Below are 71,566 nucleotides of genomic sequence, written 5' to 3'. Positions count from 1 at the left end.
AGGGAGTTTGTAGCGGGCAGTGGGAAGGCATGGACTTGGTCGAAGAATTCCATGCCGAGGACCATCTTGAAGTCGTCCATGGGCACGATGAAGAAGTCAAGCTTTCCGCTCCACGTACCAAGTGTGATGTGCACGCCTTGTGCGATTCCCGCAATTGGCTTGGCGGGTGAGTTCACAACCTTCATTGTGCCTCCTTCCTTGGTGGCCTTGAGGCCTAAGCGCTTGGCCTCGTCTACGGACACGAAATTGTGTGTTGCTGCCGTGTCTAACAGCGCGCGAACGGACTGACCATTTACCTTTGCGCTTACATACATGAGCCCTTTCTTGATGAGTGCGGGCTGTTGGCGATTGAGTGCGCCGAGGCGTTGGAGAGAACCCATGCTGAGTTGGGGTTCCTCCGTGGACATTGCGGGGTTGCTCTTGAGTTGGGCAACAAGAGCATTAAGCGACCTCTTCTCCAATGAGGACCATTGCATATGAAGCATGGGCTTCGCGGCTTTGGCACCTCCTTCTTGCCCTCCGATTTTCCTTGCCAACTCTTGTTGCTAGGCGGCTTTTTCTGCCCCCAATCTTTGCGGTTGTTGCCCTTGTCCTTGCGACTCTCTCCCCCACCTTTGCCTTGGTTGGCCTTTTTATCCTTGGATTGGGTAGAGTATTCGGTGAGCGACTCCGCAACGGCAATGGCGTTGTCAAGTGTTTGAACACCACGCCTATCAAGCTCGGTCTTGGCCCAATCCTTGAGGCCATCTTGGAAGTAGAAGAGTGAATCCTTGTCGGACATGTCGCTTATCTCCAACATGAGGGTAGTGAACTCGTTGATGTAGTCCCGAATGCTACCCGATTGCTTGAGGCGACGTAAGCGCACTCGTGCTTCCTTCTCCGTATTGCTTGGGGCGAACTGCTTTCGGAGTTCTTGCTTGAAGTCGGCCCAAGTGTCGATGGCGCAAATGCCCTTGCCCATCTCGCCATGCTTGCGACGCCACCATAGTTGTGCAGCGCCTCTAAGATAGGTGGGTGCAGTGCCCACTTTCGATGCCTCATCTCGGATACCCATGGCATCGAAGTATTGATCCAGCCCAAAGAGGAAATTGTCCACGATGGTGGCATTGCGTGTGCCATCGTAGGTGTCGGGCTTTGGCACGTCAATGCGGCCCCCATCACTCGAGTTTGCGGAAGCTGGACTTGTGGAGAGTGTGCGCTTGTGCTATGCCCAATCTGAGCGGACTTCATCCACTTCCGCACGGACAGCACGTAGTTCGTCCTGAACAAAACTACGAAGTTTGAGCAACTCATCATGGAAAGAACGAAACTCACCTCGGAGAATGTTCGCTTGCTCATGGATGAGAGCTTTTGTGGCCACCGTGAACTCGGCGTATTCTCTCTCGAGACCATCCACTCTTTCCTCCAATCCCACGAGGCTATCTTGAGCGGCGGACAATGCTATTTCGAGAGTGCCTACACGAGGCTCCAACTCATCCACGGATAGGGCCTTGGACTTGCCGCGAGTCTTGCCTTGGGCGCGTTCTCCCTCTCGGCCACGGCTTGGTTCCGGTGGAACATCCATACCAACAACACCCTCTTGTGCTACGTTCGAAGGGTTGGCCATTGCTTCGTGAGCTAATTTGCGTGCGTGCAAACCTTAGCTCTGATACCACTTGTCACGGGATGAGTGTTTTGCGCAGCTAACCCGTGCGGCACTTAGACAACTTTGCCGAATGTTGCTAAGTAAGCCTAGAGATTCTCGAACAAGAGAAGAGAGCAATTGAGCCAAAGAAATTTGTATTACACAAAGAGAGATTACAATGCTTGTTGGATACAAATGCCTAATGCCATTCCATATTTATAGGGGAGGCTTTGCCTAACTTTGCCTAACTTTACCTAACTTTGCCAAACTTGGTCAAACTCTAGAGTATTTTACAATTTCCTAGCTATTTGCATGTGCTGGAATTGTATAAAGTATTCTAGAATATTTACATGTTCACATGTGCTAGAGTTGCTTAGAACCTTCCGGAATTGGGCCAAGCTAGCACTCTTGGCCTTGTGTTGGCTCTCTAGCCCGAAATTGTGGGCAATTGGGCTAGCAGATTGGGCGGTCCGCAACATGCAGCATTATTATGGTGCTGATCAAAACATGATGACGATCACCAGCAGTACTCATGATTGTGTCATTCCTCTTGCAAAAGGCGATGACCGCACCAGTGCTGGTCATGTTATTCCTCTTGGAATAGCCGATCCCCGCAAGCCGTGCTGTACCATTACTGTTCGAAAATGCTGCAGAGACGACACCACTCGTTCTGCTGCTGCCGAAGCATTTGTTAGTACTGCTCCGGCAAATCCGTGACTGAAGCTACTTAGCTACCTATATATAGTTGATCATCACTAAAACTAATATATAGGAATAAAATTCGTGTTTGCTCTTCTTCTTGTTGTTTGTTTTTTTCGGTTTCTAGTAGTACATTGCCAATGAACTCACGAATTCCTGTAGCTGTAATTAGATCTTTAATTCAGATATGTACTCGATCCGGAGCCAAAATTAATTCAGCAACGTTAAAAAAAAGTAGTGCTAGAAACTAACGAATTAGTTATAATAAACTGATTATGGATTATCGGATTTTGGTTTTATGAAGTAGTGCCCACAAGTTTTATTATAAAAAAAAAGCGCGAAGTTGCTTGTAATTTTCAACATGATTTACAAATTTCAACAGATCAATCCATCTCTTTCTTTCTCCATTCTCTTAAATGGCTACTGCAGTAAATAATATTATACAGGGCTAAATAACCAAATGATTTGAATAAATCTCGTTGAAGAGAAGAGAAGATAAAAAAAGCTAACCGTTTCTGCACAAAAAGCAAAAATGTTTCTCTGTTTCTTATCGAATTCTGTGCAGACAGCCCTGCACCATTCCACCTTCTTTCTTTTTCTTTAAAAAAAAAAATTTATTTGTTTCTATATCTTTCTAAGTTTCTTTCACCTTGGTTCACTCTTTTTCTGGTTTTGCCTTCAAACTCCTGTTCTGCAACTTTCTATACTAGCTCTCGTCAGTAGCTTGTTCTTACGCAGGGGATTGACTTCAAAGGATGAAGAATCCTATTTCTCTATCCAAATTCGTTTACATTTCGCAGAATTCACCTTCAGTTACGGGTAATTCAAGATGATAAATTATAACAAGCATATCATCAATAAACCAAAAGCACATTGAAATACTAGATATCTACAGAAATTAGAATGTTTAAAAAAGATTATAGTACTTTAATGTATTTACAAAAATAAATTTCTTATTTTAGTAGAACCGCTTGTAAATTAACATATCATTTGCTTGAGAAAAAGACCATTAGTGCGCTGAGAGAGGGGGAGAGAGAGAGAGAGAGAGAGAGAGCTGGTCGATGAACAAAATTATTTAAAAGCTAGGAGGGAGAATTTAAAAAAAAAAAAAGAAATATGAGAAGAAATTTTTTCTCAAAAAAATTAATAGAAAGTTTAGTTTAGCATCGAATTTAATTTTGTTTTTAAATAATTAATTAAATTATTTTTTTGTTTTTATTAGTAAACAGGACCCATCTTTTTACTATTTTATTAGTTTTGACATCAATAACCGTCGGCATCAATCCAACGGCTGTGGTTGTCAGGTCCGGATGGCAGCTAATTCGAGACGGACTTGATAGAAAACCATTATATTTAAACTGTTAATTTATTTGAATAATGTAGATGACTTCTTTTTTCTTTTGCAATTATACCCTTTCAACATTATTTTAACATTAATTAATTTATTTATAAATAGTTAATTAATAAATTAACCAATAATTTTTTAGTGTGAAAGAACTAATACTTTTTTATCAATCACTCAATTTCAAATTTCATCTCCATTCTCTCTCTCGAAGAAGGCACGAAGAATTTCAGCTTACTTCAGCTTCATTGGCTTCTCAAATCTCAGGTATTGTTTCCTTTAATTTTGATAATATTTTTACTTCTCTCTTTCTAGTTTGATAATTTTAGGGTTATACTTGAATTAATTGTATTTTTAATCAATTTAGGGTTGATTTAATTGATTCCAAGTCTCGTATCTGTTCCCGTTCAACAAACAAAGAACACACAAATAATTTTCATTTTCATTCTCAATTTTGAAAGAATTAATATATTTTATCTTCGGTTAGTACACTTCTATTCAATTTCTGTTTATTTAACGTAAGATATTATTTTCATTCTTCTCTTCAAGTAGATTATAGCATTGCTCCTCTCATTGATTATATTGTCCTTGATTCTGCCAAAAGCGACTTTGATTTCAGTTAATAATTAAATGTGTAATATTTTCAGTTGAAATTAATTGAGTCTCCTAATAGTAATAGGGATTCAAGATTTATATCCTGTTGAAATGATTTTAGAGTGTTCTGCTATTTGAATGCACATTACTTGTTTGATGAAATATCTCTTTAAAAATTTATTTTTGTTTTTAGCAAACATCTTACTGAGATGTCTCTTGTAATAATATTAACGTAATGTACTTTCCTTCAATTTGGTCTGTTTCATACATTTGAACAAAGGAAAATTACATAACTGCAATAGTTCTCAAATTGCTTGCAGATTAGAAATGTTAATTTATGCTACAGCAGTTCAATGGGTAGGGCACAAGTTAAGGACTTTGGTTGCTCAATTAATGAATCCACTTATCAGACTTGGAACTTGTTTCTATTGAATCAATAAAATAATTAATGAAATCAATACCAAAACCTTCATTTTATTAATAATAAACTACAAATATCTATGTATAACATCTGTTAGATTCTTGACAATCATAGAGATATAGGAGCAGAAACTATATTAGAGACACTCTAGTTGCTTAATTAGTCAAATTGTGAACTCGTTGCCCTTTTTTTTGGGTTGATTCTATAATTTTATTAGTTGTGCTTGTGGTTGTAAACAATATCAATTTCTAATATTAATAAAATTGAATGAATAAAATGTGATGGATTTGTAGGAAAGTTAATAGTTTAAGTATGGATAATTTTGGATGTTGATGGATAGAAGGTCTATAGAATATGAGAATGAGGTAAATGAGTTTCTCAAGTTTGCAATACTTCATGCTAATAATCCAGAACTTTTGAGATGTCCATGCCAAGCATGTGGAAATTTGGTCTTTCATGTACCTGTTGAGATAAGAAATCATTTTTACTGGAAAGGTATTGACCAAAGCTATCAAACATGGACTTGGCATGGAGAAGGACCTTCAAGTAGACGACCATAAAAAATAAAAGCTTCATTTGATGGTAGTCAACAAGATTATGAAGATGCTGATACAATAGAAATGGTTAATGATGATGAAGATGAGATGAACGAAATTCGCTTTGAGTGGACCACTTATATTAATGACTTAATTTGAAAGAAAAAATGCAAAAGACAAGTAATGTAGGTAAAGAGCATATGATTCAATTGAAATACATCAGTTTACTATTAATATTTTTCATGCATAAAATTTTCCTTCTGCTTGTGCATAGATATCTTATGCTTTTATTACATAAGGCAACTCTTTATATCGTCTAGTTAGATTCAGAATAAAAAGTTCTCAATTAATTTGATCAAAATTTGTCAATGCCCTACTAGTAACCATGACTTGCTTTTTCAGCCTCCTTATTAAACAATAACAACAATATATGGTAGTAATTTTGGTTTCTTGATGTGTAGGGCTACGCTAGGGAGTTATATAGATTTCAGTAACCAATATACATTTACAATCAGAGAAGATATAAGGTTTATAAAGTATCATACTTTTCATTAACTATTAGGTTAATAGAAATTTATTTAATAGTTTTTCTTTTCATATGTACAAGGCTGTTGTGAAAATTTTTTGGACCGATGGTGGAATGCTAACTAAATGCTTAAATGTATAGTTTTAGAAACATCTTATTTTAGATTTATACTTAGACATTTGATATATATATATATATATGTACAAGTTCATGTTAATAAGAATTCAGGTTTCCTATGCTTTATTGTGGTGTTTGATGTTAGTTGAAATTTTTCGAGTTTTATCGGGTTTTCAATATTATAATATATATAATCTGCAGCCCAAGATAAGGAAATTCACCCTTGTAATTTTCTTTTTAAAAACATTATAATATTTGATATTTTTATCAAGTCATTTGTATTTGAAAATTTTGAACAATGTCACATGTATATTGGCTATTATTAAGTATCACACACATTTGACAATCTTATATTGTGAAAAATATTTGATTATTATTTAATTGACAAAAATAAATGACAATTTAGCTAAATGTCAAATAAATATATTTGAAACAGGAATACTTAGCACTTTTTAATTATCAAATACACCTTTATTTGATTTTTTTAATTATCAATTATTCTCTTTTTTCTTATAGTGAAAAGTAATTCATGAACCGAGAGCGTGCTCTGGTTTTCTCAAGGCAGGGAAGAAGACAGTTTAATAAATCATGGAGGTTAAACCATGACAATTTTTGTACTTTTTGTCTAACAACACATTGACATAAAAGCATTAATATTTTGGTTGCAGCTCCTGATTCATGTACAATTTGTTGTATAAACTTAAAACATTTTTTCTTATTTTTCATTTTCTTATAGATTAGATATTTTGTGTCCATTCTTAACTCTACTCAATTCAAGTATAGTTGGTTTAAGCAACGGTCGGCACTAAGAAATTCTGATTCAACGGAAGCATTGTGGTTAACGAAAGTGCGAGATTGCAATTGCTTGGAGTTTTAGGAGGAGAGGAAACAGAGAAATTAGAAAAAATGACAATTTAGAAAAGATTGACGTTAAATTTTTAGTCTTTAAACTCTTTTTTTTATACACCCACTGTAGAAATATTCATTTTTACTCAACAAATCCCTTCTTCGAAACTTCGTTCATCTTTTTCTCTTATGCATTTACTTCCAAAAAATGCTTCCACACAGGTAGAAACTGAAATTTGAAATTTCAGCAAATTTTTTCCCAAAATCCTAATACTTCTGGAGTGAGATTTAGGAGGGGGGGGGGGGGGGGGGTCTCTTCCTAAGTCTAACCACAAAAAAATAATAAATATAAGGCAAATATCTTCTCAAATACAAGAATACATATAAGCTATAAAGGCAATGATTTTGACTCTTTTTTTTTTTACCTCGACAGGAAATTTAATGACTTGATCAATTAGCTATTAAAGCTCGGGTGAACAGTAGTGATACATACTATATTTAGAAAGGGGTTTTAAGAGGATACTATAGGGCTGTTATTAGTTCCCTATACCAATAGGCCCTTTTGCTTTTCATTAGGGCGAAAGAGGCCCAACACTAAAACGCCCAGCAGAGCCATCCTGTTAAGGAAGCCTAGCCCTCTTTTTCATTTTCTAAACGCCTTTCTGTTGCGGATATAAATGAGTTGTGTATTCAAACCATTTAATAGATAATGAAAATAAATTATTTTAAAACAAAACTAATGTAAGTACCAACACAGCATATGTTCTTTATAGTAAGACATCAAATGCAGGGGTTGAATAACAAGACTATATTCCTTATCCTTTCCAAATAGCATTTTGGTAATCTTTTTATTATTAATTGAGAAATTATCCACCGTCTGCCTCTTTTTTTTTTAACTTTTTCAAAAATATACAATTTTTTTTTTTTTTGCTGGAATCCGCCTGAAGTTACATTTCTTTTCACTTTTTCACTTCCGTTTGGAAACCGTTAAGAAAACTAACGGAATATTGTATAAATGACTTTCTTACCCTCAAATGTAAAAGATAAATTATCCACCGACCACTTTTTTTTTGTATTTTTTCAAAACTCCACTTAAAGTTATATTGTTTTGCACATTTCTACCATTGTGTCATTATGAAATGACAATTTTACCCTTATGATGTCAGCAAAGTTCTAATGGTGTTATAACGAGAGTGGACTAATGAAAAAAATGTTAACTTCAGGTGGGGCACTGCACCAAAAAAAAATTGTGTATTTTTAAAAAACGGTGAAAAAATGGGTGGACGGTGGATAATTTTCCTTATTAATTTAGGCACTCATTGAAATTTAAAACAAATTTAAATTATAAAGAGGCTATTACTTATTATTAGATCTAAATTTTGACTTTACCTTTGTAAAAAATTATTACATCAAAGCTAGGGAGGGCAATGGGATGGGAGGGGATCAGCATCCCCGTAACTATCCTTAATACTCTATTTATATCCTTTTACTCCCTCAGTTCCTTTCAAAATTACTTGAGGGGTAAGGATGGGGATCTCTGAGAGTACCAGATCTTTGAATAACTAATATTTTTATTTTATGAACTTGATTTATGCGTAACAAAGTAAAAGTATAAAATCGCATTACCAACATCGAAACATTAAAATAAACTAAAGTAATTAAAATCATTTCTATCTAACTAAGTCAGGGTCATCGAAACTTTAAGGCAGACTATGAAATTAAGTAGAAATAAAGATTCAAAGGTGGACACATCCATCAAACTAAGTTAATATCTGAAGGAAACAAGAATTTACCTTTACACGTAATTTTGATTTGTGGAGAACTTGTGACACTTGTTGAACTCGAATTCGGCGTGTTGGGTACCTGAAAGAGGCACTCTGACGTGCAAGTCAGTGTCTGATTTTTCGATCTAATGGAAGTGAGAACAATAAATAAGATTACGATTTTTTTGGCTTATGAGGGATCTCTTTTTTTTGGTAAGATGGTCCCTATATATAGTTGATGGATGACATGAGTCTAGGGTTTTGGCTTGATCTCTCTTCTTAATGACACGTGCTACCCACTATTATTGCACACGTGAACGTGAATTTTATAGTAGGGAAATGAATATGTTTATCCCGGACCTACGTCATTTATTTTGTGCCCATGTGCTTCCTTACTCCTATGCTCATGGGCGTGGTTCCCTCAGACCCCGAAATCCCAGAATTAGTCGCGGTTCCCTTAGACCCCGAAATCCCAGAATTAGAATGAGTTTTTGCTCTTAGTTATTATCGTAAGTTCCGAGAGAATTTTATTCCAATGTTACTTTCTCTGGAATAGATTGGATATAATTTATTTACTTATTTGATTTTTTGGGATAGATTCTTTCTTTCTTTCTTTTTTATTTGGACACTTGGCGTAATTTGATACCTCTAAGTTATGGCACATACATCACTCCCCCCACAAGTGTATTCTTTTTTAAAAATACTTTATTCAAAAAGTGGCAGTTTTGTAATATTTATTATTCTTCTCGAAATATTTTCTACGAGTAATAGGATTCGTCATACTCTTTTTTTTCTTTTAGATTCACATTATACGTGAATATTTAATTACCAACTAAGGTGGTTAATAAGAATGCCTTTTTAACTTCACTAGTAATGGGTTACTTGGGCTTTTAACCCTTTTGGATTTATTTAAATAATTATTTTAACCCTTTTTCTAGGTCACTGCTTTTTCTTCATCTTGTTTTTCACATTTTTCAAGAATTCTTCTCCTGCAACTTTTCGTGGCTTCAGGCTCTTCCTCCATCACTTTTTTTTTTGCTTAAGGCTTTTCTAGTAAGTTTCAGAACATGCTTCGTTTCTCGTTTTTCATTATTCATTCATTCATTATTTATTTATTTATTATTATTATGGATATTATCATTTTCCCACCAAAGTTATTCTGACATATCATGTCAATGCTACGGTTTGGTAAAAGTAGCATTTTACTACCAAACGTTTAAATTATTAGTATTTTCCCACCATTCCGTTAAAACTCAGTTAATATTTAATAGAAAATGCATAAAAAGTCGATTTTACCCCTGGAGCGTTAAAGATGATTTTACCCTTTAAAAAAAAGGAAGAAACAACAAAAGATGATTTAATTACCATATTACCCCCATAAAGTAGCCGTTACATTCAAATTACAGCTACTTTTGTGCTTATAAAAGTTGGCTGCTATTGCCTCCTTAAGCCATTTTAACACCCACTACACCAGCAACCTCAATTCAAAGATTAGAAACCCTATTTGAGCACCAACAACCCCAACTGAAAAAGAAAGAAAATAGCAACCTAGCAACTCAAAATTTAAAGCACAGCTACAACCCACTGTAAACATTTCAATACTACTGCACTAGCATGCCCAAGACATTTTTAAACACCAACAAGTTCATTTTAACACTAGTAATCAAGCCATTTCAACAATACAACCCCATTTCAAAAAGTCAGAAAATAACATGCCCAGCTCAAAGACAACAAAACCAAACATACTTTATCATTCAAAGACAGCAACAATAAGCCATTGTTAACACTACATTTCATCCAAGCTAAAAAAATCCAGCTCTTCTCAATATTCATAAAAACCAAACATACTTTTAGCCTTCATACACATAAATTCAAACAAAACAATGGCCTCTAATAGTAACTTAAGTGTTAATACCAGGGTTCGAGCTAAGAAAAATGTTGAAGTTACCTGCTACCCTGAATACTGCAATTGTGGAGTACAGGTATGTGCGATGGTATCTACTACCTCGGCAAATCCTAATAAGATCTTTTGGACATGTAGGCTTAAAATGTGTAATTTTTGGCAATGAGTAGCAAAAGAAGATATGGAAATGCGTAACACTATATCCGTTAATGGCATGAACCTAAATGAAGATGAATGAACGGCTACGATGCATTGAAGTGAAGCTAAAATTGATCATAGTTTTTATTTGTGGCCTTGTGATAGGCTTATTTATGAGGAAGTAATGTAATAAACATGAAAAAATATTATAGCGATCAATCATTGTAGTTGAAGATGTAATGAAAATCGAAAGTAATCAAAACAATTTGTGCATTCAAAATACATAATATAACAGTAGTGAATACACCAATAACAGTTTGTGGATTCTAAAAACATAACAACAATGTAATGCACTAATATAAAGTCTGTGCATCCAAAATACGTAATAGCACCCTAATGCTAATATTTCACAAAGCATCTAATATTTGTGAAGCTTTTGAGCCTTGAGGTGGATTCGGAGAAACATTATCAGTTTTATATTGGTCTGGACAAAAATATTATTACCTCATTATCTAATACAGCAATAGCTATTTGCAGACATCAAACATTAATTTGAAATAGTAACAATACCTCTTGTACCTCTAGTTATCATTCTTCTATTGCCTCCTCTTACTCCATCACCTTTTCCTCTTGCTTTATTACCTTTTTGGCCCCTTCGGCCTCTATTATCTCTTATTCTTCTATTAGCAATAAAGCTCTTTTATGAACCACCTACAGCCTATTTAAATTTAAATATATAAATAATCGAATTATCAATATTCACAACAAACTAAAAATTATTTAATGAATAACAATAAATGAATTACCATTTTTTGGTCCTCCTCGAAGTACTTGCTGCATTAGAACTTTCTCTCGGCCCACTAACTCCTTATTTAAAATTACATTGATAACAATAAAAAATTAAGTTCAATACACGTAAAAGCAATTAAAACAATAAGTTCAATATACTGTTACCTGATTTTGGGCTCTTAATTTTCTTGCTACCAATGGCCTTAATGTGTATTTCCTAACATTGTGGTTCATTCCACCACAAAAGGAACAACAGATATAAAATGATCTTTTTTTTTTTTTTGGCTTAGTGGCTGCTCTTTTCCTTGACTTTTTTGGTCTTCCAATCTTCTTGGTAATCTCAGGTGGAGAGAGCTTGGGCCTAGCACAAGGGTCCCATGTAACCTTGTCAAGAATTGGCTTGAACATCACTACATATGTGTTCAAGTACGCCTCTTTGGTGAAGTACTTTGGTAGATACTCTGCTGCCATGTGTCTCGCATGACTAATTGCAGCCATAACATGAGTATAGAGGATTCCAGCTAGCTCCCAATAACCACAATCACAGGACCTGCTCATGAGATCAACAATAAACCTCCTTGCTGGATAATAACCATTGTCTTTAACCTAAAAAAAAATTGAATAATGATTAAAAGAAGCACATACAAAACAATTATAAGGAAAATAAGTTAGAATCATACTTGAAAGTGCAGATCCCCAGAAGCCATTACATTCATCTTGTTTCCAGCTTCATATGCAATATCCAATTCTTTTTCCACTCTAGGTGGAATGTTGGTCTAAGATTGTGCTTTTTTTTTTTCATTTCCGTCAATAGTGTCATAAACATGCATATAATTTCTTCAAGCATGGTCAAGCAAGGCTTCTCTCTGTGGGGATAATATCCAACTATTGAAACACTCTAAATTGTTGTTAGTTGTACGGTTCACTTTGCAATTCTTGTCATGCTCATGTCTTGACCAAGTAAACTCAGCAAGTTCAGTCTCTAGCAACTGTCATGCCTCCAACTTTTGTTTTTTAGCTTTTCCATTGTAATTGTGTAATCATACTTGTTAGTGCTACTGATAGCCCTCCAAAACATATTTCTCAAACTAACACTAGGATGTTCTTTGCAGAAGTTAGCATATACGTGTCTAGCACATAGTCTGTGATATGCAGTAGTCCACGTCATCTCAATAGCCCCTAATAAACCATTTTGCCTATCCATGCAAAATGTAATTTGGTCTAATCCATTATCAAAATATTTTTATCGTGGTCCTAAAGATGAAATAGGTTCATCGTTCACCACCACGAGGTTTGAAGATAAGGGCATTTTTTACAAATTCCTTCTTCGATGAAAAAGGACCAGTTTAGGGAGTGGTCAATCAACCGTCCTGTTATAGTTATTGGCTAGTGGTGTAGGAGGAGCATAAGGAATCCTATGTTCTCAGTTACGTCTTTCGAAAAAAACTTCGTAAGTTTGTATTCCTTTTGGTCGTGCTATATGTGGATTCATATTGCTTTGCTTTTTGCGTTACTCAATTTTTTTTTTTTAGCCAGGCCTATTATTGATCCTTCTTTATTGGGTGCTCAAGTGGCATACCTGGAGAGGAATTTTTGGGGAAAAGATTAATTTCACGTCATTATTTGAAATGCGTTGGTCGATTTAATTATGTTCGTCGTGTTGATAGCTTGTGTTTGGGAGGAGGTTACATTGTTTTCTCCCTTAGGCTTGCCCGCCTTTCGAGTAATAATGAAATAAATAGGATGTGAGGAAAATACTTGACTTATATGTGGCTTGGCGAGGATGAGAATCCTGTCATTCCTCTTCCGGATGGGATTCCTATTGACTTAGGGGCCAATCAGCCTATATAAAGCCCAAGGTCCCCTCCCTATGGGTCTAAGGAATTGTATATTCCAAGGAAGGTTAATAAAAAGAAAGCAAAACTTAAGGAAAAGATTCATATTGAAAGACAAAATAGCGAAACTAGTGAGGTTGCTAAGAAACGATTTATGGAGAAATATGATGTTCTCATCTGAGGGGCTTCATTTGGGCGTAGGAAGACAATGGCTAATCTTACACAAAAATTCATAGAGAGAAACCTAGAAATATTGGTCTACGAAAGGAGAAATATTCTGATTATTTGATAGGGGTGCAAAAGGGCGGGCTAAGCAAAGTTCTTCTTCTAACTAATTCTAATGAGTCGGAATCCAATAGTTTATAAGTTCCTTTGCTTCTGCTTATGTTGTTATTTTATGTATACATATATATTATCTTCTTAATACATTTTTTGTTTTCAGAAAATCATAATGAATATCTTTCTCGATCCACCAAAGGAGTAGTGACGAAAGAGGACCATAGTAGTGGTGGCAAGGAAATATTTCGATGCTTAGACCCATAGGGAAGAGACCTTGAGCTCGATATAGGCTCATTGTCCCCTAAGTCAATAGGAATCCCATCTAGAAGAGGAGTGTCGGGATTCTCATCCTCGCTAACCACATATAAGTCAAGTATTTTCCTCGCATCCTCACTTATTTCATCATCACCAGGAAGGTGGGCAAGCCCAAAGGGAAAACAATGTAACCTCCTTCCAAACACAATCTATTAACATGACAGACATAATTAAATTGACCAATACGTTTAAAAAAAAAACGTGAAATCAATTCTGTAACACACGAAAAATCCTTTCCCCAAAAATTCCTCTCCAGACATAGCACTCGAGCACTTAATAAATGAAGATCAACAATAGGCCCAACTAAAAAAATAAATAAAAATTGAGTAACGCAATAAACAAAGAAAAATGAATCCATATATAGCACGACTAAAAGGAATGCAAACTTACGAAGCTGTTTCCGAAAGGCATAACTAAGTACATAGGATTCCATATGCTCCCTCCTACACCAATAGCCAGTAACTATTACAAGACGGTTGATTGACCACTCCTTAAATTGGTCCTTTTTCATCGAAGAAGGAATTTTGTAAAACACGCCCTTATCCTCAAGCCTCATGGTGGTGAACCATGAATCCTTTTCGTCCTTAGGACCGCTATAAAATTTACGTCTATAACATATTAGGAAATTATACAAGGAGAGGAAATGAGACCCTTTAAGAGCTAAATTAGTGGCAACAAAAGCTTGTAATAGTATTAGAACACAAGGGTTAATCATCAAGGGTGAAACCCCACAACGAGAAAAAAATCTAGAGGAGGAATAAGGAATGATAATACCACAATTTGTTGGCGGTAAAGTAAAATCGACTCCCTATCGATTCCCGGTTCTATAATATCAACATTATCCGAAAGCTCTCTCAACTGGACATCAGGCCCAAGATTCACATATTCCATAAATCAGTCAAATGAGAGCCTCTCTACTCCAGGGGCAACCATGTTCCTTTAAAAAAAAAATTCAAATTGAGAAAAATTGAAAGCCGAATAAAAAAAAGAGCAGAAACAAAAAAAAAACAACAAAAGCAAAAGGCCACGAAGAGGAGGAACACACAAAAAAAAAAGAGCAAAACAAGGAACAAAAAGAAAGAGAACCGAGGGAGGAAACTAATAAAAAAAAAAAGCAAAAGGAGGTGAGAAAGAAGAACAAAAAATAAAATGATAATAACAATAATAAATAATAAATTAATGATAACAAAGCATGTTCTGAAACTTACTGGAAAAGCCTTGAGCAAAAGAAAGTGATGAAAAAAAGTAAAGGCCTTGAAGCCACGAAAAGTTACGGGAGAAGAATTTTTGAAAAGTGTGAAAAAGAAGACAAAGAAAAAGCAGTGACCTAGAAGAGGGGTTAAAATAATTATTTAAAAAAATCTAAAAGGGCTAAAAGCTCAAGTAACCTATTACTAATGAAGTTAAAAAGGCATTCTTGTTAACCACTGTTGTGCAAATTTTAACGTACTCGCAAGCGCACGAATCTATTGTAGTATAGACTAATGGTGACGAGTGTCGATCCCACGAGGAGGTGGATTTTAATTGTGTGTAGAATTAATTTTGTAAATGGGTGATTGGATTTGTGGTGGAAATGATTTGAAATATGCTAAAACTTAAATTAAAATGGTGAGAATAAATTCTAAAATTGGAATTGAAATGGCGAGAATAAATTGAAGAGAATTCTATTAAAATGACGTACTTGGGTATCTGGATCCGTATCAACATGCATCATGGGCTAAATAATTTGTATTAATGCCAATTAAATCATGAGGGGGGAATCCACACCTCATGAACCACGCTCTAATCAATATGGTGCTAAGGGCTTATCGTGCCAAATAATAATAACCTTGTACTAGAGGGCTGGTGAAACCAAAGCGGTACTAGACAAGATTAGTATTATTTGTCGACGAGAAGTCAAAACATCCACAAAAATTAGAGGGGAAGAGAAAATAAATTTACCAAATAAAGCCCATGACACATGTTGAGACTTCACCTTCAACCCAAGCTTAAAAGAAAATTAGCCACTCATAATTGAACTAGGGGCAAAATGAAAATTTATTAAAATACGAAGAAAATACAAGATGGAGAAGGAATTACAGAAAATGGATCCCAAAAATAGATTCAGAGCTATCAAATTGGGGGGGAGAGGCCCCCTTTTTATAGATACATGGAGTAAATCATGGCCATCGGATTAAAAACACTTTGGACGCTCAGGATTGCGCCACGTCATTAGTCATCAGTACGCGGTTTGACAACGCTAATGAACAGTAACACGGTTTGACCCTGATGAACAGTAACGCGGTTTGGTTGAAAATAATCCTGTGTAATGCATGTACCGTACGCGAGATTTTTCGTCCACTGATATGCTGCCACGTCACCATCAACAGTACATAAGAATTTTAGCCCAACAGGATCGTGACACCTCATCAGTCAATGCCACATTATTGGTCAATGCCACGTCATCGATCCGTCTATATGAACAGTATTGTGAACAATAACATAGACAGTACCGTACACGTGAATAGTACCGTACATGTGAATAGTGTCATTTTTCCTTTTATGCTCCTCCTAAGGTTTTCGACCATTCTGAGTTCAAAAGTGATGTCCATTTTGCCGTCTGATCTCTCCTTTATTGTGAAATGACTATAATACCCTTAAAATACATAAAATACTTAATTAAAATAAAACACATGTAATTAAATCATAAGAAGGTTAAATACGTAAAAGTAAGGGTTGTTAGTAAGACTTGAAATGTAAAATGACGGTTTTCTCCTTTATAAATATGCATTTTCTAACACTCAACAACCACGTCAGCTGGTAATTAAATATTCACATATAATGTGAAACTTAAAAAAAAAACCACGTGGTCGTGGGTTCGATCCCCACAGACGGCGCCAATGAAGAAAACAAGATTTTACCTTCACACATACTTTTGATTTTTGGAGAACTTGTGACACTTGTTGAACTCAAATCCGGTGTGGTAGGTACCTGAAAAAGGCTCTGACTCCCAAGTCAGTGTTTGACTTTTAGATCTAATGGAAGTGAGAACAATAAATAAGATTAGGGTTTCCTTGGCTAAGGAGGGATCTCTTTTTTTTGGTGAGATAATCCCTATTTATAGTTGATGGATGACTGGGTCTAGGGTTTTGGCTTGGTCTCTCTCCTTGATGACACGTGGACGTGAATTTGTTCGTAGGGAAATGAATATGTTTATCCCGAACTTACGTCATTTATTCCGTGTCTATGTGCTTCCTTACTCCTATGATCTTGGGCGTGGTTCTCTCAGACCCTGGAATCCCAGAATTAGAATGAGTTTTTGCTCTTACTTATTATCGTAGGTTCCGGGAGAATTTTATTGCAATGTTACTTTCTCCGAAATATATTGGATATAATTTATTTACTTATTTGATTTTCTAGGATAGTTTCTTTCTTTCTTTTTTATTTGGACACTTGGCGTAATTTGGTGCCTCTAAGTTATAGCACATACAAGAGACTTGACATAATTTGGTGCCTCTAAGTTATGGCACAGACAATATCATTAAAATTTCAAGATAATTTATACAATCAGGTAAAAGTAAAACTTAAAAATGAACACATCCATAAAAGTCACATGGAATAAATCATCAAAAAAATAATCGTCATCAATCTTCAAGCATTTATATCAGTTGTTATTTATATTATTTTTAAATATTATAATAACTGTTATTTGCATCCATATCATTACAATTTAAATTTTAAATGCACTTACTAAAAATTTTAAAAGAAACAAATAAAAATAAAAATGGAGATTGAGGAGGGAATGAATATTTTACCAAATCTATATTTATTCCTAATAAAATATTCGGTATTAAATTTTTCTTGTCTCTTTTTAAAATAAAAAATAATTATTTTCATATCTTTTTGAAATGCCGAAAGTCCCTCAAGTCCCTCAAGTCCCTATCCTTGTGCAAATTTTTACTATCCCTAATCAAAGCTCATACTAGTGATTAATTTTTTTGCCATTCCTAATCAAATCTCACAATGGTGATTAATTTTACTGAAACCCAAAAGCAAAAAGGTTTTTATAGAATGAAGGAAACTATTTATTACATGATGTAACTCTCAGCCGCTCTTACTAACTAAAGATGATAAAAATAATAATATGATTAACTCTATTGACTACAAACATTCACACGAATTTCATTCACATCTGTTAAAAGAGGAAGCTAGGGCTTTTATTTTTTTAATCAAAATCAAGTTTATTTCTAATTGAAGAATATTATTAAAAGGATCATTTAATTTTATTATTTAAATATTTATTTATTTATTGATATAATAAATAAAAGAATAAAAAATTAAATAGAACACACAGTCAGAGTTTCCAATGAAGTCGTATATAATCACAAATTAAAAATTTAAACACAAGATAGTTGTTAATATCTGAATATCTGTCGTCTGAACTTTTTTTTGGAAAAAAGAGAAATAAATACCCATGTGAAGCTCACCAATCACCATTTAATAATTCATAAAAAAATGATATATTAATTCTTGATTATGGCTTGAGTGACACACTTGAAACTTGACAGTACATAAATAAGAAGTGGTGAAGGCTTAATTTGTTGGGATTATATGCTCTTTTAAAGTATATTAATTTATTTTTTGATTAATAAAATATTTGAGATATTTTTAATTGCATAAATACATATTGAAAAATGTCTGTTTAATCATATTATATGTATTTATGTGATCATCATATGGATTCACAGAAGACACAAATACAATTTATCTTATGATTAAATAAATTTAGTTCACGGTTGATAAATAGAGTTGAGCGCTCTATTTATGTTTAGACTGTAGTAAATTCATTGAATGATTTATCTTAATCATGTATGAATTTACTGATGCAGTTTGACTACATTGAACTGGATCACATATGAGATTTAATTAACCTTGAAATGACTGTTAGACTTATTAAATCTCATAGGCATTGATTTTATTGTAATCTTAATTTTGAGTTACTTATTAAATTTCATAGGCATTGATTTTACTGTAATCTTAATATTGAGTTAATTATGATTTCATGATTGTAATTGTTATTGCATTTGAGTTACCAATAGGCACGACACATATTTGTAGTCAAGATTACCCGGTATCTTGGTGGGAGCAATTATGAGTATTGAAGTTATAGATTGACAATATAAAATTTGTACAACACATCTCTTGATGGGTTTTCGGCACTTGATCATAAAATTCTCTGGCCAGAGTGTGTTAACATATTTAGTATGTTGAAAATGATCATTAGAGAAAACCAGTAAGAATCAAGGAACAAGATGTAATTAAATTGATTGGACAATTGAGATATCGATTTAATTAATGATGTGGTACAAAGGATTGTGCAGTAAAGAAATCAATATGGCTTGAGACGAATTATTATTCGAGCATACAATTATGAAGGTCAGTTCCAATCTTTTAGTGAAGTAGATTTGGAATTAAATAATTGGGCTAGTTTAATTACAGGCCTAATTATTGTAGCCACTATTGTATGTTCCCAAATGATCCCCGGGTTAGTTCATTTTATTGACTGCACCACTACTGGATTAATAAGCAAGATAACTAGTTATTTGGGTCAAATGTCTAAATATATCATTTAGTGAGAGGTTCTATTTAATATGCTTGTATGTAAGGGGCTTTATGTTATTTTACAAGATGGGCCCCCTATAGAAAAAGCAAGTAACGTGGCTTTTGATTTTCATTATTTAGAGCCTAGGGTTTTCACTAAAGGGAGATATAAAAAAAGTTTATTTTCTCTAAAGAAAGAGAGAGCATCCACTTTATACTGATCAGAGAAAAAAAATTTTCTCTTCATTATTGAGAGAAAAATTTTCTTGTGCTAGTTGCTTTAGTGGTGATAAAGGTGCCCACACGTCAAGTGCAGATCAAAATTGAGTCATAGCCTGGAAGATTATTTGGTGGCGAATCGTGATCTAACATGAGTGGTGGTGACGGATCGTGGTCTAACAGGAGTGGTGGTGATGGATCATGATCTAACAGGAGTGGTGGTGATGGATCGTGATCTGAGAGCCTAAATCATTTCAGTGGAAAAAACCAAATTAGATTTTCAAAGTACGATTTCTGGATTACAAATTCTTATATATTGTATGAGAGCGATTCTAAAAGTTTTTATAAAAATTTAAAAAAAAAATTGATTTTTCTCCAATATAATTATCATACACATACTTATGTATATATACTGATATTTGCTATTAATTTTTTCAGTACTGGCTTCTTCGACTTTCTTCTTCCTCAGAGCTTTTGCTCTACTCAGTGTAATAATCTTCACAGCTATCGATCACCGTACAAGAAATATTAATATTGATGACAAGCAGCAACTTGGGATAAGTTTACGTTGTTACACGGCCCGCACGATCCGTACACGCTGCACTGATCAGAACATGATGATGATGGCCAACAATGCTGCCGCCGCCACTAATGATAATGCATCAGACTTCAGATGACGCTGCCCAAAAGCCCTGCTGTACCCCAACTGTTCGTGACTGCTGCAGAAACGACACACTGATCATATTGCTGCTGCTGCTAAAGCATTGGTTATTGCTCCGGCAAAATCCTAGATAACTGAAGCTACATAGCTCATCACTCCCTCATCACGTACATTATCAATGTTTGTTTCTACCATTAGGTCTGTTTGATTTTTCATATAATATCCGTGTGTTGGTGTGTTACTGTTTAATTAGTGTGTTTGTCAAAATAACGATGGGGGTATGCGTCTGATGTGAGAATAAAATTTGTGTTTAATTTGCTCTTTGTTAGTAAATATAAAATCCAATTATTAGTAGTACCTTCCATCGGACTAGCGAAATATATCCTGAATTCACATAGCCCAAGCTAAAATTACTTCAAACTTTGAAAAGAAGCGATTTTTGTAGTAGCCACTTGGCATAATTTTACCCTCTCCCTCTGGTCACTAGCATTGTCACATCAGGCTTGGCAATTGGCAAATTTGGTATCATTATCGGGATCGGCCTGCGGTACTCCAATGTTACCGTGCCACTTCTTTTTGTCTTTTGTTACAAATTTTCATATAACTCATTTCACTCATTTTTATTTAAACTTTACTTCACAAATATTAAGTTAATTTCAACTGCATCCATATAAACATTTTAGTTAGCACCTTATACTATTTATTATTTATAAATTTTTATTCTATATTACACCTATATAACAATACCCCCTCTGTGAACCGAAATGCCCATACCGAACCCACAAACTTGACCCAGATGCTATTTTCATTTCCGACCACTTCACTGGCCAAGGTTGGTACCGATCGAAAGATCGTGCGACACCGGTCATCTCCATGCCATCCTTGTCGCCGAAAAGAATTTGGAAAGTTGTTGATTGAAGCCGCGAAAAGCCGCGGAACCGCCGCTTCAATTCGCCGCGATTTCTCCGGTTTCCGATGACGCCACCACTTGGTTTTTGTTCCCCACAATTCCCTCTATATTTTTTGACCAATCACAACCACCGGGGGAGCCGATTTATCATTGATCGGTCGTTGAAGGATTCACAGCTTTAGGAGCTTGATTCGACGCCATCACCACGCGCGTGGTAGGTCACCACCGCCACTGTTAGACTCAGCTCGGCCAGAAGTATCTAACTCGAGTTTCTCGTCGCCGTCAGTTGAATTCCAGTCACTGTTGGTCGGCATGGGCATTTCGGTAATGTTCATATGGATGCAATTGAAATTAACTTAATAGTTGTGAAGTAAAGTTCAAATAAAAATGAGTGAAAAGGGTTATATGAAAATTTACCATAAAAGACGTAGTGCCATACCACAGTGATACCGCAGGCGGATCCTTATTATTGATCAGATCAGTCACACAACATCATTTTAGTCCACCTAACAGATTGCACAAAATGATATTTCGTTGCAAATATATCCTATGCAAGATTCCATTAAATGTAACAATACTTCATGTAAAATGCTTGTTCTGAAAGTTCTAAATTTTTGAACGTCACAGTACTTGGGATAATAAACTAATACCAACAATTTCAATAACTTATTTCTTTACGGAAATGAAGAAATAAATAAACAGGGTGGACAGAGCTTTAATCGGCTATTATCAAGTAAGCGGATTGTAGAGATATGTGTTAATCAAGGGAATTTTGGTAAAACCATAGTTTTTATTACGACGAGAATCGGTGTTTTGAAAAACTATCAAGGCATCGGGGACAGGCTTTTCCGATGGACCAATCTAATTAATTAAAACAAGTTGTTGGTTTATTGGGGACTTTGTGATGGTGAATAGAGGCCGTGGTTTGAGATGTTTTGGAAATTTTGCATCCGGGTCCACTTTCTTTATGAGTTTGGGACACCCACGTTCAGTAATTTTTACTGATATTGAATCTAGTTCTGTTTAATGTATATAATGAATGAATTCGGTGGTTGTAATTTATCTCTTGAATTCTAAGAAAGAATTAAATAACTTGTCGAATAGCAATATAACATTGACTGTTGATTTTTTCTTTTCAAAGCCATTTTTGGTTTTCTCTATTTTAATTATTGAGCTTCAATTGTGTACTTCTTTGACCTTAGGGTGCGTTTGGCACACTGTATTGCATTATGTTGTATTGCATTATTTTAATATTGGTGTATTATATTATGTTGTATTGTATTAGAACTGTATTATAATAATGCTATACAATGTTTAGTACTACATTATACTATATTATTTTTTTGTAATTAATTTAAATTAAATATTATATTATATTAATATAATATATTTAAATTGTATTAATATTTTATATTATTATTAATTTTAAATTAATATTATTGAAATTTATTCATATTTAAATATTTTTTATTAGTTGCAATAAGTTATAAATTTATTGATAAATTGTAATGTAAAAATAATAAATAAAATAATATTATTGAATAATAAATTATTTGTTTATTAATTTATATTAATAATTATAATATAAAAATTAAAAAAATTGTGTACTTCTTTGACCTTATTGCATCGATGTTGGACTTCAATTGTTTATTTCTTTGAGCTTATTATTAGTGTTGCGCTTTAATTGCACGTATGTCTATTTTGAACCATATATAATATTAAATCCCAGAAATACATACTGGTACATCAGTATTAAAATTATTTAATTTCGAGTCTGTTCGTATTTTCACAAAATCAGAATCTTAACATATTGGTTTGGCTCTTTAAATGGTTGTTCTCCGAACTTTCAGTTGCATCGTTTTAAGAGTTCGAGCTTGCAAACGAAATGGACGAAGAAAAATAGAAGAAGCTTCGACTGAACTTATACGTGTAGATAGAAAGAGTTTAGGTTAAAATTGGGCCAATCGTACCAACCCAATCGCTTTTTAACTGTGGGTTGGTTTGGGTTTGATTTAAGTTTTCTGGTGGAAATGTTTTTGTTTTGGTAAATTTAATTATATCAATATATCAAAATTATAATAATTATTAATTATTACACATATTAATTATTAAATAAATAATTCAAATATGAAAAAAATATTTTTTAAAAAAATATAATGGATAAAAATTATAAATAATAAATTTTGCAATAAAATTCATCCTAAATCAAATAATACTATGAAATCATATAATAAGTTTTTAAGATATGCTTGGTAAATTACTCATCCAATTGTGATTGTATATGGAAATGACAAAAATATTGGTATTTATATTTCTTTCTCAAATAAATAACACTTAAATTTTATTCTAAAATTGTTTAATACAAAATTTTGTTTACTTTTTTTTATCTGTTTATATCTAAGAAAAAAATTAATTAATATTTAATATGATAATTAAAGCTATTTCTTAATTAATTACTAAAATTTTTATTTAGTTCATTTTTAGCTCAAGATTAATTTAGAACTTATAGATAGAAAGAGTTTTAGGTTTGAAATGCAGAAATTATATAATTTCGAAATGAGTTCAGTATGGATAATGGGGTGACTAACTTTAGTTATGTTTGAAATTGAGGTGTTGTACCTTTTAAGTTACAGCTACTGTGAAAAAAAAACTGTAATTATGAAACAAAAGTTAATAATATATAGTAAATATAATTTTTAAATAATAATTTTGACAAAATTATTAAAGATATAATAAATTTTTCATCATACAAGTAAAAAATTATATCAATATAACTTTCAAGATATAGCAACCAGTATTTACCAAACACTTTATTATTAAACTACAACTGCTCATCCTCAATTTCAAACGCACTCAATTTCAAACGCACTGTTTACGTGCACTAACTTCAAACTCAATAAAATGAAACTGACAGGTCAACAACTAAATTTGAACAAAGATAATTTAATATAGTACCTTTTAAACTATAAATGTCCGTCTTTAATTCTAAACACACCGTTTACGTGCACTAACTTCAAACTCAATAAAATGAAATATGCACCGCTTACGTGCACTAACTTCAAACAAATTAAAATGAAATTGACAGGTCAACAACCAAATTTGAACAAGTACAATTTGTTTTTGGGTTGAATTGATTTTTTTTTTGGTAATTTTTAAAAACCTCCCCTGAGGTTTGGGCTTATTGCAAGTAGATGTCGACAATTTATTTATTTATAAAAAACCTCCTATCGTCAGTTAACTTTAACATTGACCGTTAGTTGACTATGCAAAGACAATATTACCCTTAACAACAGTTTGTAGATAGAAATAACTAAAAAAAAATTAAAATTGTTGGCTATTTTACCCTCTTTAAATTATTGATATTTTCTTAAAGTTCCTACAAGAAAGATAAAATTAAAAATTTGAAAAATTCTCTTTAAATTATTGATATTTTCTTAAAGTTCCTACAAAAAAGATAAAATTAAAAATTTGAAAATGAAATAGTTATAATCTTTACCTATGATATTGTAAATCTTTGGAATTGATAAGGATAAAATTGTCAAAAAATAGGGTTTGTGCTTTTCACGCCAATAATTTTAATTTTTTTTTAGTTATTTCCGTTTACAAACTGTTGTTAAGGGTAATATTGTCTTTGCACAGTCAACTAACGGTCAATGTTAAAGTTAACTGACGGTAGGGAATTTTTTATAAATAAATAAATTCTCGCCATCTACTTGCAACAAGCCCAAACCTCAGGGGAGGTTTTAAAAAATTACCCTTTTTTTTTTCTCAGCTTGGAATTCATTAAATTAGAAAAACCGAGCTAGTATTAATTGGTTACAGATCCACGAAAAATGAAATCACGCGGGGACAGGGCAACGCTAGAAATTCGATCCACAAGCGGGTGCATCGAATATGAAAAATTATTTAATACAAAAATTAAAAATTTATACAGCTACAGTATATATTACAGTTTTGAAATGAAATTATACACATTATATCTACCCTATAATAGTGAAAAAAAAGTAAAAAGAATGAAACGCTTTTTTTATTTAAACTATTAATTTATTTGAATAATTTGTATGTCATTAAATCCTAATTAATGTGAATTTAATTGATATTATAATTTTTTATTTAATTACTATGTGATTTGATTAGAACGAAACAATTGCAATCCGCATTGCATGTTAATATGAATTTGTGTCAAATCTGCATTCTAACCATAGTCCATAGACACTGAGTTGGGATTTCATTAATTTACGGATTTGATTAGACTAAAAAAAATCCATTTAAGTAAAATTAGTAAAATCTGACATAATTTATTTATCGACACAAACATAACATAAATTAATTAATTAAAATTAATAAATTAGACATGAATCTATCTATATCAACTCTTTTTTTTTATAATTGAGTTAAGAGTTTAAGGGCTTACTTATTAAAGATCTGAAATTTGAAATTTTATTAATTTTAGATTTTTTTAGAATTTACTTTTTTTTGGTAATTTATGTCTGATATTCAAACATTTAAGTTTGAAAAAAATAATTTTTTATGATTTTTATCTAAATAAGAAGACATGAATGATAAGTAAATATTATATTTAAAAAATATCTCTAAAAAATATATTTATTTCTTAAACTATAAAAACTAATCTCTTTTTTATTTTGCTTTACGAGTACATGAATGTCAAATAACTAACTTATAAAACAAACAAGATACTACTTATATTAAGATATTAAAAAAATAAATTTGTCATTCAAATATTTTTATTTAGGCTCATTCCAATTTTAAAAAAAATTCAAATTCATTCAATTAAAAATAAAAAACTAACTAAAGCTCCATTTGTTACAGCTTTTCAAATAGAACTTTAATAAATAGAGTTTTTACCAAAGAAAAATTTGTTGTTTGGTTGTCAATATGAACTTTTATTAAGAAATAATAAAATTACTTTAATAGATAAGTTTTTTAAAGTTATGTTATGAAAAGAATAAAATAAGATTATCAAATAAGCAGAGAATATTTTAGATATTTTAATATTTAAAAAAACTTTTTAACTTCTACTCCTTAAAGCCCAACATTTGAGCTTTTACTAGTAAAGATAAAATAACTTTTTTAAGCTTCAAAAGCTCTATTAGAAAAACAACCAAATAACAATAAAAATTATTTTAAAAGTTTACTGGGATTGAGTAGGATTATTGGCACCCCTCCAAATACATCTTAAACCCCATTTAATTATGTTATAATTTTACCCTTTATTAAAATTACATAATAGAAAATTTTCTAATTAAACCTCCACTCAAAAGTCAAATAATTTTTTCCTTTATAAAATCTAACATTTTAGAAATTAAAAATGTTGTTTTTTCCTCTAATTTTAGGGTAAGAAATTTACCATCGATAGCTACAATAGAGAAAATGAAAACCCATTAATTTTCTTTTAAATAGAAGAGACCTCATTGTTGAAATAGGGTTTAATAATAAAAATTAAAGAATGAGGTTTATACAAAAGTTTTAATTAAGGGTATTCTGTTATTGATGGAGGTGTTAAAAGAATTATATAATTTTTAAAACATTTTAATGGGGTTAATTAAGAAAATGGGTGTTAAGAAATATTTAGAGGGGTGCCAATAGTCTTATTCTGTGAGATTAAATAAATATTTATGTTCATTAAATAAGTTATATCAATAAAAGTACTAAATCACTTATCCATTAATAATTAATTATTTTACGGTGTTGAATTTGTGTGCGATCTGCAAAATCAGTTCTGTGAACCCCTACTCTCATAGTTAAGAAGGATTGTGAGAGTATGAGTTCGAGTTTTCACGAACTCAAAACTTTCTCAATTAAGCATTATGTATGATTGTGTGGAGTTTATTTGTAAGTCTTTCTCCCTTGCGAAATGCGAATGGAATAGAGACATCACTCGTTTGTGAGGGTTACTTATCTAGACATATACTTTATAAATTTAATATAATAATGTAAGTCTCAGTTATATATATCTAATTATAAATATTAGTGTAATGTCTATTGTAATAACAGTTATAAATATTTATGTAATATAATAATTTGATATGTAATCAATATTAAAAAAAAAAAAAACATTGAAGCTTTAACCAGTATCTAACCAAACGTGAGTTGGTATAGTCGGCGAGGTCTAATTGACCAAACACGTATACAATATTTTGTCCACTATTATTGGCGTAGAAGAAAAGAACCATTATCTTATTCAAATATTAAATTTTATAACCAAACAAAAAAGGCAGAAAGGGACTCTCTTGAAAAATTATGAGCTATGGAGCCTGGACCACAACTCAATCAATCCTTAGAAAGCCAAGTCATTTAATAAGAGACTAAACTTATTTACCAGCTACTGTTCAAGAAAAAAGGTAAATCACTTGCTTGATCCTTCGAGTTGTCGAGGAGTTAGCGTCTCAATTTAAATTAATGAACCAATTAAGATCCCTGCGTGATAAATAAATTATCTCTTGCTTTGAATTTAAAAGTATTTTGAGATTGGATAGTTGTAACTTAAAAAATATAGTATTATAATTTTTAGTGAATATCAACTACCGTAATTTAGAAGTTATGTTAATATGATTTTTTACTTATATGATAAAAATTTATTATACTTTTAATAATTTTGTTAAAATTATTATTTAAAATTTTATTTATTATATATTATTAACTTTTATTTTATAGTTACAATTTTTTTCCTCAGCAGCTGTAGGTTAAAAGTTATGACACCTTAATCCTAAATAAAACCTAAACTTAGCCAAAATAGAATCTAAATATAAAAATATCAAATATAAATTGGATATCAATTAAAAGAGCAGTTTTCAAATTTAAGAAACCATTTTTAGTTCAGAAGCATCTCCAAGACATACGCCATACGGTAATTTATCCTTTTTAGAGGTCTCTTGAACCCATTTCTCTCTCATCACCACTTGCCTCGTCTTTGAGACACGGGCAACTTACCCAGTGTGCTCTATGCCTCTATCAGTCACTCTTTCTTAGCGATTTTTTTTTTTTTGTGTGGCTTTAATTTTTTTTTTTTTGGATGGACTATCTAAACCTAACAAATTTATCTCTACACTCATTTTAAAAAATAAATTCATTATTCAATTTAAAATCTCAAAATTATCCTTCACTAATCTTTTTCTCTCTAATTCACCTAACAATTACATGTTCTCTTTATACTTTCACATTCTAAAACTAAACTCTCAATTTTACTCTTTTTTGGATTTTTTTCCTATTTGCTTTTATTAGTAAATCAGTATCTCTATTTTTTGTTTTCTTGATAATCATGAGTTACTAATTTTTTCCACAAATTTAAATTTTGTGGTTCGTAAAACTTAATTTCTTGATAATCATTAACTTCCATGGCTAAAAATATTTGGTAATTTTCATTTTTGAATGACGGACTTTGATCCTCTTAGTTTATGATAGCATAAAACTAGACCAATTATTTGCACTTTGTAGTTAAAAGAAAATATATGAAGGGATTGATGAGAATTAAGGAATTGAGAGTGAAAAGAGAAGAAATGATTAATTAAGTAATTTTATCAAAAATTATTTTAACAATAAAATTCTTAATTAAAAAGAGGGTGTAGAAAAAAAATAATGAGTTCAAATAACCTCACTTATTTATTTTTTTAGGGTCTATTTGGAATTGCTTTTGAGAGAGTCAAAATAGATTTTTAAAAATTAAATGTTAATTTTAGTGTTTTGTAAAATTTTTAAAAAAACATTTTTAAGAAAAATCGTTTCATCTTACAATAGCTTTTTAAAACATAATTTTGAGAATTAATTTTACACTTAATACAATTTCATTTATATTCTCATCTATATTATAAAAATCTAAAATTATCCTTATTAATTAAAAAATAAAATTATTAAATTTAAAGAGAATATTAATATTGGCAATTACATTGAAATAACAAAATAAAAAATAATTAATAATATGAAATATTTATTTTAGTTGTTTATTATTATATATACACAGTACAAAATATTAAATAAATTTTATTTAATTCATTCATTCACATTCTTATAGTAGCTTACAGTAAGATTTATCGAATAGATAAGACTGTTTTTTAAAATTCATTTGATTTTTAAAAATAAATTTTACTAAATATTTAATTGATATTCTTTATAACTAATTATTTTTACAGTATAAATAATAGTAATTATTTTAAAGAGTGATGATATGGCTACAAATTCTTGTACAAACTTATCTTGTACAAACTGATGTGGCATTAATTCATTGGTTGAATGAAAATATAAAATAATAAAAATAAATCATGTGGACGAAGAGATATTTAATTCAACCAATGAATTAATGCAACATCAGTTAATACAATATAAATTTATAAAAGAGTTTGTGGCTATATCATTACTCTATTTTAAATCCAAACTAGCCTTTACTAGAAGGTGGATAGATATCTCCATGATAAATCATAAATTTATCAATTCAAATCTAGAATAAATTTCGTATTATAATAAGTTAGGTTGTAATAACTGGAAAAAATAATTAAAAAATTTTCATGTTAAAACAAATCGATCATGATAGGAAGGTAGGAATAATACGATGATGATGATGATGATAAAAAAAAATGTTTAATAATGTAAAAGTAACGAGCTTGAGTTTAGATAAGTTAATGGAATTAGGGGGCTAAAAGAGTAAAATCGGAAAACACGTGATTATGTATAGTAAATACCACCATCAGAAAAGTCACAGTCTGTCTCTCTCTCGTTAACAAAAACAAAGAGACACAAAGAGAGAGAGAGAGGGGAGAGAGAGAGAAAGAGTGTGTGATAAAAGAGGCACAGTGACAGGCACAGCAGCCACAGCAATGGTGACTCTTCTGAATCCTGGTTCAAATCCATTCCTCTCTCAAATATTTCTCTCTATTTTTTTAAAATTAACACACACAAGCATTCACAATTCTTTTGTATTTGCACGTATGCCGTTCGTATAATTGTTTTTTATTTTGTTTCATTAAGCTTTTAGAACGTTAGATCTCTGTTACTCGAAACTGTTTGCACTGATCTGTGCTGCTGATAAATCTTTTTTTTTTTTTTGAATTTTTATTTAACAGAAAATAGAGAGAGTGAAGTCACTGGAGGCAGCGGTTCATCGATCACTTTGTGCAAATTTTGTTGTGAAAAATAACACAAAATACATGAATCGATCGATAAACCTCTGCATCCAGCGCTCACTCCAACTCTATTCATCGCTCCGTCCTCGCTTTTATTTTATTTCATTTAATTTTTTCTGACTAATTGTAAGAAAAGAAAATAAAAAATTAATTAATGAATGAAAAATATTCATTTGTTGTCATATATTTTTGTTAAAGAAAAATTAAAATTAATGAGATAATCTTTGTTTCGGGCTATGCAGGGAGCTAATGGTAAATTCACTAATAATTTAATCTAGTCCTTTAGCCTCTGTGTGTGTGAGAGAGAGAGAGAGAGAGAAATTCAACCATTTCATTTATTTATTTTTTATTTTTTGGTTTATAACTTCACAAGGATATATTTGCTCAATGATTTTGTTTGTGAATCATGGTGATGATGATCTATTTTATTGATGCTCTGATCTAAAACAGACTTCTCAGAATGATTACGTGAATGCAAATTTATTTATTTTTTTTTTCCGCAAATTGTGGTGGATCATGTAATAGTGCTTTACCGAGTGATGTTTCAAGCAGTAGAAGCAGCTTCTTTCCCTGACTGGCCACCCATGCTCGAATTCGGGGGCTAGTAGTAGAAGCAGCTCTAGACTCATCTCGTTTCGTGTGATCATATGGGAACTTTCTCCTGTTAGAATTTTTATGAAAGCTAATATTTGGTAATGCTGACTTAATTGCTACCTTCCTGTGTTGTGGTTGTTGTACTCATGAAATGATTGCGGCATTTTTTAATTTCTGCGAACCTGTCGAGCTCCGGTTCCAGAGTGTTTTAATCATATAAATAATTTTTTCTGCCAATTGGTCGTCCATTTTAATCTGGGAAATTATTATTCTGGTGAAATTTACACGACAGGCTTCCAGAATAAATTCTATTCCAATTATATGTGTCATTTTCTTGATCATGTAGTCAAAAGTAAAGCTTAAGTTACTTGTTGCTTTCACTGGGAAGGAATAGGAAGGAAAGTATTTTTGGATAACAGCTTCCAAGTGGGGATAGAAAAAACACGTACTGTGACTGTCGTCATTGCTTCATTAAAAGAAGAATCTGCAATCTATCTGATGACTAGAAATGGAATCTGGTACCTAAATTCACTGAAACCAATTTCTGGATTGGATTCTGTATTCAAAAATAGAAATTGATTCCCTCGTCTAGCTAGCTAAGGAATCAATCAATCAGATATGAGGTGGGAATTCTGGTTCTGGGAATATAAGAATTCCAATTACTCCAAAAGGAAAATAAAAGAATCCCGGGAAACAAACATCAGCAAAAGTATATCCGCTCTCGGTAGTGTTTGTTATTCTTCTGTGTGTATTTGGTTTTAATTCGCTGCATGGTTGTACTTTGTATTGTACTCGTTTTTATCATGTTAATGAGAACTTTTTATTTGTATTTTAATTTTTTTTTTCGTTTGGTGACTCATTGGTTAAAGTGTGTATGTACTGATTTGACCGACGGAAGATTCAGGATTTTACAGGCTGTGTTTTGTTTTTGAATTTGAAAACACAAAATCTGAAGAACAGTAAACTTGGTTGATGTGTCTATTAATTTTAAATTTGTACTTTTCACGCTAGTCTTCCACGGAAAAATAATTCGGCATAAAAAGTTAAAACAAAACTTCGCTATCGTATTCGTCACTCGCTGCTTTGGTTTTATCCGCAAATAATTAAAACGGCGAGTTGGAATTAATATGTGATAAGAGGGCACGGGTGATGCTTTTTTAACGTGTCTCATTCCTCCGATATAGTTTATGGAAGCAATAATAGCCTTGTAGATAATGTAATCAATTATGACGATGACAAATGAATTAATTATGGCAATGTTGAAAACATAAGGGAAAAAAAAAAAAAGAAAGAGCTTAATGATGTTTATGATGGCTTCCATTGTTTTACAATTGCAAGGTGTTTTAAATAAACAAAATCAGTTTATATCATTAAGATAATCAGATGATGATGATGCTGATCAAATGAGATGGGCTATGGGGTCACACGTGTCTGATGCTCGAGAGTGGATATTATAGATGGGACAACATGTAATGTGCGTTCATTTGTAAACCGTAGGAATTTGGGATTATTCTCATAATGACTAATAATAACATTCTTCTCCTAATTTATTTGTTTGTCTTAAGAATTGATGCTTGAAGTCACAACATTAATAAAGTTTTTCAGAACGTATTTTTTATTTTTCAAAATTTGAACCAATATTAAAAATATGAAACTTTTAAACGCGCCCAAAATTAAGTTGCCCGATCGAATTGTTTAAAATTATAAATTAGTAAGCACACTGTGCTCTAATATTTAATATTCATGACGTTACATTTGGAGAAATAACCCATAAAATTGTTAATATTTGTAAGGTAAATTTTGAGTATCAAATTTAATAATATGATAATATATCTGCTAAACTTTTACAAGGAAAATGAGTTATCGAGTGCATGAGAAGGCACTCTGGTTTGCAAAAATTCTGTACTTTTGAAAAATAGTTTGTGATTGTAGTAACTAACGCAGCACAATTTATCTAATTTTATTGGGTCATAATTAACCAGCTAATTAAGGGCTTAAGTGGTCAAAAGTTTTCTTTACTGAAGCCTATGAAGTAACTAGTAAGGAAATGTCTATGTGCATAGATGGTAAATGTGAAGGATGTTCTGCTCTGGAGGAAATTCAAACACCTTTACAGGTTAAATTAATTTATACCATGATCAAGGTTGGTGATGGATTGGCTTATCATAAAGGAATATTAATTTACACAATTATTGGTTGAATAGTGTCGCGCGCTGTGACTACAACTTGTGTGTTGATATATATATATATATATATATATATATAAAACAAAACGCCAATCTGTTAATTCACTTTGGATACTTTAATGTCGTCCTACCCTCCCTCTCGCCCACCAAAAAAAGGGAAAAATAACGTCTTTGATCAAATTTGGTGTTTTGATTATTTATCTAACTTGTCTTGATTGTCTTGAATATCTTTTGTTTTGTGTATGAATGATCTTCCGGATCATCGCCATTAAAAATGATGTATACATGGATACTTGGGGCTCACATCAATATGTTTATATCACACTTATATAAATTATGATTTACTGGCTTCTTTCATCCGTATCATTCCTTTTCTTTAAAATTTTCAATTTCATGGCTGGTAAAAAAGAAAGGTTTGGATAACACTGTTAATTTACTCGCACGCATGTGCAAATCTAGCTGTACAAATTGAGCCAAGATACACACAATTCAGGACAGATGAGTGATACATGATAGCATAATTAAACCACATCTCATAATTTTGAACTCAAATGTAATTGAGTAAATTGTGTAAATGTTGTCCATTTTGAAACCCAAAATATATCTACTAAGTTAAGAGGCTCAAGGCTTATAAAATAGCTGAAACAATAGTCATTATCATTATGGAGTATTATGTCTTTCCCATCGGATCACAGGACCTCCTAGATTCAGTGAAAATAAAACAATAATAATTTTTTTTAGACATTGAATTGCGAGTTAGCTCTAATACAAATTGTACAATAGACTTTACATATATGTAAATTTAATTTAACTTACAAACGGACATCAACAGGCAACATAACTTTTTTTGCAACTGAAACTACACAAATCGAATTCTAATGATGGATTTAGAGATTCAAGTCCTCGAACTTCCTTGACATAGAGAAGCACTAAAAGAAGGAGCAACAACAACAGAAGAATAAACCTTAGAGCTGCCAAATGAGAGCCCGTTATCAAAATTACCATGGGATTTAACACTACAATCTGCAGTACTAGTTGAAGAACAAAATATAGTTTCTTCAACGAGTGTATCAAAATTGATCGATTCGTCATCTCTATTAGCCATATTATTATTGAGAAATTTTGATGATGAGCTTATTGCATGGCTCTTTGTGACTGCTGCCTGCTGAAGAAGCTGATGAAGCCTTGGATTCTTTCCTAGTAAGCTGTAATTAATTTCCTCATGGAAATTAATGATTCCATGATGTATGAAGTTGGTCTTTGCATTTCTTCCTCTCAGAAGCCTCGCGGCGATGTCATAAGCCATGGCGGCTTCTTCTGCTTTATCAAAAGTTCCAAGCCATAGCCTTAGCTTTTGGGAAGATTCTTTTATTTCCGCTACCCATCTGCCCGATGGCCTTTGCCTCACCCCAAGAAATCTGCTTTTTGATCTATTTCCATTTTCATGCAAGTTGTTATTGTTGGTTTGAAGAGAAACTAGGGTTTGATTTTTATAAGGGTTTCGAGACTTATAAGGGGGGAGTTTCGAACTCTTTTTGGTGTCCATGGGAGTCGGAGAAAGATTTGATTAATTTTTAGAATCAATCAGAATGATTATATACATACACGCACATACATAAATTATGAATGATGATGATAATGTCATGTTGATTGTCTTATTATTTGGGTTTAATACATATAAAAATTATTAAATAGTTACAAGACAAGAGAATACAGTAGATTCGATCCTATCATAGAGAAAATAACAATCGAGAAAATATATACATACATATATATAATGGCATTATTTGGCATAATCAACTTTGATGTGCTATTTTTCTCACAAAATAAGAAACCCCTTTGATGTGCTATAAGAGCAACTTAACCCACCAACTTTTTGTACTTAGTCCATTAAAAATCACTTTATATATATATATATATATATATACAATCTCTTCACACACACATGTATAATCATTCTTAAGTACAAACGCCTCATTTTTTATATATACGGTCATTTAGTGAAAGCATCCCATCATATCATAAAGAAAAGAGAAGTATCTCACATTTCAATATATATATAATCATTAGGAATAAGAACAACATAAAAGGGAGAAAAAAACAAAAAAAAAATGAAATTCTTTATAGTTGTTTACACATGAAATTATTTAAAATATATCAAATAATTAAGTAAAACTTTTAAATTGATATAGGAAGTTTAGGGCTTCAACTCTCGAATTTTCCTCACCTAGTTGATAATTTAATTACTAAATTTGCTATACATGCCTAGTAAAAAAATAAAAATAAAAATAAAAAGTACATATTATTGATGTTATTGACGGTATGTAATTTGGGGATTTTTCATTAACTCCTGCATCACTCATAGTACCATGGAACATACAATTGAACTTCTAATTGGCATGGTCTATTAGTAATTTGAAAATGTTTTTTTTTAGAATAGTAATTTGAAAATGTTAAAAGGTGATCAGCTTGAAAATTACCTCCGCTAGAAAAATCCAAGCAATGAGCTTACACATATGAGTATGTTTAAAATATATGTTATCATTATGAAATAATGTAGTATTTAATTCCCCAAGTGGCTTAGATCCAATAGCCAACAAACAAAACAGTCTCCACGTTTCCTTTATCCTTTTTCATTGCCTCTCAAGGCTTAATTAAAAAAAAAGGAAAAAAAAAAAAGAAAAATGCACGTATGCACGTTTGCCATTACTTTTCTCATTTCCCTTTCAAATTTTAATAAAAAGTTGCTATTCAGTTTCTTGTGAACTGCAAAAATTCAGCTGTTCTTTTCACCTTTCTTGTTGGATGATTCTTCGTTGTAAAATTTTATATAATTAAATTCACTGTCTCACGCTTTATTTATAAAAGTTTTTTCTGTAATTCACGGCTTTTGATTTACTTAGATAGAATATAGATCATCAAAAGGATCATTTGTTAGCTTTTCGTTGGATTCTTCATCCAATTTGACTGTTTGATTCCTTACAAACAAACTAAATCAATATAATCTTTATTATCTACAGACAAAAACCGTTTATTTAGTGGATTCTTCATTTAGTACGGCAAGCACATCAGTTCGAGTCTTAGGGGCCTCAATTTCAAATACCTTTTTATAAACATAGATAGATTATATATATTTCTCTAAATATTAATAAGAGTAAATATATCTCCATCATCGGATAGAGATCTCTCCTTTAGTATACATATATTGTTGAGTTATACTTGGTAGACCTTTAGTGTTTCCTACAAGTGTATATATTCAAACTCCTAATAAAACTCAAATTATATATATATATATATATATAAAAGAGACCGTTTAACACTCTTTTAGGAAACAACATCCTCATCTAGCAGGTAGATGTAACTTAAAGTGGATTTCATACTATCTTGGTATCAAGTATAATCAGAGTTAGTATACCCAATGATCTCAAGTTGGTCCGACCTCCGATATGTGAGTATGTACTCTTTTGTTCTCCGTAAATACCACAAGATCCATGTGGCTGCTTTTCAATGGTGTACTCCTAGATTACTTAAGTACCTGCCTAACATCCCAGTAACCTACGCAATATTTGGCTGCGCACAAATCTGTGCATACATCAGACTTCCTACTGCTGATGCATAAGGAATCTTCTACATTTCTTTCTTCTCAAAATAATTCTTAGGGCACTTCTCCCTTAACAATAGAGGTATCACTTGGTTTGCAATCTTCATACAATATCTCTTGAGAACTGTTTCAATATAACTCTTTTATGATAATCTTAGAATACCCTGAGAGCGATCCCAATATATCTACATATTTAATACAAAAAAGGCGTCACTGTGATCTTTCATATCAAAATTCTTAACTAGAAACCTATTAGTGTCATGCAATAAGCCTATATTGTTGCTAGCAAGCAAAATGTCATTGATATATAAAACTAAAAAAAAAAATACTTGCTCCCACATAACTTATGGTATATACAATCATCGACCACGTTCATCTTGAAACCGAATAAGCTGATCACTTAATGAAACTTAAAATACCATTGTCGAGATGCTTGCTTGAGCCCAAATATGAATTTCTTAAGTTTGCAAATCATATTCTTTGGATTTTCTGAAACAAAGTTTCCTAGCTACACCATATAGATTGTGTCATCAATGTCACCATTGAGAAGCACTATCTTCACATCCATCTGATATAACTCAAGATTGAAATGCACCACTAATGCCATTATAATCCTAAAAGAGTCTTTCAAAAAAACCGGAGAGACATTCTTTTTGTGTAAAGTCTTCTGTGACAAGACATACATTGTACCTCTCCACATTGCCTTTTGAATCCCTTTTGGTGTTAAATATCCATTTGCAACGAATAAGTTTCATACATTCTAGTAATAGGGCAAGCTCACATATTTTATTGTCTTTCATGGACTTCATCTCCTCATTCATGTCATGTATCCACTTCTAAGAGTTAGAACTTTCCATGGTTTGACAAAAATTGATCGGATCATTTTCTATCACGCGCATGTCTATCTCATATTCTTGAAGAAATACAATGAAGTCATCTAGCACTGCATTTTTCATTTCTCTAGTGGATTTCATTAATAGCATAGATTCTTGAAGTGCTAGAGTTTCTTCTTCTGGAACAACTTCTTGTATGGAATGTTCTCAAATATTGTCTTGATCTATTGTGTCTTGAACAAAATCAGAAATTAGACACTGATCAATTTAGTAACACCTATGAGAATATCAACATATTCCTCTTCAAAGAAAAGTCCTCTAGATCTTTCAGAGTATCCAATAAAATAACAACACCTTCCTTGAGTCTAGTTTTTCTCATTAGGCCTATAAGGCCTTGCATTAATTGGACATCTCCAAACATGCAGCGCTTTAGACTAGGTTTCTTACCCGTCCAAAGCTCGTAAGGGTTTTGGCAGTCACTTTAATTGGAACCCTATTAAAGATATACGTTACAATCTTAAGTGCTTCTCCCTAGAGTGATTCTGTTAAGGTAGAAGGACAAATCATACTTCTCATTATATCTTTAAGTGTCTTGTTTCATATTGCAGCAACATCATTCATAGTGAATGAACTTGACATGGTGTACTGTGGGACGATGCCGCATTCCTCTAAGAATTTAACAAACGGTCCTATATATTGTTCACTTGAACCGTCATATTTGTCATAATATTCTCTACCATGGTCAGATCTGACGCTTTTGATTTTTTTGCGGAGTTAGTTCTCAACTTCAACCTTAAAATTTTTGAACATATCCAAGGACTGTGACTTTTCATGGATGAGATAAATGTAGCCAAATCTAGAAAAATCGTATGATCGCCATAAAATATTGTTGACCATTCTAAGCAGTGGCATGGAATGACCCACAAATGTCTGTATGTATGAGTTCTAAGACGTCTGAAGTCCCATTAGCTTCAAATATCCTTTTATTAGTTTGTTTCTCTTTGATATAGTTAAAATAAATATCAACATCTGTGAAATCTAAAGGGTCAAAAATTTCATCTAATACAAGTCTCTCTTTTCCCGTTTGGAGATATGACCTAATCTCATGTACCATAATGCAGCCGAATTCTCATTGGCTAGTTTTCTCTTTAAGCATCATGTACTTAATTGTAGGGATTCATTAAATGAAGTATTCGTATCAAACATTTAAAGATTATCATTGACTGACAAAGAACCGGAACCAACTGGTTTTGAATCATGAAACAAACTGAATTTTCCATTTTCAAATGAACAAGAATAACCACATTTATCCAAAGCTGAAATGAAAATCAAATTCTATCTAAAAGCTAGAACAACAAATGTTTCATCAATATCTAACTAAAATCTAATTGTTAGTAATAATCTAAATCTTCCAATTGCTTCAACTTCAACCTTCTTGCCATCGTTCACATAGATGTATCTTTCAACATCATTGGACTTTCGGCAATTCAAGCAACTCTGCACAGACACACTGATGTGAGTTGTTACACTAGAATTTATCCACTACGTGTGTCTAGGTACTGAAGTTAAATTAATTTCATAACAAACCACATCATGCCCTTCAGCTCCACAAAAGAAACAATTAGTGTCTTCTAGATCATCTGATTTCTTTTGTTGTTTCTTTTGGGGTGTTATATTTACAACTTTATTATCATTCTTCATTTTCTTACCCTTATCATTACCCCTATATCTCATTGAAATTAGGTTTATCAAGAGCGTATCAATTTCAGTCTTTTCGTTCTTGACAAAACTTTGTTCAATTTATACAAGGAAATCATTAGCTATAGTTGTCTTTTCAGACATTGAGCCCCTGAATGCTTTCAGAATGGCCTTCTTCATGATCATGATACACATGCATTTTGATCTCTTCCACCTTTCTATTTCATTTTTATCATCAGGGATACTTTTATCTGTAAGAGGTGAGAGAGAATCAACTCTTAATGTAAAGTCAATATCCATGATTACGAGAACTATTAAGAGGTTCTCTTGCTATGACTTGAAGTTAGAACTATTTAGTATAGGAACATAATAAATGTTGGCATTAATATTAGCAACAGACATAATTGAACAGAGAATAAAAAACAAATAAAACAAGCTCATATAATTCTAAAAAAATAAATTCAAATAAAGGTAAATCTCATCTCAAGATATTGAACTCTCAATTAATATTTCATCTTTGGACAAAATATTAACTTGTAAGTGATATCTTGACGTAATAATCAAACATTGATAATAAGAACATGTCTAACAATAAATCTTTATTTGGGCCAATTTATAAAACCAGATAACCATCACGTGTTTATTACCACAAGTGCATGCAATTCTATCAAATATAAACCTTCCTTTTTGGGCCGATTTATATTTACAGAAATTACATACACACAACTATTTATATTTCAAAACAAATTAATTTCCATAAGAGCGGTTACTTTAATTAATTCATTTTAAAATACATATAAACATATCAATCTTTGAATTTAAGTTGCATAAAAAATTACCAAAAAAATAAAAAAAATAAAAAATTGGGTCAAAAGTTGGTTAACGGTCAAAGTTAATGGTCAACATTGACCGTTGACTGGCCAACCGTTGATTGGTTCAAGGCTGGACCGGTTTAGGTTGCCTCAAATTTTTTGTTGAAACCTTAATTTTTTTTTCTTTTCCTTGAGCAGCTTATTGTTGTGGCCTAGTGGCCTTTCTCGGCCGACGAATGACGGCCCTTTTTTTTATTCTTTATGTGGCGACTAAGGCCACTGCTATCGCGACTCTTCCTCTACGGCACGCCTGGACAAGCCAGGCTAGTGACGGTAATGCCGGTAGTAGTTATTGCTATCGCTAGCCTAAAAAAAACATAAAAACCATTTTTTGTTAGTCTAAATTTCTAAAAAAAAAATTCTCAAATTCCAAATTTCTTAATATTCGAATTTCTTTAATAATCTTGATTTTAAAAATCACAAATTGTTTTTAATATTTTAAAATGAAGAGACTCTGACACCATTTGTTAGAACAAAAAATTCCTTTGGTGAAAACCATCATCTATGTTCCAAGAACATTTATGTTATATCACCAAGAATCAATAATAAATTACGTGGAAGCGTACCTGAATCCATAATGCTGAATTACTTTTTAAAGGTTTGTGGTTGACCTTCTAGATCAACATGTTCTCCTTGAGAATCTTTTAATTTTCTCTATACTCTCTCTGATGATGGAATGTCAGAAAGAATATAAAGATATATGTGACCAGGAAACCGTAACCACTTATGTTGACAACTTAATTAAGTTAATAGAAAGATACCTTTTACTCACCCTTTTTTACTGACGATCTTGTTCTTCTTGCAGAGGCTTCTTCTAAGCAGGCAGAGGTGATCACCGAAGTTCTGGATAATTTTTGCAACATTTTTGGAGAAAAAGTTAGTAAAGAAAAACTCGAATATATTTTTCAAAGAATGTGCGTTGTCAAAGGAAGTTGGTGAATTAAGTGGCTTTTTAGTTTTTAAAAATTTAGGAAGTATCTGGATATGCCGCTACTTCATGGTCGTGTTACCAATAAAACCTATGAATATATTCTTGATCGAGTAGACACACGGCTCTTAGGATGTAATGCGAAGCACCTTTCTTTTACCAAAAAAGCTTACTCTTGCTCAAGTGGTGATCCAAGCATTGTCGATTTACTTAATGCAAACTATAAAGATTCTGAGGGCCACTCAAGAAAAAATTGATCGAATTTGTCGATGTTTTATATAGAGTGGGAATAGTGAGAGAAACAACATGTCCATGGTTAGTTCGGATAGCATCTCTCAACCTAAATCAAAGGTGGTCTTGGATTAAAAAATCTTTCCCAAATGAATGAGGCTTTATTAATGAAGATTGGATAAAATATTATTGTTTTACAAGTTTGTGGATTAAAGTTTTATGCTTTAAAAATGGTGTTGAGAATGACAATCTTCCCACAGAGTTACCTACAAAATATGGTTCTTTTGTGTGGTGGGTGGTGGTTATGGTTTGACAAAAAGTCTTGAATGGTGTTTGTTGGCAAGTTGGAAATAGGGTGTTTGCAGATCAAATTTTACGGATTGGAAATCAATCCATATCCGATCCATGATTTTGCATATTATAAATTTTTAATCCAATCCAATCCACGAACTGGTAAAATTCAATACAAATTCAATCCATACGTCTGCGGATCGAATGCAGATTTAACACAATCCATATCCAATCCACCATTTTGTGGATTTGTTTGCAGGCTAAAAATTTTTAAGTATGTCTTATCCACGAACTAATTAGATAAAAAAATTTTACTACCAATCAAATTCAAAATTAAATAAGATTTAAATAAATTAATTGTTGAAATAAAGCTAGAAAATACATTCAAAGTTTCAAAATACAATACACAAAAAAGAAAAAAATCTCATTTGTTTAAATCAATACATAAAAATTAACTGCTTAGGAAACTATATTTTTTTTATCTAATTATTTTTATTTTATATTATTATCAGATAAGATATAATATGGTGTTAATGTAACTATACTTTAACTTATTTATTTGTTAGTGAGTATAATGTCATATGTACAAGTTTAGTTTTTTTTTATTTAATAAATATTTTTTAATTTTTTGCGGACTTGCGGATTTTACGGATTTACAGAAGTAAAATCCATATCCAATCCACCGAATGCGGATTTTTAAATTTTCAATCTAATCCAATCCATCAATTCACGGATTGGATTTCTACAGATCAGATTAAATTCTGAACACTCCTAGTTGGAAATGGTTCAAAAACCCGTTTATGAAAAGATTGCTGGGTGATGCAAAGTGAGATATTGAAGGATTATGGTTTGAGTCTGTTCCGAGTAACATGCTTGATGATTCTATTGCAGATTATGTTGATAATAATGGGCAGTGGAATTGGGATGCTTTTAATAATTATCTTCCCCACAACTTAGTGCTCATTATAATATTGCGGCCATTATGCCTCCAAGTGTAAGAGCGCGTGTTGATCATATCTATTGGGGTTTCTCGAATTAAGGCAATTTTACAATGAAGTTATCATATCACAACATTTCAAGCAACTTCCCCATTTGTAAATGCTCGAAATGCTACCTTATTTGGAGTTACAAAGGACCACAAACTGTCAAAACTTTCCTTTGGCTTGCTATTCAAGATAAATTAAAGACCAAAGCGGATATGTTGTGGCTGAGAGTCAATGTGAGAGGTGCAAAGCTAGCGTGGAAGATTCTCTTCAAGCTCTTAGAGATTGTGCGGCAACCAAGCATATTTAGTTAGCGCTTGTCCCTCTTAACTAAATGATACTTTTTTCTCCTTGAACTTATAGGATTGAATCCTCACTAATTTAAAATCGGATTGTTGTGATCGTAATGGAGTAGATTGGTCCTCTATTTTTGGTATAGCAATTTGGCGCTCTATGGTTTTGGCGAAATCAGGCTTTGTTCAAGAACGTGCAGAGTAGTAATCGCAGCATTATTATAGATATAATGGCCAGAGCTGAAAATTCCCACAAAACTATGATGAATTTGATCAAGCCTGGAATATCGAAGGTTGAGCACTACTTTGGTTGGAAACCACCTCCTAATAATGCTTTCAAATTGAATACAGATGGTTCTTGCAAGAGGAAGAGGATGAACATGGCAACAACTGGCAGGTTAATAAGAAATGCTAATGGGGATTGCGTTGCTGGCTTATGTGCTAACATTGGTATCAGTTCAGTTACTAGCGCTAAACTCTGGGGCTTATTCTATGGTCTTGATATGGCTTAGAAGCTGAGGGTTCGGAAGTTGTTGGTTGAGGCTGATAGCAAGTGCATTATTCAGTTGATTGCAAACACGAGTGATAGTCACATTGGCTATTCTTCTTTGGTTCAAAGCATTAGGAAGCTTCTCAACAAGGATTGGCATGTGCGCATTAACCATATTTATCGTGAAGCGAATTTCGCTGCAGACTTTCTCGCTAAAACAAATTTCGCTATGAGTCAACCTCTTAGGTTCCAATTCCTTCAGGATCCTCCTAGTGGTATTGTCCCTTGGTTAAATCATGATGTGTACGGAATTGTATTCTCGCGTTTTGTTTCGATTTAGCCTTATTGGCACCCTTTGTATTAAAAAAAAGAAGAAGATACGTATCACTTGGGGATCATAACCGTTTATATAAACAACTTTTCCTATTCTCTTTAGGTATTCCCATTTCAGCCCATCACAAAAATAGAAATTACCCTTAAATCTCTACACATTAAAGACCCACATCTTGTCAAAGACATTAAAGCCCATGTTACCGAAAACCTTAATAGATCACTTTTAATTGAACATAACCTTATATGATAGTTCGCAACACATAATTATTCACATATAAGCTCAATGTTGGATTAAAGATTCAATAATGCTAGATTAAAAATCCAACAATAATGATTTTGAGAGAGAGTGATTCATGTTGTTTGTAGCATTCCGTAATTTCAATTGTTGGCGTGGCAGGTTTAGGCAAGGCCACTCTGGCTAAAAAGATTTATCAGAGTAGTGATGTCAAGAAGCATTTTGATTGTTGTACTTGGGTTTATGTGTCACAAGAATACAGAGCAAGAGAGATTTTGCAGGATTTATGCAGAAAAGTTTTTGGGGCTTGGAAAGGCTGAGTTGAATGAGATGCATAGAGGATATGAAATAAGAGCTGTCGACTTTTTTGCAAGAGAGGAGGTTGACCATTGTATTGGATGATATTTGGGAAAAAGAAGGTTGGGAAAGCAGCGTTTCCGGATGCAAAAAATGGAGCTGATAGAAAGGAGCATGGTTCAACCAGCAAGTAGGTAGTCTAATGGAAAGATTAAGACAATTCAAGTGCATGATCTTCTAAGGGAACTAGCCATTTCAAAAGCCAAAGAAGATCGGTTTCTTGATATCATCCATGAAGATTCTAATGCCCGTTTCCTTGCAAAGGCTTGAAGACTTGCTATACATTTTGGGATTCCTCCCAAAACAAGAAAAATTTCAAGAGGCCACTCGTTGTTGTCCTTTGACATCAGTGAACCTGTTGGGTTAATATTGAAGGAATGTAGACTTTTGCAAGTTCTTGATTTGGAGGGTGTTTACATGGCTTTGCTCGATTCTTCTGTAGGAAACCTCATTCATCTAAGGTACTTGGACTTAAGAAAAACTTGGTTAAAGAAGCTTCCTTCTTCAATGGGCAATCTTTTCAATTTGCAAAGTCTAGACTTGAGTTCCACTTTGGTTGATCCAATCCCACTCGTGATTTGGAAAATGCAATAGTTGAAACATGTTTGCTTCAATGAGTTTAGAGAGATGGTAGTGAACCCACCAGTAGAGGCTTCTCTGCCAAATCTGCAGAAACTGATTGGAACAGAAATGGTTTGCTCTAGTGGCAGGTTTTCTCATCTCCAGTTCTTGAAACTGTCTAACATTCGAGTAGAGGAGCGTAGTGGATAGAGGAATGAGCAATGAGCAACCTTAGGCGGCTGAAGATTGTAGACTACAACTAGTTAAAGATTGTTCCAGGAGGTTTATGGCCATTAACTACTCTTAGCAATTTGAAGCTGGGGTGCACGCCATATGAATTTGAACTGATGGCTCAAGACCAGCAAGGGATAAAATTGATACAAGTTAGAGCATGTCCTTCCCATGTAAGATGAAAGTTTCTTTCAAGTATCTTTCAAATATGCTGTTTGAATGTTCATTCTTAATTTTCAGAAGTTTGTTGTGCGGCGTTTTATTTATGCCATTGAAGAATGTATGCACAGATGCCTTTATTTTCTTCAAATAAGCTTCATGGGCATTTTGGTTGTAAACCATGAATAAATTTCATATTTGTATATTTATAATCTGAAAATGGAAAATTTGATCAGCATTCAAGTAATGAACCTCAACAAGCCTCAATATATGCGGCAACACTTAAAAATATAGTCATTCTTTCCATCAAAACTTCCACTACAGAGAACTGTATGATCATGGATCATAATAAAGTATGGAGTAAGATTTTGATAAATTAATACTAGATAAATTAAAATTTTGATTAAATAGTAAATTTTGTCGATCCCTACTTGAGGCCATCATGCTAAATTATGAGCCAATTAATTAATATTTGCTTAATTAATAAACCTGTTTCAAATGCTATTACTTTGTCCATGTACCACTTATATGGTTTAAGTGTTAAAATATTGTATAATGACTGTAATATAGACGCACTTAAATTGTCCACACGTCTTTTTCCTTTCTTTTTCTAGCATTGACAGAAAAAAAAAATCACTTAATCAACATTCAATTAATTAACGATTGATAAAGTATGAATTATGTAAAAAGAATAGATGGAGATTCTCTTCTGGTTTGAGATTTATTGAGTTTTTAGAGATCAAATCATAAGAAAATTTTGATTCTAAAATAATATAGTCATGATATTCTACATTACTAGTTAGAGAGGATTTGGTTATTTCAAAAGACTCGAGTTCTCTTAAGTCTTAACTAAGTAGAGATATTTTAAATTGTAAAGTTTAATAAAAAATGTTGGCAGGCTACCTTTTTAGAATAAAAAATATCTACTTGATTATTGAACTCAAACCGTTAGAATTGGTATTAGAGTCAAGCTTGTGAGCAATAGATAGATTTATTATTTCCAAGACGGTAACAATTGTAATATTATATTGACAATGAACGGTCGGACATATTTTAATATTTCAAAAATTTCTTCCGAGGAAAATACTAACTCAAGCATTTTAAATTATTAATATAAGCTAAGGGTTTTTTTTTTTTTTGAAATACTGATATATTACAATTAGAACTCATATCAGAACTCTATTGATATTTTACAATCAGATAACAATCGAGACTCTCCTTCATGATTCAGGTATAGCACAGCCCAACAACAACCCTCACGTAATATTGGAAGGAAATTTATTCTACCCTAAAGCGGGAAGTCAAATAAATCTCTATCAGAAGGGGAGTCCAATCTCATCCATTATTGGAACTCGAATTCATGCGCCCAATATCACCATCCGCCTATAAGTTAAGGGTTAAGATAACTAATTTTGATATTTAAATGAGAGTTCATTTAATTTGGTGTTCGTAATCTCTCGTACACTTTCTTTTTATCCATTCCTAAAATAAGTGGAAAGGGAGATAAGAAAAAGTATGATAAGTTCTAGAAAGCATCTAATTCATGGGTGGCATAAATTCAAGAAATAAGTGAATAATACAAAATATTTCCATCATGACTTGATGAGTAATTAAAGAAAGACTACTTAGTGTACTTAGTTAAATTATCATTAGTAAATAAATTATTATTAAGTAAAAGGCGGTTGCTGCTTCAAGGAATAAGTCAATTATTTGTTTGTAGAATACTGTCGCATTGTCACTTTCACCTAATTCAACTTCTCAAGTGTTAGAACAAAAATTTTAAAAGTGGAAATGCTGACATGCTTTGGTGCTAATTCAACATCCCCACTTCGCTGATGACGATCATGATCTATTCCTCAGTTAGCCACTTGTATTAACCCATGGATTATTATTATGTAGGCAAGTGATTGCCGTGTAATTTCTTTCATTCTTCTTTTATTAATCTAATCTACTAAGAAAATAATATAATAATGTTAATGTATGGCTGAAAGTCTTTCTGTATCGGTATTACGAGTGAAATCTAAGAAATGTTGTTAAATCTGGGATTAGAATATTGGTATTAGGCGTTTTTTATGGGATAGTACAATTCTCTATGGATTTGGGGTCTTATGGAACCCTACCACTTTAAATAGGGTGATTTTTGAATAAATTTTGGGAAATGAGACGGGGAATGAGAAAAAAATAATCTTCAAATTTTTAATGAGGTGATGTTTTGTTTTATACTCCCCACCTCACCCCTATTTCAATCCCCATTATAAATAAATATTTTTTTAATTTTTATTTAATATTTTTTTTATTAATTACAATGTTAGTTAATAATTTTTTTATATTTTATATTTACTTGATATAAATGGACTATAACCAAAAGAAACCCCTACAATATAATTTTTATTCAACCTTAAAATATTATTATATTTTTTCTCTTTTAAAATATTTTTTAATTTTAATATTATTTCAATATATTGTGTCAAAATATTTAAAGATTTTTAAAAATAATTTAAATACTTTATAATATAGTAATGATTTTATTTAAGTTTTTAATTTATTAAAATTATGTATCTATATTTATTATAAAATAAATAAATTGAGAATGTAATGGAGTTGGAGAAATTATTTTCTAAATGAGAATTTTTTATTTTCATCTGTTAAATTTATTAGGAAACAAAGTGAAAAATAAAGACCAGATTTTTAATGAGGCGAAAGATGACATAAGACATCCCACCATCACCCCACCCGCAATAGTCTTGATCAAAATTTACAGACCAGATATTAAGATGCCATAGACATCCCACCGACCCCAACAACCACCCCAACCACCACCCCCCCGACTTTTCCACATAGTCCTGTTCAAAATTTGCAGACTAGATATTATGTTCATAGACCATAGTATTATTGTAACTAGTTCATTTAGGGAACAATACATGGCTGAGTTCATAGTTTCCTTGCTGATTGAAAAGATTGCTACCCAACTGATGGAGGAAGCCATTTCCTTTTCAAGAGTACGCAACCAAATTGAATGGATTGAAGGTGAATTGAAGCGAATGCAATGCTTTCTTAAGGATGCAGATGCACAACAAGATAGTGATGAAAGAGTCAGAAACTGGGTAGCAGATGTCAGAGATGTTGCTTATGACACAGAGGATGTTATTGACAGCTACATCTTCAAAATGGCACAAAAAAGAGAAAAGGGATTGATCAGAGCACTTTTCAAGGGGTACCCTTTTGTCTTCTTTGATGAATTCAGTGCTCGCCGTAAGGTTAACAAGCAGATAAGTAGGATCAAGATGAGAATTCATGACATTAGTAGCAGTAGGTCAACTTATGGTGTTAAAAATATTGGTAGAGATGGAGAAGGTACAAGTTTTGCGGTAGATTGTCTTCGAGAGAAGAGACGATCTTATCCTCATACTTCTGAGGAGGATATTGTTGGCTTGGGGGAAGACATGATGGTTTTGGGAAATAGAGTGATTCATGGGGGGTTGCGGCGTTCTGTAATTTCAATTATTGGCATGGCAGGTTTAGGCAAGACCACTCTTGCTAAGAAGATGTATCAGAGTAGTGATGTCAAGAAGCATTTTGATTGTTGTGCTTGGGCTTATGTCTCACAAGAATATAGAAAATGGGAGATTTTGCAGGATTTGTGTAAAAAAGTGTTGGGGCTTGGAAAGGCAGATTTGGATAAGATGCATATGGAGGATATGAAAGAAGAGTTGTCAAATTTTTTGCAAGAGAGGAGGTTTATCATTGTTTTGGATGATATTTGGGAAAAAGAAGCTTGGGATGATCTGAAAGCAGTGTTTCCGGATGCGAAAAATGGAAGTAGAATAATTTTTACTACACGTTTCAAAGATGTTGCTGTATATGCTGATCCAGGGAGTCCCCCATATGAACTATGCCTTTTAAATGAGGAGGATAGTTGTGAATTGTTGTTCAAGAAAGCATTTGCCGGAGGCAATGCCATGTCAAGCCTACCTCCTTGGTCTAGAGAACTTGGCAAACAGATTGTGAAGAAATGTGGGGGCTTACCTCTTGCCATTGTGGTGTTGGGAGGTCTATTATCAAGTAAAGAAGCAACCTATAGTGAATGGCTCAAAGTTCTGCAGAGTGTTCAATGGCAGCTGAATCTAAATCCAGCAAAATGTATGGACATCTTGAAATTAAGTTATCAGGATTTGCCCTATTATTTGAAGCCATGTTTCCTTTATATTGGGCTCTTTCCAGAAGATTTTGAGATTGCTGCTAGAAAGTTAATCTTATTGTGGGTTGCTGAAGGGTTTGTGCAACCTAGAGGTATAGAACCGTTGGAGGATGTCGCTGAGGATTACTTGGAAGAGCTGGTAGGAAGGAGCATGGTTGAACCTGCAAGTAGGAAATCTAATGGAAAGATTAAGACAATTCGAGTACATGATCTTCTAAGGGAACTAGCCATTGCAAAAGCCAAGGAAGATCAATTTCTTAATATCGTCCGTGGAGATTCTAATGCCTGTTTCCTTGCAAAGGCTCGAAGACTTGCTATACATTTTGGGATTCCTTCTCAAACAAGAAAAAGTTCAAGAGTCCGTTCGTTGTTGTTCTTTGACATCAGTGAACCTGTTGGGTCAATATTGGAGGAATATAAACTTTTGCAAGTTCTTGATTTGGAGGGTGTTTACATGGCTTTGATCGATTCTTCTATAGGAAACCTCATTCATCTAAGGTACTTGGACTTGAGAAAAACTTGGTTAAAGATGCTTCCTTCTTCAATGGGCAATCTTTTCAATTTGCAAAGTCTAGACTTGAGTTCCACTTTGGTTGATCCAATCCCACTCGTGATTTGGAAGATGCAACAGTTGAAACATGTTTACTTCAGTGAGTTTCGAGAGATGGTAGTGAACCCACCTGCAGATGCTTCTCTGCCAAATCTCCAGACACTGCTCGGAATATGTATTTGTGAAACTAGTTGCGTAGAGCAAGGTTTGGACAAGTTGTTGAACCTCAGAGAGTTAGGATTACACGGTGACTTGATTTTACATGAAGAAGCATTATGCAAGTGGATTTATAACTTGAAGGGTCTCCAATGTTTGAAAATGCAATCAAGAATAACTTATACAGTTGATGTTACCAGAACTGGTTATGATGGTATTACTAACACTACCATTCCAATGTTCATTGACTTTTCAAATCATGTACATCTCTACAAGCTGCATTTAACTGGATTCTTAAGGCAGTTGTCTGATGTACAAAATTTTCCACCAAATCTAACTGAACTGTCCTTGCAATACTGTTTCTTGACGGAAGACCCCCTGAAAGAACTTGAGAAGCTACCAAATTTGAGAGCGTTGAAGTTGAAGCAATCATCATACTTGGGGAAAGAAATGGTCTCCTCTAGCGGAGGGTTTTCACAGCTCCAATTCTTGAAACTGTCTAACTTGTTTTATTTGGAGAGGTGGAGAATAGAGGAAGGAGCAATGTGCAATCTTAGGCGGCTGGAGATTATAGAGTGTATGCGATTGAAGATAGTTCCAAGTGGTTTGTGGCCATTAACTACTCTTAGCAATTTGAAGCTGGGGTACATGCCATTTGAATTTGATCTGATGGCCCAAGACCGCAGGGGAGAGAATTGGTACAAGTTAGAGCATGTCCTTCCAATGTAGGATTAAAATTCCATTCAAGTATCTTTGAAAAATGTAGGTTTTTTTTTTTTTTTAATTTTCTGAAGCTTGATGTACTTGATGTATAGCGCTTTATTCATGGGATTGATAATGCATGAAGAGATGACATGCTTTATGGGTATTTTGGCTGAAAACAATGAATAAATTTCATGTTTGTATATCTACACTCTTTAAAAGGTAAAGTTGATTGCCCATAATCCGTATTATTCAAGTAATGAACCTCAACGAGCTTCAATATACGTGGGACCACTTAATAATGGTAAAGATGGGAGGTAATTTGGATTTGGGTTCTTAAAAATTTGGAAGTGGAATTGTAAAACGCACCTGCCAATCATGAATTTTGTGACAGAAATAAAACCTAAAACACTATAAGCCATGTAGACTGGCGAAGTGGCTGAATGGTTGGCTGCAGCGAGAGCATTGATGTGGCACGTAGGATATGATGGGCCAGTGAGAAAGAAAGAAAGATCCTTTTTTTTGGCCAAAATTTCTTGCTCTTTTAAGCCATCCATTTCTGATCGCACCTTTTTCATATACCCAACAGTCAGAAATTCAACTCACTCCAACGCAGAAAAGCCACTGACACACAAAGATCACTCAGACACATTGAGAGGTGACAAAGATTTGAGTACAGAATGGCAGTGGTTATGGCAATCCGATCTTCAGCCACTGCTAAATTATCCGTTCCTGCATCTCCATCGGTTGCCTCGGCTCCTAAAGCTTACTCCTCGAAAGCTCAGTTGAAACCAAACCCTGTGTTGCTGCCAACATCAACAAGTTTTTCTCTCTTGGCTCTCTTCAATGCTCCAAATGAAGTTAAAGCTCTCACTCTTGACAAAGACCAGATTGTCTCATCCCTCAATGAGGTAACGAACCGCAAATTGATATTATTGAGCATTGTATAAAGACTTTAAAAGCAATTGTGAGTACCCTCTTGACAAATGCTTTGGTTGCTTTCTCAAAACTTTTCTTGGTACCCAGTTCATAAAATTGTTTGCTTTCAAGCATTTTACCACTGCCAAAAGCATTTTCTATTTTATATTAAGTTTTTAGTTGGGCACCCGTGTCTTGAAATTGGTAACTTTTTATAATTTGATAGGTGGAGAAAACAATAGATCAAGTTCAGGAAGCGGGTTCAAGTTTCTTGGAGACTACAAAGAAAGTTCTTGATGCTGTAGGGAGTGCTTTGAAGCCAGCAGTTGATGCGGCATTGCCTATTGTAAAGCAAGCTGGAGAAGAGGCATTGAAGATTGCTTCTCCGGCTATTTCTGATGCTACAAAGAAAGCCCAAGAAGCAATTCAGAGCACTGGTGTTGATACAGAAAAAGTTGCCACTGCTGCCAAGGTCTGGCTTTCTGTTTCCTTTTTCCTTTTGTCAAAATGGCAGTGTTAATATGTTAGATTGTTTGTTGAAATGATTATTATGTAACCGGCGGTGTTAATATGTAAAATGGCAGTGTTAATATGTTTGTTGTAATGGTTATTATTTGCTTACGTTGATGCTAGTTCTTCAAATGAGGCTATTTGTAGATTCAGTGGAAATGCTTCTAGTAACCACCATATCAATGTAGTTTCAGCTGGATTGCTTATCTGTGAATAATCGGATATTGGATTAGTTTCTTGTGCTTTAGGATTATATTATCTAGTAACTGCTATATCTATGTAGTTTCAGCTGGATTGCATATCTGTGAATAATCGGATATTAGATCAGTTTCTTGTGCTTTAGGATTATATTAATGGTAAGTATTAAACTTATTTCACTCGTTTGAAATTGGCCTACTTTAAATTTTAGTGGTTTATTTCTGCTAAGTTATATCCTCAAAATTCTATGTGAAAATGCCCAAATTTGTCCCTTTAAAATTCCTCTGTATCTGTTTGCATGCGTGTTTTAATCTGCTAACTTTAATCTTTTGCACCTATTTTCTATTTTTACTTTTGAAGCTGGTAATCTTTTATCGGAAACTAGTGCTGTCAGACCCTGGCAATTTCACTAGTATTTTTGAGTGAATGCTCTCTATTGTCACAAGTGAAATGTACTTGGGGGCTTTTTTTCTCAACTTCCTTCCAATATTCTATTATCACAGACAGTTGCAGATGCAGCACAACAGATCTCAAAAGTCATTGGAGAGGCCAAGCCTATAGCTGCATCAACTGTTGAAACTATCTCTTCAGGAGATCCTGTTGTGATTGTTGGAACTGCTGGAGCACTGTTTATTGCATACCTCCTCCTTCCTCCCATCTGGTCTGTGATTTCATTCAGTCTTCGTGGTTACAAAGGTGATCTTGTTGTTTCTGATGCAGTTCTTCTATGAGCAAATTCAATTTGGGATTCAAATTTGAGAATGTGGATTTGGAATTTAGCCACATATGGCAGGACTTTTGAATAAAGAGGTCAAGTTTTAGGAGAAGAGGTATTGAGAGGGCATTTTGAGGCTCAGGAGAGAAGATTCTTAGCCATTTATTTCCTAAACTATTTCAAGTTCACGTATTAAAAAGGCTATAATCATTCGGTATTTTAAACTTAAGAATCTAACCCAGATCATTGGCTCAAAATTTTCATATTTAAAGATAATGAAGTAAACATGAAAAATGAAGTAGATTAGCCTTTTAATTAAATAAAGCTTGTTCTTGTTTTACCATTGCAGATTTGTATAACTGGAGCTGATATTATAATGCGAGCTAATCCGTTACTACTTTGCTGCCTCTCCAGGTGAACTTACTCCTGCTCAGTCACTTGATCTAATAACTGCACAAAATCACCTAATGATCGATATTCGATCAGAGAAGGACAAGGACAAAGCTGGTATTCCTCGTCTTCCTCCTAGTGCGAAGAACAGGATGGTTTCCATTCCGTAAGTAAATCAGTAAATCAGCAAATCAGCTGCCTTACTGCATTACTTCACTTTTTTACTCAACTGATAATGTGCCTTGCCTCAATTTGGCTTCCTAACTTATCAGCCAATCTGCCTCTCTGCTTCTATGTTTGTCTGGATAGTTGCGAAAAAATGCCCCATGGCAGTTATCGCATTATTGCTAGAAATTTGTGTATTAGTCTACTGTATCGTAAGTTCTAGAAAAAATATGAATTCAATTTGTATTTTTTGCATGCTGATGAGTATTGTGGTTACTCATTATTGTTTTAATGTTTCAGTTTGGAAGAGCTACCCAGCAAGCTGAAAGGCCTTGTCAGAAATGCAAAGAAAGTAGAGGCTGAAATAGTAGCTCTGAAGATTTCATATCTCAAGAGAATTAACAAAGGCTCCAAAATCATAATCATGGACTCGTAAGATCTTCCACCTCGCCTATCTCATTGCAAATGATGTATAGCTGTGCTTTACAAAATTTAACATCAGTGTTTGGATTAACGTTACATGTCTCGTATCTCTATCTGTCTCACATTACTCATTACTGCTTGATGATCAAACTCAGTTACTCAGATTCAGCAAAAATTGTTGCAAGAGTGCTAACAAGTCTTGGGTTCAAGAACTGCTGGATTGTAGCTGACGGTTTTTCTGGAAGAAGAGGGTGGCTACAGAGCCGACTTGGATCAGATTCATACAACTTTTCATTCACGGAGGTTCTTTCACCATCCAGAGTCATTCCTGCAGCAGCCAGACGTTTTGGTACAACCAGCACAAAGTTTCTTCCTAGTTCAGATTAAACCTTTTTTGCCTTGTCTGTTAAAAAGTTTTTCAAATGTGCATTCCTTGACTAGATAGAGTCAATCCTCTGGAGTTCTCTCTCCTAATTCTTTGATCAATGTTAGTGAGTCCATCTTTTTCCTCATCATTTGCTGCCTCTATTACATTTGTTCTTTTTAATACAAGGCTCTAGGGCTTTTGCTATGAGAAAAAACTAAAAAAGGCTTAACAAGTAGCCGGGTGCCAAAGGTCCTCTTCAATTACAGTAAAACAGAAAAAAAAAAAAAAAAATTCATTCTGTAATGCATCCTTAGCCACGTAATTTGCACACTAAAATTAATTTTTAAGTCTTCTAAATATTTATAAAGTAAATTTAAATCTTTCTTAGTTTCAGTGGTGGGTCACTAAGGAACAAATGTACATTTAAATTAAATTTTCATTCTTTAAAATATTTACACGTAAATCTAGGTTGTTCTTACTTTCAAGTTTCAATGATGGAGTTGCTATGGAATTAAATTTTCATTTTCGAAATATTTACAAGTAAATCTAGGCATTCTTACTTTTAGTAGTGGTGTCACTAAGGGACAAGTTGTCCTCACTTGTTCCGAAACTGTCGGATGATAAATTTTATTCAATTAGCTGAAATTACAAATTTGTCTCATTGGATTAATCAAATGCATAAATTCAAGTTCAAAATTTATTTTAAAATCATACATTTCATTCATTTATAATTTATTAATTTGATTGCATATTAGATGTCTGAAACCCAGTTGAATCCATTAAAAGATCTAATTTAAAATTTAATTTGATTTAGCCAAAATATGCAACTTAACATTAAAAACTAATGAAAATTATAAGGTGGGGTTATTTGCATTATAAAAATTACTCAGAACACCTGTTCTTATAAACATTATATCATAAAATACCATAGTTTAATTTACTATTAAGAAAAATCTTATGTGATTAAATAAAATACACTACTCGCGATCCTATTCTCAAACCCAAAGAGTTCATTCGTTAGCATAACGAGACGTCTCTAAGTAGTTTGTAGTTAATGAGTAGAGAGATGAATATCCAGAACCTATGAATATGGGGCCTTTAACCTAAAGTAGCGTAGGCATCATCTTAACCAGCTCGAGAGTTGAGATATTCTATAGTTGTATCAATGAAAGCCCCAATTGGAAATTACGTAAGTGATATGATGTTCGCCGCCCACTCACTTTGAAAAAAAAAAAAAAAAACCCTCGAGAGACCCAAAAAAAACTAGTTAATAAGGTGGTTATAATCTCTTTTCCAATGAACGTAAAAGCATGAAACTGAAAAGCAGATCCATTCTATTCCTATTCCTTACCACGATTGTTTTGTTTACTACATCAACATATACCCTAATTTTTATTTTTCTAATTTCTTTGATATGCTTCTTGAAGCTCACATTATAATCAGTTCTTCATCAAAACAATCCATACCACCAACTTATTCTTCTCAATAAAAAGAAAGCAAAATCCCACTTTCAATATGCAAAATTGAAAGTACATATTGAATAAAGTTAAGGAAAAGACTTTATAAAGGAAAGCGAAGGTCAAAGGAGGTTTATCTGAGGTCTGCATATGTAAGAAAGAAACCAATTATGGGATTTGTTTGTTGATTTTGGGACGAGTACGGAGAGCCAATATCATTAAGCAGACAAAATGATAAGGAGCTAATAGCATGTTCTTGATCTTTAGAGGCAGTTCTTGCTTTCATCTTTAATTGATTGTTGTCGCCTTGGACTTCATCGGTGTTTAGAGGTACTTGCTTTCATCTTCAATTGACTGTTGTCACCTGGGACTTCATCGGTGTTCAGAGGGGGCGTTATTTGCATGCGGTTGACCAACGGGCGTGAAAGTCGGTTGCTGGGCCTAGACGATTGCCTGGATTTATGCCTTTGTGGGTGGTTGGGATTCAATTTGTTTATGATTTGAGAATTTATGGTAGAATAGGTCTGTCTTTTAATTATTATTTTAAGTGCAATCCGATTGGATTCATCTGGATCGGATCCGATCTGAATCAAATCTGATTGGATTGTAAAATTTTTGTGTTTGGAGATCAGATCTGATCCGATGTCCACCCTTATAAAGTGCCACTTGCAAGTCGTTACATATTAAAAATGAATTTAAATATTTTGGCTTATTGTCCATAATCATTATAATATTGATCATATTATATGATATATATGTTATGAATACTTGGTTTATATTCTGAGTGTGCACACTTTATATGTTAACTATGCTTCTAAATGGATCACCAAGAGTATAAGTGATACTATATGATATAACTTATGAGTTAACCTTTTACTTTCCGTGTGTATATGTTACACAATTTGTTTTCATGATTAATTATGCTTTTAATATCCTTAATCACTTATGAATTTATGTCATTTTGCTATAATATCATTTTGTAAAACTTTTGTTTCTAAACTATGTTTTAATAAAAAAAAAAAAATGGGGCTTGCAATACTTTTGAGACCTAATAACCCTAGTGCGTTGAGAATATCTTTACTTATCGAGTTAAGAACTCGCCCCTCGTCATTACTTTTACAAATTGAGTAGCTTGTTTTGAGTTGTGATTACGTTTGGAGACTTTTGTTTATCTATTAGAGTTGGGAGACGATTTTTTGTATTGGGGTTGTTACACATAAATTTTTGATTGATTTGAATAAAATTTAAGGTTTATAAGTTTGAGATTTTTCTGTAAAGATTATGATTAATAAGTAACCTCCTACTTTATCACGTGCTCCACACATGTTAGATTTCGAGTGTTATATAATCCCACCCAGAGCTAAATCTATCATTAAAAAGCAAAACAAAAATATCTAAAATCATATATCTAACCTTCAATCTTCTCCTTCTTAAAGCTATGGTTTCCCAAATGTAAAGAAAAGTACTAATAAGATTATAAGAATAATGAAGTAAGGTTTTTCCTTCAATCATCCATAAAATTTACCCTCATTTATATGATTTTTTCAGCTACGCCATTGCTTACTTAATATATTCATATGATAATGTGGATTGTGATATAGCTATTAGGCAAACTGATGCTAAATGCCTCTTTTAAATATATTTGATTTTATTTGTATGGAATTTTCTTTTCTTTTTTATTTTTAAATTAGAAAAAAAAAACTACTTGGTCAGTGCTCATGATAAATAATGAGATTAGTCTTGAAAGATAAATGTACAAAAATAACCCTAAAATATATTAACAACGTACATCAAATGATCATATTTATAAAAATAACTAATTCTTTATTTGTTATAGTTTATCTAATTATTATAAGTACTTATTTAATATGATAAACCCTCATCAAAATTTTTATTGTTGTTTAGTTATTTTTCAATAGAGTTTTTAAAGATTAAATAAGTTATTTTGTCTCTATTAGTAAAATGTTAAATTTTAAGTTTTTAGGAGTAGATGTTAAAAAGTTTTTTTAAATGTTAAAATATCTAAAATATATTTTATTTATTTGATAATCTTATTTTATTATTTTTATAATATAGTTTTGAAAAAATAATACCTATTAAAGTAATTTTATAATTTTTAATGAAAACTCTCATTTTACAATTAAATAATTAAAAGTTTTTTAGATGAAAATTATATTTATAAGAATTCTTATAAAAATTCTACTTAAATAATTTTTAATTAAAAAACTATACCAAACTGAGTCTAAGGGCTGTTTGTTTTTTTGACTTAATGACTTAATTGATTTTATTTTAATCAGTTAAGCCATTAAGGGGCCTTTTTTTTTTACTTAATAATTTAATTGACTTTATTTTAATTAGTTAAGCCATTAAGTCTATTTTTTTTAACTTAGGGGCCGTTTGTCTTTTTTACTTAATGACTTAAGGGCGTGTTTGGTGCATGGGATTGTGTGGTATTATATCACTATTCACATTAGTTTATTACCAAGAAGATGTTTGGCAAAATTTGAGACCTCATTATACTGCATTATAATGCAGCATAATGAGGCATGAGGCCGTATTACGCAAACCCGAGGGACCCTCGGGTTTGTGTAATGCGGAAGCTTTTTGCCTCAATTGAGGCAACAATTAATGCCTCAATTGAGGCAAATTTATTTTATTAAAATATTATAAAAATAAATTATTTTATTATTAAATACTAATATAATGAATAAAATATAAAAATAAATTATATGATAATATTATTTTATTTATTAATGATTAATTATTAATGTAAATAATATATTAATATTATAATATTATTTAAATTTATACAAATTTAAATATTTATAATTATTTATATTAAATTATAAATTTATTAATATATTAAAATGTAAAAATAATAATATATTGTAAATTAAAATATAATTTAATATTATTGAATAATAATTTATTAATTTATATTAACAATTATAATATTAATTATAATCTAAATTTATTATTTACATATAATATTAAATTTTATAAATTTATTTTATCATAATTATAATACAAATTTTAGAAATTTAATCATTAATTTTTAATATTTACTAAAAATTGTTAAATTTCTACAATTAAGATTTCTATATTTATTATTTTTCTAAGTATTAATAAATATAATTTTTAATTATTTAATTTAATTAATCATAAAAATTAATACAATACAATGTAACACCAAATATAGTTTAATTAAAAATTAATACAGTACAGTGTAGCACCAAACATTGTACAGTATTGTTATAATGCAATACAACATAATACAATACACCAGCATTAAAATAATGCAATACAACATAATACAATACAATATGTCAAACGCACCCTAATTGAATTAATTTTAATCAGTTAAGTCATTCAGTCTGTTTATTTTTTCAACTTAATGAAAATTATTTTCAACCATTAAGTCATTAAGTTAATCTAATTTTTTTTTAGTTTTTTACTTAATCTAAAAAGTTTGAATGATATCGTTAAAAAATATTCTCTAAAATACCCCTATCTAATTAATTAATTTTGAGTCATTGAGTTATTAAACTAATTTTTTTAAAATTTTTTTACTTAATCTAAAAAGTTTGAATGATATTATTAAAAGATATTTTCTAAAATATCCTTATCTAATTAATTAATTTTTATCCTTATCTAAATAAAATTAAATAATTAGCATTATTATCTATCTCTATATAATTTGTGATAATATATACTAGTAAATTATTATTTTTATCTTTTTATTTTCTTCAAGTTAGCATTACTTATCTTCATAATTTTTTATCAAGATTTTTCATATAAAACATTATAAACTATAGTAAAATTGATTAACATATATAATATAAAATATTAAATCTAATTTATTATTTTATTTGTATTCTTTAAGATACTTATTATTTATTTAATATTTATAATTATATGAATAAAAATATAAAAATATTAGTTTTTAAATTAAAAAATAAATAATTTATTATTTATTTTTAATAATTTAGACAATAAATATATCATTCAATTATATTCATAATTCAGAATAATTCATGTGTATTCTGATTTCAAACAAACAAATACACGCCACGTAAGTGTGATTATAAAAGATAGATTAACAGCGTTCATCCTATGTGAAGGTGATGGATGGTGATGGAGGATGGTAAAACTTAGATATTCTCCGAGACAAAAGCACAAACAGATACAAGGTGAGCACTGAGCTGAAAAAAAAAAAATTAAAAAAATGGCAACTTGCAATTACAAAGCACTTGACTGCATCACCAGCTACGACATTGAAGCTCTGGGGATACCTTCAAAGCTTGCAGAGCAGCTTCATGAAAAGCTCGCCGAGATCGTTAACACTCACGGGGCTGCCACTCCCGCCACGTGGCAGAACATCACTACCCACATCCTCAGCCCTGACCTTCCCTTCTCCTTTCATCAGCTGTTGTACTACGGTTGCTATAAAGACTTTGGACCCGACCCGCCAGCTTGGATACCCGACCCGTAAATATTATTTAATTCCATTCAGTTTATTTCAACTTTTTCTTCATTATTGATAGTTTTGTCATATATTGAACTTTTGCATGTATTGAATGATAGCTTGTCAAGTAATTTTTTGATAATGCTTTGGGAAAATAATTATGACTTTTGATGGCTTCCGGTGAAATTTGGAGTTGATTCAATCAGAATTTATTGTTTGGTAATAGTGATAGTAGAACTTAGTTCAAGATTTTCAGCTGATTCTAAGTTTATTTCAGTGTAACTGTGATTCCCAAAGCCCAATTGTGTGGATTCTCTTGTTTTAGGATTGTCGCAGAGGAGCTATTGAAGCAAGTGGGTTAAATATTAACTAAGTACGAGACACAAGGAGCAATTTGATTATTAAAACCTAAGAAAACATGCTGAAATGCCCAATTAATTGAGTGGTAAACTTTTTACATGCTAAAAAACTGAAGAGTTTTTCAACGGCTGAAGAGGACAAAAAGAAATTTGGAGTATTTTTATGCAAATTCGTGTTTCTTTGCTTCTTTTCTTAATTTATACTGTTTATATGAATATTAAATTGCTCTCTTTATCTTTTTGTTGTTTCAAATTAATGCCTTGTTGTATGGGTAGGGAGGCTGCAAAGGTAACAAATGTTGGAAAATTATTAGAGACGCGTGGAGAAGAGTTTTTGGGTTCAGGTTACAAGGATCCCATATCGAGTTTTTCCAATTTTCAGGAATTTTCTGTCTCAAATCCTGAGGTAGTAGTACTACTAATATAAGCTTAAGCTGACATTCATATGCTGCCATTTATTACTTACATACGGTTTCTTATCTCTTCATATGTTAGGTGTATTGGAAAACTGTCTTGAATGAAATGAGTACATCATTTTCGGTACCTCCTCAATGTATTTTACGAGAGAATCCAAATGGGGAAAATCACTTGTCAAACCCGGGTGGGCAATGGCTTCCTGGAGCATTTGTAAATCCAGCAAAAAATTGCTTGAGTGTAAATAGTAAAAGAAGTTTGGATGACATTGTAATAAGGTGGTGCGATGAAGGAGATGGCGGTCTGCCTGTGAAGAGCATGACACTTAAGGAATTGCGTGCTGAGGTTTGGTATGGTATTTTTCATCTATATGCTGTAATTTTTATTTTATTTTTGTTCAATCCATTTATAGATGCTTCACTGATTGTATTATTAAATGAGTTGTGGGCTTAATTGAAGATTATTTTGTTGCTATAAACATAGTTAACTTTAGTACTGCCACAGAAGAAAATATAGTTTTCTTCAAAAGGCAAGTAATTATTCTAATTAAAACATGGTTTGTCCTCAAGTAGACTGAAATTGATATGTTACAGAAGACAATATAGTTTTTTCATTTGTTGCAGTGATTTTGCATTATAAGTGAGAATTTATTTAAATTTGTGATGTTTCTACTATTCTTTTGTGAAACTTATACCATTTTCTAAAATGACAAAACGTTTTTCTTGTTGCTATATATTGTAGGTTAGTTGCATATGCACTCAATGCCCTGGGTTTGGACAAAGGATCTGCTATTGCAATTGATATGCCAATGAATGTCAATTCTGTGGTTATCTACCTAGCCATTGTTCTGGCAGGTTATATAGTTGTCTCTATCGCTGATAGTTTTGCATCACTTGAAATATCAGCGAGGCTTAGAATATCAAAAGCGAAAGCCATATTTACTCAGGTTAAAATCCTATTCCTTACAACGGACAATAATTTATCTCAACTTCTTGGTTATTCATGGAAATACTGAGGCTCAAGGTGAAGCCTCTAAGTTGGTTTTGGTTATGACCTAATTTATGTGTAAACCTTATTTTTTCCATCTTATTATGTCAGGATCTAATCATTCGCGGTGACAAAAGTATACCCTTGTACAGGTGAAGCTTTTGTTTCTGTCTAGCCAAATACATATACTTGAATTTCTGTGGTTTCCTTTTCATTTTTTGTCCTAATTTTTCTCAATCTTGAGCTTCGATTCTGCAGTAGAGTTATCGATGCCCAAGCTCCTTTGGCGATTGTTATTCCTGCCAAAGGTTCTAGCTTCAGCATGAAACTGCGTGATGGTGACATTTCTTGGCTCGATTTTCTGGAGAGAGTCAGGAAGTTAAAGTACGGACATTTTTTCTGCTTGAACCCTACTACCTTGTTAATCTGTATACATTTTCATCTATCATTTGTTATCCACATTTAATAGGTTAAACTTTGACACTTAATTGATTCCATGTAAATTGTGAAAACATTATCTTCTGGGCAAAAGGCATCAATGTGGTGACCTCAAACTTTTAAAAAGTTTGTATACATGGAAAAAAGAAGTAATAAAGTAAGCAACAATCTGTTGTTCCTGTCCTTCACTGACCAGGCTATTCACTAATACACATTGCTTAAGCGAGCACAAAATTTTGTAGTCATCCTAAACTACATGATTTGTGATCTTATAATTTTTGGAAAAAGATAAGAAAAAAGATATCAATAAAGTTCTAACGCTGGTCCTGTATCTGGCTGTCTTTTACATCAACCCTGCAGAGAGAATGAATTTGCAGCTGTGGAACAACCAGTGGAAGCATTTACAAACATCCTTTTCTCATCTGGAACCACAGGTATCTTAAAGAATAAATCTCATAAGTCTTCTTTACCCATTTCACTTTATTAGAAACTAGAAAGTGTCTTTCCTGAACTGAGCATAACTTTGTGGTATAAATATATGATTTTGGTGCCAAGCTATCACCCTGCTTAAAGTATGGCGGTATTCTGTAGTTCTAGTGTCAAATTATTTGGTGCTTTGACTTTGAAATTATAATTACTCTATAAATGCCAACAAAATTTTAGATGCCTCGAAACTGGAAAATGGAAGAAAGAAATTTCCAGTTAGTTATACGTCTGCAGTCATCAAAGTAGTGGAATCATCTTCTTTTAAAAAATAGAAATAGAAAACAGAAAGACCACAGAAAATGAGGACTAGTTTTGTTTCTTAAACATTGCTTTTAGTCATAACAAATCACATTTGCTGCCATTGAATTTTTTTTTTTTTTTGGATTAAGTAATATGGGAAATAACTTTAGATTCAGCACAAAGAACTGTAAATGAGTGCAAAACCAACTTTGGAAAAAATTGGCATGACGTGTCCTGTCTACTGCTCTATGGTAATGGGGTTTTTGTTTCTATGAAAAACTTCAAACTCTTGGAATCCCTTCCTATAATCATCTGTATTGAGCTTCACTAACTGGATAAAAGCGAATATTAACAGCTGGATAACTATATGATTCACGTCAAAATTTAAGTATGATGAAACTCCAAGGTTACATACCGAAATTGCATTTAGAGCTGCACAATTGTCATAAAACCTGAGTGAACTTATTTCTGGCATAGGGGAACCAAAAGCAATTCCATGGACCAATGCAACGCCTTTTAAAGCTGCAGCAGATGCATGGTGCCACATGGATATTCGTAAAGCCGATATTGTTGCTTGGCCAACTAACCTTGGGTGGATGATGGGTCCTTGGTTGGTTTATGCATCATTGTTAAATGGAGCTTCCGTAGCTCTATATAATGGATCCCCCCTTGGTTCTGGCTTTGCTAAGTTTGTACAGGTAGGAACCCCTTGAGTCTTGCCATCTTGTTTGTTTGCTGTTTCCTAGTCATGTTATGGTGTTTTTGCCATTAATCTTGATGCCTCAACAAACCTCTAGATGATAAAGTATCCTAGGAGAATGATTTTCGCCATTGTTTCAAAATATATAATTATCATGCTTGACAATATTAATGTTACACATCATTTGGAAAGTTGCATTGAGTCGGTATTGGCAGCAATTCAGTTCAGAGCACTAAAAACAAAATGAAACATTTGAAGTGCTCTGAGGACTCACCATCCCTTGATTATTATTTGACTTTGCCATGATGTGCATTGAAACTCATGGAACGTACAACTTACTGGTTGGATTGGTGACATTTGAATGCCATAAGATAGCAATACATGGTGGGGTTGGAGGCGTAAAGTCCGCAATTTTATTGCCAGCTGTAGTTTGATCTTCATTATTCAAAGTTGTAATACTATGCAGCTTCAATTTTACATTTGATTGATGCATTTTGCTACTGGTCACTACAAGCATGTATAAGGTTTGCAATTTTTATGTTGGGTGTACCTTGATCTTGGTTATACATGAATCTTATGTTTACATCAAAAAATATACTTGAATGATGTCTTGTATTAAAATTTATTCCTGTTCTTTTATTGACGGAGTAAATGCAGAATGATTTGGAGAGAAATTTTAAAATAGCTAGGCTGCTAGAAGTAACAATCCTTTCTGTATTTTGTCACACATACAGCATGTAGGGATTTGGTAATCTTTTTCAATTCCAATTACATTTCCTGCAATTCTCTAGGATGCTAAAGTAACAATGCTTGGTGTTGTCCCAAGTATTGTTCGCACATGGAAAAGTACAAACTGCATAGATGGCTATGATTGGTCTTCCATTCGGTGAGTCCTTGATGCCCCTACTGAGATTGTTATTCTTCACATTTAGATGCATGTGATTGTTTGATGAAAAGTCAGTAATATAGGTCTTGTAGACTGTGCCGTATATAGATAGTTTTGAGCTGTAATTTTTTATTTGTAAACTGGTAGGTGCTTTGGCTCCACTGGTGAAGCTTCTAATGTAGATGAGTACTTATGGCTGATGGGGAGAGCCCTATACAAGCCTGTTATCGAATACTGTGGTGGTACAGAGATTGGTGGTGGATTTATCACCGGATCGTTATTGCAGGCTCAGTCACTGGCTGCTTTCAGTACACCAGCTATGGGCTGCAAGTTGTTTATTCTTGGGAATGATGGTTGTCCTATTGTAAGTACTGGATACCTTACTTTAGTATGTTGTGAAGATCGACCATTATCATATTGAAATGGGAGATGTATTTCCTGCTCCTTTTCCTTCTTACAAGTCCTATATTCTGTTTCTTGAACAAACCATACAAATTATCTGGAAATAATTTTGTTTTGCTTTTCCCAATTTTAGCCTCAAAATGTGCCGGGGATGGGTGAGTTGGCACTCAGTCCACTTATATTTGGTGCTTCAAGTACGCTGCTGAATGCCAACCACTATGATGTCTACTTTAGTGGAATGCCTTCCTGGAATGGACAGGTAAACAGAACTTTATTTCTACCTTCATTTTATTTTGTTCTCCAGGTTAATTAAATCTTTATATTGAATCAATTGTGCAGATTCTTAGGAGGCATGGGGATGTCTTTGAGCGCACTTCTGGAGGGTATTATCGTGCACATGGTCGTGCAGATGATACTATGAACCTTGGGGGAATCAAGGTATGCACCTTACCTAATGACATGGGATATATGGGATTAGCAAAGGGAATGGGTAGCTAATATGTTCATTTTAATACTCTGTTCCTTTTCTTTCAACTTTGGCTTGTGAACTTAGAACTGCCCACTTGCATGTTTTCTTGTCTATTTCGAGGGCTTTGTAAACTCTATTTTCAAAGTTAGGCATTCAATCATATAAGAAAATATTGCTGTAGGGTATATAAAGAGCAAGCATCTATAGCTAATGATGTCAAAATGGGATGCATACAGGAGTAATTTATGATCAAATCAAGCAAAATGATGCAATGTCTGTTCTAAAACCATCATGTTCTGTTTGACAGGTTAGTTCAGTTGAGATTGAGCGCATCTGTAATGCAGTTGATAGCAATGTGCTTGAAACAGCAGCCATTGGTGTGCCACCACCTGATGGTGGACCTGAGCATCTTACAATAGTTGTTGTATTCAAGGATTCCAATTACAGGCCACCAGATTTGAATCAACTGAGGATGTCTTTCAATTCAGCAGTGCAAAAGAAACTAAATCCTCTGTTCAAGGTACTGATTTCAGCTCTTCAAACCTAGCCCATCTGCCAAATCATTGAGGGCCATTAACATTCGAACTACATGATAAAATGTGCTTGTGCAGGTCTCACATGTTGTTCCCCTTCCATCCCTTCCAAGAACAGCAACAAATAAGGTTATGAGAAGGGTCTTGCGGAAGCAATTAGCTCAACTTGATCAAAATTCTAAACTATGATGTAAACTTGTGAATTTGACATAGCCAGCCAAAGTACAGCCTGTATTCAAACATTGTCTTTGCACTGAAAGAATAATTTTATCCCCCATACTGTAAGTTATATAGCAACAAGTGGTTTCTTGAGAAATGTCCTGTGATTAAAATAAAAATGTTCAATGTTAAATCAGTACGAGTTTCACTTATTTTGCTTACAGTGAATTTTGGTTTATGTAAATAATAATATTAGGGATATCAATATTTGAGTCTAAATATCAAGTGTTATTTATCCCTCGGAAAATAAATTTCATAACTCGTAAAATTACTTCATCACTGTTTAATGAATGAATGTTATTAGTTGGACTTAAATTGGAGTTCAAATATTGGTTTATGCTTGAGATTGCTAGAATCGTAATGTAATATTTTTTTAAAGAAAAGAATAATATTATAAAAGACTTATATTGTTAAAAAGAAACCCACACAGAGACAATAAAGAAGGTAATTTGGCATGTTTGAAACAAAAAAAGAGTGATGCTATTAGCATCCCTCAATTATCCTTTTCAAAAGCCATTTCTGTTTACATCATATTTAATTTCTAAAATAATTTTTATTGTTTTTTTTTTTCTTAATAAACCCCGTGATTGACTCTTTTTTCTGTCTCCCCCATTTTAATCCCCCCATCAACTTCTTGATGTAGTATTTATCAGCTACTTTTCTTCCCTTAATAAAACCTAACAAGTGATTCTCTCTCTCCCATAATCCCATTCTATTTTGAAAAGAAATAAAGTAGGCACAAAATGTAATTGTCCTCTTAACATGTTCATAAATTTAATAATCTATATAAACTTTACAAAATTATCTTTCCTGTAACAATAAATTGTAAATTAGTGATTAAAACTTATTTAAAATCAAATACTTATTCTTTAATTTCCTTTTTTTCTTTTTTGTTTATAAACTTTATAGATTTCAAGAGTTTGTAATAGAGAAAGACCCTGAGAGCAAAACCTTAATGCGGATTTTAATTAGAAAAGTTTTGATTTTTAATACAATTTAAAATATAAAAGATGAAAAGAAAATGAGCAATTGGGCTTGGCCCGCGTAGAACTAGCGGACCCTGCGCAAGCTACCAATTCCTTCCAATCGGGTTCCAAAATGAAAACTCAAAAGTCCTGAGAAGATTAAATCCTCTCGACCCGCTGGAGGCTGCGGTTTGTTTGTTGGAAGTGTTTTCAGCTGTGATTCTTCCAATAAACAAGTCAATTGAGTTAAAATTATAATTAAATTAATGTCGTCTCTTTTACTGTCAAACCCTAATCTCTCCACTTCGTTCCTTCCCTGTAAGATGTAAGCACCATATCCTATATCATTCATAAACATTTAACCTCCCTTAATTTTGTTTCATATGTATGGATAAAAATTGATTTTTTTTTTTTTTGGCTTTAATTGTTGAATTGAATTAATTTAAGGACTTGGGTATTTGGTTTTTGTGCAGCCCTGGTTATGAAAACACAAGAAAGACGGCGTTTTGTCCCCTTTCTAGAAGCTCTAAAGTCGCAAGATGTGCTGTGGACACACCATCTGGAGGTATTGTTTCTCTGATGTGAATAGAATTTTAGTGTATTTGTAGGTTAGCTTGTTGCATTTCCTACCAAAAGTATACAAAACATGTGTAGAAATAGGATAATTTGAGTATGCCACTCTATCATCGACAGTTTATGACTCTTTCCAATGGGAAAAGAGCCTGGTGATTTTGTGATAATAGTACTGGAATTTGTTGAGTGTTAATGCCCATTAAATAAGCTACTGAATATATTTTTCTCAGAAGTGTAATGAAAGAGATAAGAGGGTATCTGATAACAACAGTAATAGAGAAAGGGCCGCCAGTAAACAAGGTAATAAGCTCTTTGACAGTTAGTGGAGGAGATAGAGGGTGTCTGCTAACTATGATAATAGAGAAAGGGCCCCTGGTAAACAAGGTAATAAGTTCTTTGATGGTATGTGCTTGATCATGGTATTTATCAAAAGCGCTAACTGGGACTGATAGGCGAATATTATTAACATGAGGTTGGTTGTCAATTCTTACATTATCCTTAAATGCTAGAACCAATCCATTTGAGCATGAATGATTTAAGATTGAAAACGTTGTGATTCTTTGAGAATGATGGGAATCTGATTCACAATGTTTAAAGAAGTTTAGGGTTTCTGATGTAAGTTCTGAGCAGTATACGTATATGCATACTGTTCTTCTACATGGAGAGCTGGTCGGCCTCCAAGGGGATAAGCCCAGTTGGTTTAGCATTTTGTAGCAGAGCAAAAGTTCAAGTGCTTGATTTTCCCTCACATCATCCTTGGAATGGAAATTTTCTTTGATTTGTGTTTGTGCAGGGGGTGGGTGTAAGGGTGGGTTGTGTAAAATTTTTGGGGGGTTGGGGGGGGGAGGGGGGGGGGGGTGTTGTGTGTATGCCTGGTTGATGCATACAATCTTTTTAATTCCATGCAACATCTATATGTTATTTTGGTTTTTCGGGCGTGAAATCATTGTGGATCTTTTTGGTGGGTTGATATTGTATATGCATTTCTTTGGGGAGGCAGGGGTGGAATGATGTTTCTTCTTGTGGTGAAAAACTTATTGCTTCCTTCTTTTATATTGGTAATGGATGAGAATCATATGGAATTATGTTGGACACTATCTAGTTAAATGTTTGTGTGGGTTATGTATTGTAGCTGGATATTTGCTGTGGAACAACTAGGTGGTTAGAGCAATCGATGCCACCTGTCAACCTTTAGAGTTCCTGTGTTAGCAATGAATAGTCTAGTCATGACCGCTATTTACTAGATGGTTAAAAATATCAAATTGTTGGCTAATGCAGCGGTGGTAATCATGGGTTTGTGGAATTTTCACCATGTTGCATAAGATGTTTGTTAATTGTGTACTCCTGGTGCTTTTCCAGTTGCTGCTGTAGTTTTCTGATTTACTTTTCTGCTGGTTATGTTTTATATTTTGGCCTTATTATTCAGGTAATATGCCAACATTTTCTCGAATAAAGGTTTGGGACCCTTATAAACGTCTTGGAATTAGTCCATATGCTTCAGAGGAAGAGATTTGGGGATCACGCAATTTTCTCTTGGAACAATATACTGGACATGAGAGAAGTGAAGAATCAATAGAAGCTGCTTTTGAGAAATTACTAATGACCAGCTTCAGACGAAGGAAGAAAGAAAAAATTAATTTGAAAAGTAGGCTAAAGAAGCAAGTAGAAGAGTCTCCACCGTGGTTCAAAAACTTGCTCAATTTTGTGGAGCTTCCTCCAAAGGATGTTATTTTTAGAAGATTGTTTCTGTTTGCATTCATGGGTGGCTGGAGTATCATGAATTCTGCTGAAGGGGGACCTGCTTTCCAGGTTTGTTCTTGTTGTGATTAGATTGTGACCGACTATCTCTACATGGTCAACAAATTTTATTCACTTGTGTCAGTTTTATGCATTAGGAAGAAGTCTTGACTTCTAAATAGTCTCATGATCAGTAAGGTTTGTACAAATATTTTTCCATTCCAAATTATATTTGAAGTGTGCTGCTGTAACAACTCATATACAATTGCTGTTCTATAAGTTTAGGGCTTTTTTTATTCCCCCTTTCTCGATAGAATTTTGTTGTTATATGAATGTTCTATGCAGCTGGTTACCCTTAAAAGGAGCCATGTTAGTGGAAGGCTAGTTCTGAACAGTGCATAATCTGCCATGTACATCCTTCACTCGTGAGTGGGATCCTAAAATCCCACTGAACTCTGAAATTGCATTTTACTGCATCTTCCTAGATATGTTCACTATTCTTAGGTTCAATCCTTCTTACACATTGTAATTCTAATGTTGAACAAGCAGATGATGTCATTGGATGAAAATTTTGTATGTTTAATAACATTGCACAACTGTATTTAAGTGCACTGAAACTAGACTATAATTTTATGTACAGGTAGCTGTATCTTTGGCTGCTTGCATATATTTTCTTAATGAGAAGACAAAGAGCCTGGCTAGAGCTTCAATTATTGGGTAAGCTTACTTATGGAAAAAACTTAAAGTGGTGTTCTCAAATCAATTACATTATGGTTTGCATTTCAACTCTTCCCTTAATTTTCATTTTCCCTCTGCTTCTTCGTTTCAAATGATGCTTGTTTCGTAAGTTACTAACATTTTTATGTGCTTCCATTTCAGACTTGGAGCTCTTGCCAGCGGCTGGATTCTTGGTTCCGTTGTTGTCCCAATGATTCCTACTGTTCTAATACATCCGACTTGGACACTGGAGCTTCTAACATCGCTAGTAGCATACTTCTTCTTGTTTCTCGCTTGTACTTTTTTCAAGTAAAGCTCCAACTATGTTCGTTTTGAAATTAAGAGTTGAACCAAAGCTACACTCTATTACCATTGTCATTGGATTTTTAACTCATTCATTTTACCCTTTCTATTCTCCGGTACATATAGAGACTAGAGAGTACTGTGGAATTAGTCAATTGCGGAAGTAGTTTCAATCCTGTGAACAAATTTTTCCCTCCCCCACCCCACCAAAAAAAAGAGAGAGAGAGAGAGAGAGAGAGAGTTAGCACGTGAATCTTAAAATTTCCTAGGTTCTTTTTAAGTATTTCTTCAGTTGGATAATTGTAACAATTTGTTTCGAGTACTCAGAAATCTCTTGGGGAGTCTTCGTTCCATTTTGTATCTTGCTGCAAATCCCGGACCACGCTATGAGTTTCAACAATATATGTATATGTACACACCAAGATAGAAGCAAAACACATTCGTTTGAAACAAAAGTGAATGGTAGCTTAATCACATATTTAAACCCCAAAAAAAATGAAAACATCTATTGTATGACAATATATAGATATGTCAACGGTAGAATTTTCTGGTGTCACGTGTACTATTGTTCCTCTTTGCCCGGCAACCAACAATGTATGTGAAAATAAGGAATACAAGGGCGCATAGGTTAGCTATAAGCAAATTTTCCCATTGACTCCTGATGCTGTCAACAAATCCTGCTTTGCATGCATTACAATCAAAGCACAGCGTCTGTTGCTGATTTTTCCATGCCTTGCAGTCGCTGTCATCTACGGCTGGCCCTGTTTTCGGGGCTATCCAGAACGTCGCATTCTGGCTATTGAATCCACATTCAGAC

The 71,566-nt window shown here is 32.8% G+C and overlaps 6 protein-coding genes, 3 long non-coding RNA genes and 1 other non-coding gene across 11 annotated transcripts; 8 read left to right on the top strand and 2 right to left on the bottom strand.

Annotated features, from left to right (window-relative positions):
• Positions 1-3,645: 3,645 nt before the first annotated feature.
• Positions 3,646-6,614, top strand: LOC127900908 (uncharacterized). Its single transcript, XR_008052786.1, has 2 exons — positions 3,646-3,932; positions 6,376-6,614. It is a non-coding gene; the product is annotated as an uncharacterized LOC127900908 (long non-coding RNA).
• Positions 3,939-5,942, top strand: LOC127900909 (uncharacterized). Its single transcript, XR_008052787.1, has 2 exons — positions 3,939-4,147; positions 5,678-5,942. It is a non-coding gene; the product is annotated as an uncharacterized LOC127900909 (long non-coding RNA).
• Positions 6,615-10,768: 4,154 nt separating the features above from the next.
• On the bottom strand, positions 10,769-15,051 carry LOC127900963 (uncharacterized). Of its 2 annotated transcripts, none has more exons than XR_008052873.1 (4): positions 14,936-15,051; positions 11,979-14,664; positions 11,316-11,904; positions 10,769-11,227 (listed from the first exon to the last, which is right to left on the bottom strand). XR_008052873.1 is itself a non-coding variant. In XM_052436485.1 (4 exons), the coding sequence occupies exons 1-4, from the start codon at positions 12,012-12,014 to the stop codon at positions 11,193-11,195; spliced, it is 573 nt and encodes a 190-aa protein (XP_052292445.1). In that variant the 5' UTR covers positions 12,015-14,846; the 3' UTR covers positions 10,769-11,192. The 2 variants fall into 2 exon arrangements, 1 of the variants encoding a protein (XP_052292445.1); XM_052436485.1 differs by lacking the exon at positions 14,936-15,051 and having other exon boundaries at positions 11,316-11,376; positions 11,464-11,904; positions 11,979-14,846.
• A 14,707-nt stretch (positions 15,052-29,758) lies between these two features.
• Positions 29,759-31,660, top strand: LOC102616767 (uncharacterized). The gene is made up of 2 exons (XR_372607.4): positions 29,759-29,947; positions 30,757-31,660. It is a non-coding gene; the product is annotated as an uncharacterized LOC102616767 (long non-coding RNA).
• MIR162 (microRNA MIR162) lies at positions 30,106-30,305 on the top strand. Its single transcript, NR_129298.1, is given in 1 exon segment — positions 30,106-30,305. It is a non-coding gene; the product is annotated as a microRNA MIR162 (primary transcript).
• Positions 31,661-33,774: 2,114 nt separating the features above from the next.
• On the bottom strand, positions 33,775-34,632 carry LOC102623418 (ethylene-responsive transcription factor ERN1-like). Its single transcript, XM_006494202.3, has one exon. The coding sequence runs from the start codon at positions 34,555-34,557 to the stop codon at positions 33,907-33,909; it is 651 nt and encodes a 216-aa protein (XP_006494265.2). The 5' UTR covers positions 34,558-34,632; the 3' UTR covers positions 33,775-33,906.
• A 13,396-nt stretch (positions 34,633-48,028) lies between these two features.
• Positions 48,029-50,740, top strand: LOC102617366 (putative disease resistance protein At1g50180). Its single transcript, XM_052435686.1, has one exon. The coding sequence runs from the start codon at positions 48,029-48,031 to the stop codon at positions 50,738-50,740; it is 2,712 nt and encodes a 903-aa protein (XP_052291646.1).
• A 427-nt stretch (positions 50,741-51,167) lies between these two features.
• LOC102617062 (calcium sensing receptor, chloroplastic) lies at positions 51,168-54,547 on the top strand. Its single transcript, XM_006494180.4, has 6 exons — positions 51,168-51,624; positions 51,858-52,103; positions 52,843-53,035; positions 53,469-53,610; positions 53,910-54,041; positions 54,188-54,547. Exons 1-6 carry the CDS (start codon positions 51,394-51,396, stop codon positions 54,417-54,419), a joined length of 1,176 nt encoding a protein of 391 aa, XP_006494243.2. The 5' UTR covers positions 51,168-51,393; the 3' UTR covers positions 54,420-54,547.
• Positions 54,548-59,972: 5,425 nt separating this feature from the next.
• On the top strand, positions 59,973-66,606 carry LOC102617662 (probable acyl-activating enzyme 17, peroxisomal). The gene is made up of 14 exons (XM_006494182.3): positions 59,973-60,344; positions 60,957-61,086; positions 61,176-61,444; positions 61,836-62,040; positions 62,193-62,233; positions 62,340-62,465; positions 62,880-62,953; positions 63,723-63,943; positions 64,737-64,831; positions 64,979-65,195; positions 65,367-65,492; positions 65,573-65,671; positions 66,010-66,222; positions 66,314-66,606. The coding sequence occupies exons 1-14, from the start codon at positions 60,082-60,084 to the stop codon at positions 66,422-66,424; spliced, it is 2,190 nt and encodes a 729-aa protein (XP_006494245.2). The 5' UTR covers positions 59,973-60,081; the 3' UTR covers positions 66,425-66,606.
• Positions 66,607-67,549: 943 nt separating this feature from the next.
• On the top strand, positions 67,550-70,858 carry LOC102618127 (protein CHAPERONE-LIKE PROTEIN OF POR1, chloroplastic). The gene is made up of 5 exons (XM_006494184.4): positions 67,550-67,744; positions 67,893-67,984; positions 69,419-69,801; positions 70,370-70,446; positions 70,609-70,858. Exons 1-5 carry the CDS (start codon positions 67,686-67,688, stop codon positions 70,757-70,759), a joined length of 762 nt encoding a protein of 253 aa, XP_006494247.2. The 5' UTR covers positions 67,550-67,685; the 3' UTR covers positions 70,760-70,858.
• Positions 70,859-71,566: the final 708 nt, after the last annotated feature.

Source organism: Citrus sinensis, chromosome 3 (genome assembly GCF_022201045.2).
Source record: "Citrus sinensis cultivar Valencia sweet orange chromosome 3, DVS_A1.0, whole genome shotgun sequence".
Classification (NCBI taxonomy): Eukaryota; Viridiplantae; Streptophyta; class Magnoliopsida; order Sapindales; family Rutaceae; genus Citrus; species Citrus sinensis.
The sequence above is the reverse complement of the archived record's forward strand: the minus strand, read 5'-3'. Positions and strand labels throughout refer to the sequence as shown.

Coding starts and splice junctions, on each gene's coding strand:
- LOC102617062 (XM_006494180.4), top strand. CDS start 51,394: ATGGCAGTGGTTATGGCAATCCGATCTTCAGCCACTGCTAAATTATCC. Junction 51,625..51,857: donor TTGTCTCATCCCTCAATGAG/GTAACGAACCGC, acceptor ATAATTTGATAG/GTGGAGAAAACAATAGATCA. Junction 52,104..52,842: donor AAGTTGCCACTGCTGCCAAG/GTCTGGCTTTCT, acceptor CTATTATCACAG/ACAGTTGCAGATGCAGCACA.
- LOC102617366 (XM_052435686.1), top strand. CDS start 48,029: ATGGCTGAGTTCATAGTTTCCTTGCTGATTGAAAAGATTGCTACCCAA.
- LOC127900963 (XM_052436485.1), bottom strand. CDS start 12,014: ATGAATGTAATGGCTTCTGGGGATCTGCACTTTCAA. Junction 11,905..11,978: donor CTGGGGATCTGCACTTTCAA/GTATGATTCTAA, acceptor ATTTTTTTTTAG/GTTAAAGACAATGGTTATTA. Junction 11,377..11,463: donor AATTAAGAGCCCAAAATCAG/GTAACAGTATAT, acceptor ATTTTAAATAAG/GAGTTAGTGGGCCGAGAGAA.
- LOC102623418 (XM_006494202.3), bottom strand. CDS start 34,557: ATGGACACCAAAAAGAGTTCGAAACTCCCCCCTTATAAGTCTCGAAAC.
- LOC102617662 (XM_006494182.3), top strand. CDS start 60,082: ATGGCAACTTGCAATTACAAAGCACTTGACTGCATCACCAGCTACGAC. Junction 62,466..62,879: donor GAGAGAGTCAGGAAGTTAAA/GTACGGACATTT, acceptor TCAACCCTGCAG/AGAGAATGAATTTGCAGCTG. Junction 65,672..66,009: donor TGAACCTTGGGGGAATCAAG/GTATGCACCTTA, acceptor TCTGTTTGACAG/GTTAGTTCAGTTGAGATTGA.
- LOC102618127 (XM_006494184.4), top strand. CDS start 67,686: ATGTCGTCTCTTTTACTGTCAAACCCTAATCTCTCCACTTCGTTCCTT. Junction 67,745..67,892: donor TCGTTCCTTCCCTGTAAGAT/GTAAGCACCATA, acceptor GTTTTTGTGCAG/CCCTGGTTATGAAAACACAA. Junction 69,802..70,369: donor AAGGGGGACCTGCTTTCCAG/GTTTGTTCTTGT, acceptor TTTTATGTACAG/GTAGCTGTATCTTTGGCTGC.